Source organism: Canis lupus, chromosome 1, assembly GCF_011100685.1.
Source record: "Canis lupus familiaris isolate Mischka breed German Shepherd chromosome 1, alternate assembly UU_Cfam_GSD_1.0, whole genome shotgun sequence".
Lineage (NCBI taxonomy): Eukaryota > Metazoa > Chordata > Mammalia > Carnivora > Canidae > Canis > Canis lupus.
Genome location: NC_049222.1, coordinates 90,469,539 through 90,541,627, shown reverse-complemented (window position 1 = coordinate 90,541,627; position 72,089 = coordinate 90,469,539). Strand labels below are relative to the sequence as shown.

The 72,089-nt window shown below is 45.5% G+C and overlaps 1 protein-coding gene across 1 annotated transcript; it reads right to left on the bottom strand.

Moving 5' to 3' along the window:
• Positions 1–52,478: 52,478 nt before the first annotated feature.
• Positions 52,479–67,421, bottom strand: DMRT3 (doublesex and mab-3 related transcription factor 3). The gene is given in 3 exon segments (XM_038525618.1): positions 52,479–53,553; positions 53,555–54,252; positions 66,968–67,421. Coding segments are annotated over 3 exon segments (1,425 nt in total). The 3' UTR covers positions 52,479–53,280.
• Positions 67,422–72,089: the final 4,668 nt, after the last annotated feature.

Here is a 72,089-nt window from a genome sequence, read left to right as displayed (position 1 = left end):
AGGAAATGACCCAAGATATCCACAGAATGCAAACATTACAGAAAGCCGTGGAGACCAGCACCCGCTCTGAAAGCACAGAAGACCCAAAATCATTTCTGGGACCCTTGAGAAGTTTTGAACAAGTCACGTAAACTGTCTAAGCCTCAACTGCTCATTTGTAAAATGGGGATAATAAATATTTTCCCTTGCCTTTATCAGTGGTTTCCTAAGTTCAGAAAAAGTTGGGAATCTTTGAAAATCATGAAGCATTTTGAGCATAAGAGGTATTAATGAGGTCCCTCCCCCACCCCTTGTCTTATTTTGCTCACTTACAAATCAGGAACATCATGCCCTGGATAGCAAGTTGATAAGATCAAATAAGCTGCTATTCTGTCACAGGCCACAGAGGGAAATAACAGGTACTGTTTTATTAATGATTTTTAAAGCAATGCCCTTCTCGCATTAAGTAAGCTACCATTATATTCCTTCATCCACCACATAAAAAAATCCAGTGCCTTACCTCTCTTGTGGCCAACAGGGAACCAAGCTATCAAATGTTTACAAAGACTTCTTTACCCCTGCCGAAGCATTGAGGAAGAAATAGTACTCCCATTTTGAAAAACAGAGGAGATGCAGAAAGATAATAAAACCTGGCTAAATAAACAGGTTGACCCATATACTTTTCATTTCTCTTCCAAAGAAACTTTGAGCTGCTGTGCAGGAAAGAATAGGTTCATCTTCCACTCTCTCATCTCAAACTGCTAAGGCTGGTTTCCAGCAGGAACTATACGCTGAGCTGTTTTATTTCCCTTTCTCTCACTTATACTTTTAATAATGAAAAATTTAAACAGTACACAAAAGCAGGCTGAACAGTAAAATATCCATTAGTATAATCCAATTTATAATATCCATGCTATCTATATCTTCATTAACCAGAGTTAGCAGTTGTCATGGGCCGCTCTTTCTGCCCCTCCTTGCTCAGAAGATGCTTGAGAAAGTCTACTGCATTTTTGTCCATGAAAGCTGCAGCCCCACTGGCTGAATTGGATTACCAAATGGGTGGAATTTTTCAGGGCTCAGATCTGATACCTCCTACAATTCGCAACCTTGTGACAAATCATTCTAGCGAAATACTCATTAGTTGAGCAGGTGGCTTGATGCCAGTGGACTGGGCACAGAGACACCAGTGGCAGGAGTGAATCATGGCTCTAGTTTCTAGAGTCTAGAAACTGAATTCAGTGCAGCCTGATTTTCTAACCAACTTGAAGGTGTTCTTCTGAAACACACAGTAATTACTCCCTCAAAGGTTTAGGTTTGTTAGCTTTGTAAAGGCCTGAAAGTAGTTCCTTTTTTTTTTTAATTTTTATTTATTTGTGATAGTCACACAGAGAGAGAGAGAGAGAGAGGCAGAGACATAGGCAGAGGGAGAAGCAGGCTCCATGCTCCATGCACTGGGAGCCCGACGTGGGATTCGATCCCGGGTCTCCAGGATCGCGCCCTGGGCCAAAGGCAGGCGCCAAATCGCTGCGCCACCGAGGGACCCCGAAAGTAGTTCTTCTACAGAAAGTTTACCTCCTCCTTGAATTTGGAACTAGGCACCTGCTGGGCTCCTCCCCACTCAGGGAACTTTATTCCACCCACTAATAAAAACCCCTCCTGAGCCCAACCAAAGACATCTTTACCTGCACTGCTTTACATAAACAGACAACCTCCCAGGGTCTCAAAGAACAGGGGTTTTGTTGTTGTTTTCTTCTCTACAATGCTTTTCTTCCCACTTGCCCAGTGCATGCAGACATTTATACACTTAACTTTCATCTACTAAAGAGTTACAAAGTCAGTAGACTCCACTTATCTTTTCCAAAAGAATGAGATCTGGCCTCAGTCCACAGTCCAATATATGAAAGCACATAATCAAGTTCCAGTTATGGCACTCTCTATAGTATTCCCAGATGCTCCACGTCATTTGGCAAATCTATAATGTAATAAATATTGATGGCTCCCTTACATGTGGTGTTAAGATTCACTCAGCCAAATATTTCTTTTCTGCACTCTTTAAAAAATATGTCACTAGAGTTGTCGTCCTGAAATTTGTTTGTACTCTGGCAGCTTTATTTAAATGTCAACCAGATGCAGAGTTTCACTGTAATATTTTCCTTTTGTTTTTATTTGTCTCTGTGGATTACTGGTGTTTGAAAACTTTTTTCTTAAATCTTCCTAACATGCTGGTTCCTGACTAAAGATAAAAAAAACTTTTTTTTTATATCAATGAACTTTCTTGCTCAACATGTTTTCATTGTCCTTTCTGACTACAGGATCACAGTTGCTGAATTTCAAACATTGTTCAAGTCAAGACACAAGTAGAGTAACCGCCTAATTGAGTGTAGCTAAAAGTTACTGGAATGATGACTTTCGCACCACAGAAGGGACCTGTCAATTACAACCTTTTCCCCCTCCACATTCAGCTACACACATGCCTTCATTCAAAGCCCTGTTTTCACTCCTTTCCAAAAATATTATCCTTCTGGGGAGAAATTTTTCACGCATAAACTCCGCTCAACCAATGACTTGTTTTAAAGACAAGCCTAAGAACACCAATTCTTAGCTATTTGAGAGAGGTAACACATACATTGGGTTTTCAAACTTGAATTTATGGATGTTGATAATTAAAAACTGAAAGAGGAGAAAAATCCATGCATTTAGCCTGCCATGAGAAAGACTCTTGAGTCCTTTGGAGCTTACCAAATACTTCATAATAGCAAAAAGTGGTTTAAAAATCATTTTAACCTTCTGCATTTAGTCCTTCTGCAACAGGACAAAAGGACTTCCATTTTTCTCACGTTCCATAATTGTAAGCATTCATTGCTACGGGGGCATACATATTTGGTAGGCTCAGATAAATAGCTGTAATTTTGTTATCGCTGCTACAGGAAAGGTTTCTGTTGGTTTTCTTTTTTTAATAACTCCTCTGTTAAAAAAAAAAAAAAGCAAAGGGAAATAAAAGAAACACTGATCATCCTGTGCAGGACCCAGAAAATAAGTATCAGGAAATTTTTAGAGTATCCAGTTTAAAATCCAAATTGTGTATCAATGATATTTTCTAGAAAGATTAATTCTTAAGTGTGGAATTTTATCTAGAAATTTTGAGAAATTTACATCATAATGACATTAACCCCACATTTGTGTTTGAATGTTCATAAAGCATTTAAGTTTTAATAACCAAATGTTTGATACTTGATATAAATTAGAAATAGAATTTACAGGCTTTCTAAAAGTATGATTTGCTTTCACTTCCATGTAAAAACGATAAAGCTAATTAAACTGATGTGAAAAATATCTGTTGGTGCATGATTTGGGGAAGAAGACTTACCTCAGAGGTGCTAACCATTTTATTTCTATTTCCCATTGCTTGCAAAATTTAAATGAAAACAACCAAAGGAGGCTACTTTAAATTACTCAATAATTACAGTACTCTCACAAAGGAAGTTGGGAATGCAATTTATCATGTTCACTGGAGTTATTCAGCAGTGACAGGCAAGAGATTTCTCATGTGATGCCGCTTACTTTATGCTACTGTGTTATATGATAGCCATCCTCAGGGACCATGGGCCCAGTCCTACCTTGGTTTTGAGTCTCATCCAACCAAGAAGTAATTAATCTCAATCCAAGTCAGCCCTACTAAGCTTCAGTGGAGTCATGGTGAAATTTGGGGCAGCTGTTTACAGAAAAACAAGAATGGAAGGAAAAGCCACCCATTACCCTCTACCATTCATTGCCTCCGTGAAAGCAGATCTTAATGGGCTTTCAAAGGCATTTCTGTGAATCCATTTATTTTTCCACTCTACTTACATTCTGATCACCCAATCTACTTAATACTGAAAAACTTTGAAAGAGCTTCCTTCTTTTGTACGCAGTGATTTCTTTTTTACTTATCTGCCAATGAAAGTATAAGAATTTCCGGGCCATATGTGATGGCTGTCCTGAATTCCAAGTCATAGCTACATCATTCTAATGTGTGTGAGAAATAAAATTCTATCCATCGCATAGGCTGTTACTAAAAGAACACTTGGAAGACATTTGAGGCCACAAGCTATGAATTCAGAGACTCAGACTGTTCTGCTTCTACCACACGGGTTCCAGAACTCAGGGAGCAGACCATGTCTCCAAACATACATGAACAGACAATTCTTACAGGTATAAGCAGTAGTCCATTAACCTGATAGGGCCTCAGCGACCAGTACAACATTTGTTTAATGCCATTGTTGTGCCTTGCCAGTGGGGCAGTATTAGCTAAACCCAACTGTGAGTCCTGCATAAGTCAGCTGAAACAGTTTGCAGGATGGCGCCCATCTCCATCTCTGGGCACTTGGGACTAGGGATGGGCGGGTGCTATGAATTCATCTTGCTAAACATGCAGTCTGATAAGACATTATAAAACATTAAAATTAATGTTCACAATGGTTTTTTTTTTTAATGTTTATAAAAGCCTTGGACCCAAGTCTCTATCCCTCTGAAAACCAATTTTTAAATGGAGGTTGAGAAAGATTTTAAAAGACTAGGTTTCACCCTTCTTACCTAGTTCAAGGAGCCATAAGCCATGAAATGACCAAAGTGCTAAATGTTAACATAAAGATGAAAAGTGATATTAGAGCCTAGATAATGGCCAACCTCTCTAACCAGCCTCTGTGTATGTGCTCAAGAGTTTATTTTCAAGGCCAGCCTGAATTCCTGATGTGGGGCTCAGTCTCCCATGCCCTCAGCCTGGCCTATCTCCAAAGCCTTCTCTGCTGGCAAGCCTCTCCCAACTCAGCCCTCCTGCACCTATCAGAAGGTGTGTTGTCTGATAACATTGCCATGGTCCACTCTCCGAAGCCATCCCTCCCTACCCCGTGCCCCAGGACAGTGTCACCAGCCCTGACTCTTGTCCAGCTTGCAAAGCCATCCACAACTTCAATCCCCACTGTTGCCTAGAAGAATCCACCCACACTGGGCTAGCCAGTGCCCTCCCACATGCTTACAGGTCTTTACGGATGTTTTCTCTATAACCTTCCACTGGCACTTCCAGGAGTGCCAGCTCCTCTGTTCTCTGCCAAACTACCATCTCTTAAGGATTTGTTCAGATCCCTGTTTTACAAAAAACCTTCCCTGCCCACCGTATCCAAGAAATACTTTTCCCCTTTGACTTCTGATTCATCTCAATGTCTATGCTCTTTATAATCGACCATCTTGCATTTTTAGTTATGTTTCTATCATTTTTAGTTTTTATCATTTTGGTGTAAGTCATTTTTCCAAATCTAGGCTGGATGCTTGTTAGGAGTAGGGTCCATATTGTAAAACCCTTCATGTTCTCAGTAGACCTAGAATAATACCTTTATTTATTTTTTTTATTCATTTTTTTACATATTTTTTAATTGGAGTTCAATTTGCCAACATATAGCATAACACCCAGTGCTCATCCCATCAAGTGCCCCCCTCAGTGCCCGTCACCCAGTCACCCCCAACCCCCATCCACCTCCCTTTCCATCACCTCTTGTTCACTTCCCAGAGTTAGGAGTAGAATAATACCTTTAAAAAAATGCATGGTCAGTGGATATTTGTTTTAAATGATTAAGCTGTTAATTTGTGAGTGGCAAGAGTCTTTCATTAATTTTTTAATTTAAATTCAATTTGCCAACATATAGTACATCATTAGTTTCAGCTGCAGTTTTCAATATTCATCATTAATTTAACAGATATTTATTGAACACTTACCACGTGTTGAGCCCAGTTTTAAACTCTGGGGACATAACAGGGAACAAAACAAAGTCTCCCAGCCTCATGGGAGGAAGACGAACAATAACAAACCAGAGGGGCACCTAAGTGGCTCAGTGGATAAAGCATCTGCCTTCAGCTCAGGTCATGATCTCAGGGTCCCAGGATCAACCCCCACATCTGGCTCCCTGCTCAGCGAGGAGTCTGCTTCTCCCTCTGTCCCTTCCCACCCCCAATCATGTTTCTCTCTCTCTCTCTCTCTCTCTCTCACTGTCTCTCAAATAAAATCTTTTTTGAAAAGTAATAACAAATAATCCAGATGGTATGTAATATATCAGATGGTGATAAGTTACATAAGAAAGAAAAAACCCTGGGTGAGAAGGATAAGAATGGCTGCAAGGGTGCTGTCTTATATACAGAGCCCACGCGTAAAGGGCATTTGAGCAGAGACCTAAAGAAAGCATTGATGATATCTATGGAAGAACATTCCAGCTGGAGAAAATGACAAGTGCCCTGAGGTAGGATTGTGTTTGGCATGTTTAAGGAACAAGTGGCAAGTGCAGCTGTATCAGAGTAAGGGAGACAGTGGAAGTAAATAAGTGTGTTTGAGAGGTGGGGAGGGACAGATCATACAGTCTAGAGGACCTGGATCCTCACTAAGAGACAGAGAACCTAAATAAACAGAAGTGTAAAACATTAACTCAGTTTACATCCTTCAGCATGAAACCCAGTGTCTAAGATCGGACTGGCACTCAAGCTATTTGTGTAAAACAGAAACACCACACTCATCGAACACCCACCTAGACCAGATGCGTGAATAGATTACCTAATAAATTTTTCAGAACAATGCTGTGAGTCAAGAATCATGTCTATTTTTTTTAGACTTACAGAATTTAAAAAACTTGCCCAAGGTCACATATATGATAAATTAGTGGGGTGGCGAGGAGAGGCTAGAATTCAAACCCAGGTAGATCTAACTCCAGAGCCCCAACTCTTACCCGCTGACTGTGGAAAAGGCAGAAACAGCCAAAATCCATTACACTGCAGTCCATGCATTTGCATACAGATGATTTTTGTATGAAATAGCCAGCGTCATCTGTATGAGCGTCCCCTTTCACTATGCCTAACATTTGAGAATCTGGATGTAGACTGCTGGCAAGTGGCACTACACAGGTAAGTGATAAATCATCCACCATTAATGTGTTACTAACAGTTCTCTCATGGAAGAGAGTTGCGTCGAGGGCCCGAGAGGGAGAGCTCTGTATTAAGAACCGCTCCGCATCCTGTTACTGGAGCCCCTCCACTCCTCTGGACAACACCCACAGAGGCAAACACGGGCTGCGCTCATCCCCTAGGACAGAGGTGGTCAACTTCCAGGACAGATGGGAACCACCTGCGAAACTCTGGCTCCTCCTTCCCCCTCCAAAAGGAGCGCTCAGGCCAGCTCTCCTACAGGTGCTGAACCAACAGGTCTGAAGTGAAAACCAGGCACTTTGATGCCCGGGGAAGATGAAGATTCATTGACCTACAGGCACAAATGGTCTATCAGAGCCACGAGAGCCAGCGAATTTGTCCAGCTCTGACTTAATAATTGAAAGGTTTGGGGGCAGCCTGGGTGGCTCAGCGGTTTAGCGCCGCCTTCAGTCCAGGCCTGATCCTGGAGACCCGGGATTGAGTCCCACGTCGGGCTCCCTGCATGGAGCCTGCTTCTCCCTCTGCCTGTGTCTCTGCCTCTCTCCCTCTCTCTAAGTAAATAAAATCTTTAAAAAATAATAATAATAATTGAAACGCCTGGGTGGCTCAGTGGTTGAGAGTCTGCCTTCGGCTGAGGGTGTGATCCCAGGGTCCTGGGATCGAGTCCCACATTGGCCTCCCCACAGGGAGCCTGCTTCTCCCTCTGCCTGTGTCTCTGCCTCTCTCTCTGTGCCTCTCATGAATAAATAAAATCTTAAAAAAAAATAATTGAAAGGCTTACTTGGCAAATATCTCTCCAACAAATTCTCCTTTTTCTTTTCTTTTTCATTTTAGAATCATAAAACATTGTGTCAGGCAGATGAACTTCTAGACGTAGCGTTTGGAGCCAAATATGTCAAAGGAGGGGCGCTCGACAGGTATACCCTAGTAAGCAAAAAGTGAGTAGGGAGTGTTGTCACTGCAAAAAAGAGGTACCCGCTGGCCAGGTGGATCCTGGAATCACCAGGAAGCAGTTGTAATCAGAGGCAGGATGGCAAATGGGTTTCCATTGCAGCGCCAGCTCAGATTGCCAGTTTGTGGCTGCCAGGATCACTGCGCTGTGACAGGGATCCCGAGGGTGGGCAGACAGAGCAGAGTGATGGATTAGCAACATCTGTCAGGAATGTGCACATGCAAGAGCATGCTTTATGTAAAAGCCAAGAGGGAGAATATTGCATCAGAGGAAGGCATCCTACCTGACCGCCCTCCCCCAAAAAATGAAGTTGCAAGAAACATCAGCATAGATGTTTAACAGGGGGGAAAAAATCCATCTATTCTCTACATCTTCATAGGGGTATCCCAACTGAGATCTCAAGAGAAAGCCCAGTCTTTAATATTACTTATTAACTTAGCTTATAACATTAATGTTTAAGAGGAAGGATAAATTTAATTATCAAGTGGTTTATAAAACAAGTCATGGCTAATGAAGCTGTATTTCATTGTAGTCCTGCAGCTGGATCAAAGCCATCAACAATTAGCAATAATCAAATTGTCAATGGGCTGACATCACTATTCTTAACTTAATGGCTTGTTTATTTAACTGCTGGCTACTGTCTCTCTCACCAGCTTTTAGTTTCTTCCTCTGATGTTTTCCAAGTCTGACAGCGTGACGATGTTTGTTTTTTGTTGTCTTTTTTCCCAAGGTTTATTATTGATTTGCTGTATATTCTCTTAATGGGACAACTTGGTGGAGAGTCAAATAAATCCCTCAGCTGAGGATACGTGAAAAACATGCCACCATTTATCAACAACCTGATCTTTAAAAATATTTAGGCAGGGAGGACACAATTTTTAGGTTGTCTTTCTCTCTCTACACAATACAAGTCTCCAAACTATTTTGATTTTTTTTCTATTTGTATGAGACAATTTGTCATATGTAATATTTAAAATATTACAAAATTATATATGATGCATAGTTATTATTTTCTTTCATGTAACTATTAAGTATACAGGGATTTTTTTTTAATATTGAACATTGTACCTTCAGCATAACTATCATTTTTCCTACATTATGTGTCAGGCATATTTCAACATGAAAAGATTTGATTATGGATGTGTGCTCACACGGACATCTCCTGATTATGCTGTGAGGCAATGGAGACATTAAATTAAGAACTGGGAGAAACCTACCTGGCTCAGCGGTGAGCGTCTGCCTTGGGCTCAGGTCGTGATCCCAGGATCCTGGGATCGAGTCCCACATCGGGCTGCCTGCATGAAGCCTGCTTCTCCCTCCACCTATGTCTCTGCCTCTCTCTGTGTGTCTCTCATGAATAAATAAATAAAATCTTAAAAAAAAAACTGGGAGACACCTTAGAAATCATTCGTTCAAGTGGTTTTCAAACATATTTTAGCTTAAGATCACTTTCTATCAAAGAAAGCCTCCTAGAAGGCCCCAGGGTGAAAACTTAAATCCAGAGCCACCCTGACTGAAACAGGCACCCCGTATTTCTCCACTTTTCCCAGCCCAGCTTGGTGGTCCCTAAATCATGGAAACTGAGGAAAGGGGGGCTTAGTCGGATACTATCTTATGCAGGATTTGTTTGCTGAGCATTTCAACACCAGACTTCGAGCGCTTTATCAGGTTTCCCTTGGATCACCCCTTTATGAGAGGCCCTGAAAGCACGAATTTGCCATGTTTTACATACCAACCACTGCTAGAACATGAGGCTCCACCACCAACGGGCTTTGAACATACCGTTCCTTTTATTTTTTTAAAACAATGTGTAGGCTTGCATTCATGGTCATCTTAATTAATGAGAATAATATTATCAGAGAATAACAACCACACAATTTGACATACAAGTTATAGGTCCTATTGTCATATTCAGAATGTTTCTCTTTTTTAATTTTTTATAAGATTGTATCTATTTATTTGAGAGAAAGCATGCCAGTGGTGAGGAGGGGCAGAGGGAGAGGGAGACGCAGGCTCCCTGAGGAGCATGGTGACCAGCTCAGGGTTCGATCCCAGGACCCAGAGATCATGACCTGAGTTGAAGGCAGACACTTCACCAACTAAGCCCCCCAGGTGCCCTCTATTTCTGTGTCTTATTTCAATTTTAAGGCATTCAGATAGGTTTAAGTAAGGGATATAAGGCATAAGCAAGGGGCAATTTTTAGAACTTTTTAATTGACGGAGAATTTATAGCCAATGAAGTGTATAGCTATTAAGTGTACTATTCAATGATAATCATGTATACCCATGTAACCAACACCCCAAGTGAGATGTAGACGCATTTCTGTCTGTCTGACTTCGGGTGATGGGTAAATGCTTTGTGCAGGGTGCAGGTAAGCAGTCCTCAGGTGGAAGTTCTTCCTGAGAGGCTCATGAGCTGAGGACCTTAGAGAAGTATTCCTGGTCGAGTACAGCTGGAGAGCCCCACACCACCACCCTAGGAACTCAGGCGCTGGCGCTGAATCCAAAGCACCAAGTGGCCAGCGGGTACCATGGTTATCATGATGCACAATGGCATTTTTTTATTCAATGGGGCAGGACTAGCCAGGGAGAAGAGGCTGGAGCTCCGTTTCCCAACGTGGACTCTCGCTGGGTCAATAGTGAGATTGTTATAGAGGGTAACCCGAGCCGGGTAATGTGTGTAGGATCTGTGGCTTTATTGTGTCCCTGCTATGTTAATTAGTACTAGAAGCATGATGGATTGGCAACACGTGTGCGCTCTGAGTCTGAAACCAGCCCTGAGAGTTTAGCACTCCATTAGTTACACATCACAGAAACCCAGGGGATGTTTACTCAAAAAGAGGATCACTTACAAGAGGGAAACATGCTAATTCATTCCTGATACCGTCTGGGGAGAGGGACACCCCATCGGCCTGTGAGTGGTGTAACCTGTCATCCAAGACAGAGATGGAATGAGAGGCTGGCGGGAAAACACAGAAAGCCCCCGGCCCCCTGGCCTGGGAACCCTGAAATCTCAAATCCTCAGTTGTTCCTACACGAATCCCTCTGAGACAGAAGTTCAGAGAAGGCTCTGTGTTGACATTTCAATTCATTACCCTGTTCCAGAGGCGGGGAACCCGGGACCCGATGGCTCCCACACCCTTGCCAGGCCACAGGGAGGGGGACTGTCTTCCTTCTCACCAGCTTTTACACCAACTGCTGCCTCTCAGGCCTGGACCAGCTCTGTGTACCCCTACCTCAGCCTGACAGGTACCAAAAGGACTCAGAAAAGATGTCTAACATCCTGGTGCTCCTCCGAGGCAGGTGATTATTATCAACCTTTTTTTTTTTTTTTTTTTTTTTTGGAAACTCGGAGGACTTTGAGAAGACAGATTCCACGTTCCTTTCCCATGGTAAGGTTCCAGAGTTTCAATGTTGTCAAAGCAATTGTGTCGACATGAGAAAACACAGAAATGGCTAGAAAATTTTTTTAGAAGTGGCTAAAATATTAATGAATCTATGAATGGTTCTTGCTTTAAATTAGCCTGTATAATTGGCAGGTGATATCTACTGAGAATATGGAATATATGTATATACCTTTGGGCAGTGGTGTGCTGGTAAATGTTTAACTGGCTGAGGAGGTCAGGGAAGCCCGGATCTGCGGTGCCTGGTAGTTTCTCTGTGGTAAACATTCCCACCACAGCCAATTTCAAGCTACCGACCTGACATCACTGAATGCAGAGCCAGGAAGAGATGTCTGCAGTTGTTTCTCATAAGCCAATAGGAACAGGCTCCAGTACATGGTTATAAGCTGGATAAATACATTTGAATAAAAACCATCTCTGCTCCTCATTACCTGTAATGCAGTCCTCTTCCTCCCTCTGCCACTGTCCACACATTTTAGGGGAGTAGTTAAGGTCTTGGGAACCAAATCAAGTCAGCATATCTGGTTCAAATCCCAGCTGTGCTGCTGGTGTGAAACCTAGTATGTATTCCTTTTCTCTTTCCTCATCTACAAAATAGAGGCTTTTTATAGATTTATTCATTCATTTAGAGGAAGAGAGCATGTGGGGAGGGGCAGAGGGGGAGGATCTTTCAAGCAGACTCCCTGCTGAGCATGAAGCCCCATGCGGGGCTCGATCCCATGATTCATGAGATCATAACTTGAGTCCAAACCAAGAGTCTGATGCTCAACTGACTGAGCCACTCAGGTGCCCCCAAATTGAGACTTTTGAAAAATAGGTTCTCCTCCATGGGGATGCTGAGTGAATTAAATAACTTATTTAGCACACCTCACATAGTGATATTCACATTTCAGGATGCATCAGGATCATGTAGACTGCGTGCTAAAATACAGATGCCTGGGCCACACCTTCAAATTTCCCGGTTCAATAGATTTGGGTTGGGGTCTGAGGAAATACATTCCTAACAAGTTTCCAGGTGGAGTCTCAGTTTGCATTTGTAACAAATTGCCAGGTGATGATGACATGGCCAGGCCAGAGCCCACACTTGGAGAACCATCCTATAGGTTTCAATATCGTGCCCAGAACCCATTACATAGTGGCTGTTATTATTGTCGGTTTGAAAAGGAAAGCACTTATACTAATTGGTGAGGACAGAATGGCTCATAGCTCTTAGCACACTTAGCACCAGACCTGACTGATTCTTGAGGGAAGCACAGAATTCATATTCTGCATCACTCATTCTTTATAAATTTTGCATTGTGAGTTACACTTCACTTAAAGCTCAAAATTATGTAACCTCTTATATTCCTCTCTCATTACAATTACTAATTGTCATAAGCCCACTGTGTTCTCTGTATAACTGAAAGAGGAAGTACAAATGGTTAACCCTTCGTGCCTTTTCAGGTCAATTATGCTAGAAGATCAAGTCATTGTTTTTGGCTAATATATGTCACACAAGGCACATCGGCACATCTTGGGGTCAGGCCATAGGGCAATGGTAGCTCAATGCTTACAATAACACAAGGGAAAGCAGGACTCACAAGTGAGAAAGAGAATGTTTACGGCCCCTCATTCCCATGTGAACTCTCTGGACAGTAGTTCCCGGCAGTTGGGGAGTTGGCACACACGCTCTGCTTGATTATGGAACAACCAACAGCATCCCTGCCCTGCACATGGTGACCACAAGAAACACAACATAGAAAACCCAGATGGGAAGTCCTGGGGAGGCGAGTGCTTCAGGTTTTCTGTGGACCTAGCCTTCTGGAGCCTCCATCTTTTGATTTTTGGATACACCCAGAAGATGCCTGACCCCACATTTCCATCTGGTTTTAATATGGCTCATTTTCTTCTCTTTCCTATAGCAGTTTAACACCAGCATGGGCACAATACTCCCACCGTACACAGACCCCCTACTTCAACCCTAAAAGCCAGCTTTGCCTGAGCCAAGAAATACAGACTCCATCCTTCCTCTTCTTCATATGTCTTACTGAGAAGAGAAATGCCCTCCAAAGGCATTTCACTGTAATAATCCTCTTCCTTCCTCCAATACTCAAGCCACCTGCGCTTCTCCCCTCTTGCCATCTCGAGTCTCCAGAAAGGGAGTGTGGGAGGACGAAGGAGAAAGTGAGCCTCTTAAAAAAAAAAAAAAAAAAAAAAAAAAAAAAGTGAGCCTCTTGCCTGTTTGTCCTAATTCCCATGGAACAAAAAGCATGGTGCCCAAAATGTTGGAACTAGATCATACCCTTCACACTAGGAACTAATCATATGACCCAAAAATTCTGAAAGTAAATATAGAGTGAGGTGTCAACTAGCCACAGCAACACAAAACTACAGAAGCTTTCCCACCTCATGTATTCGGTGCCTGTCTTTCCCCTGTTACTAGTATTTACAGTCTTATGGCATATCAACAAAGAAATCAAAGAAGATGAACAGATTTGAGTACATGAACATTAAAATAATGGAAGGAAGGAGGGGTGGAGAAAGAAAAAGGAAAGGGAAAACTGACTAGGGAAGATGAGGAAAGGGAAAAAGAATACACACAAGGTTTCACACCTATTTGCAGCAAATACAATAAAAGGGTTAATATCATAATTAGATAAAAGTGTTATTTAATTGATAATAGAAAATAAAAATGAACAGAAGTCACATAATAAATGCAGTAAGTCACAAATACGGAAAAATAGGCAGCCTCGTTGGAAATCAAAAAAATGCAAAATTTTAAATACCAAGCTACCATTATTCACCTAATAAAGTAGCAAAAAAGAATGTGATGTTAACATCCAAAGCCAGTAATGTAACATAGGAAACATTGCTGGGAATATCCAAAATTGGTACAACCCTTGAACAATGAAGTTTAGAGACATCAAATGGCATAATGTTGTTCATGCCCTTTGACCCAGAAATCCCACTTCCAAAAGGAAGTAACATGAAGCAAAAGCTACATACACAAATATATTGAAAGTAACATTATTTTTATATTTTTTTAAATGGAAGCAACCCAAAAACCCTGCAATATAGAACACCGGAGTAAACGACGGTACATCCATCCAGTCATCTATTCAAAAACCATTTGTTTAATTTTGTTTAAGATTTATTTATTTTATTTTAGAGACAGAGCATAAGGGGGAAGGGACAGAAGGAGGGAGAAAGAGAGAATCCTCAAGCAGACTCCCTGCTGAATGTGGAGCCAGACTTGGGGCCTGATCCCAGGACCCTGAGATCATGATCTGAGCTGAAATCAAGTGTCAGATGCTTAACCAACTGAGCCACCCAGGTGCCCCATTTATTCAAAAATATTTATTAATCACCTCCCCCATGTATTCCTTCTCCACTGTCAAAGTCTAAGAGTAATCAATAACAGATAAGAGAGATAATAAATACATTGAGGTGATTTCCCTTTAAATCAAGAAATGTCAGCCTTCAGCAGATCATTGGAACATATGTTATACCCAAAGCATCAAGGGCTAAAATGTCCAGTATACTGTAAGAATGGCTATTATAAATAATAATAAGATAATAAGTATTGACGAGGATGGGGAAATAAATAAAACCTCATGCACTGTTGGTGGGAATGTAAAGTGGAACGGCCACGGTGAAAAGCAGCATGGAGGTTCCTCAAAAAATTAAAAATATAACTACCATATGATCCAGCAATCCTACTTCTGGGTATTTACCCAAAGGAAATGAAAGCAGATCCTGGAAGAGATATCTGCACTAAGTGTTCATAGCGACTTTATTCACAAAGCCAAGATATGGAAAGAGCCCAAGAGTCCATCAATGAAAGAACAAATCAAGACCAAGTGGTCTATATGTTCAATGGAATATTACTCGGCCATGAGAAAGAAGGAAATCTTGCCATTTGCTACAACATGGAGGAACCATGAGGGCATTATGCTAAGTGAAATAAGTCAGACAAAGATGAATACTGTATCTCACTTATATGTGGAGTCTAAAAAAGCCAAACTCACAGAAAGAGAGACTAGAATGGTGATGGCCAGGGGCTGGGGGTTGGGGAAAATGGGGAGATGCTGGTCAAAGGCACAAAGCTTCTGCTATAAGATGAATACATTCTAATGATGTAATGCACAGCATAGTGATTATATGTAATAATACTCTCTTACACACTTGAAAGTTGCTAAGAGAGTAGATCTTCAATGTTCTCACCATTGAGAGAAATGGTAATTATGTGACGTCACAGAGGTGTGAGCCAACACTACGGCAGTAATCGTTTTGCAATATATAAATGTATCAAATCAACAGGCTGTAAACTACAAGTTAGATGTCAGTCATATCTCAATAAATCTGGGAAAAATAAAATAAATTTTAAATATAATTCCCAGTATAAATATCAAGGAAGTTGATGGCACTCTTCTTGAGGCCCACCTGACTACTTAAAGGCGTTTGATGTGACCCTTGGGGAAATTATGAGAGTCAGCTATGCCAGGGGTTCCTAGTAGCCCAGAATTCACAGTCCACTGCTTTAAGAACTTGAAGTGAAGCGTACTGGAGCCCCAGGGCCTCAGCAACCACTTGCCTTCAAAGAGCCCTATAAATGTTGACGTGATGCCTGGGTCCTGGGGGCAGCAGAGATGACAGGCAGAAGCAGGTGATAAAGCAGCCTTGTTCCTCAGTGGAGCTCCTTTTCTCAAACCCAATCTCTCAGGCCTTCTGATATGCTCATCACTGTCCCTCCAGCTCTCTGGAGGCATGATGGGAGGGTAGCAAGCTTGCAGTCAAGGAAGCTGACTTGTTTTAGACCTTGGGCTGCTCAGGTTGGCCAGGCCAAAGAGAGCTCTTGGGGCTACCCCACTTGCCTCTGAGAGCAGACCCAGGTCCTTGGCCAATAGAGCTGCCCACAGCACTAACATTAGACACCTGCCTCCAGGCATATGCTAAAATGCCTCCCTCTAAAGGAACCACTTTTCTGGGGCACCTGAGTGGCTCAGTCGGTTAAGTGTCTGCCTTTGGCTCAGGTTATGATCCCGAAGTCCTGGGATCGAGCCCCAAGTCAGGCTCCCATCCAGCTGGAAGCCTGATCCTTCCCCTCCCTCAAGCTCTCACTCTGTCTCTCTCAAATGAATTAATAAAAAAATATTTAAGAAAAAAATAAAGGAACCGCTTTTCCACCACTCGCTAATACCAAAGATGTTTTTCCAAAAGGGATAAAAGCCTTCATTTCACAATTAGAGACAAGGCTAAAAACTGATACCATAATAACAGCAAATTAAGTATCAAGTATAAAAACTGTCATGTGCCAGCTATTCTAAGTGTTTTGCATATGTAATTCATTTGCTACTCACAACAAGCCTGTGAGGAAAATACTAGTACTTTCAATCCCACTTCACACAGGAGGGAATGTAAGCATAGAGTAACTTGCCAAGTCCACACACTAATGGGATGCCTTTCAACCCAGCCATCCCACTGCTGGGAGTAAATTAGCCCACAGGAATGAAAATCTCCATATACAAATATATTTGCGGTGGCATTAGGTAACATGGGGAAAAGTTGGAAGCAAGCTAGAGAGTAACATAGGACAGAATTGCTAAATAAGTGCATTCACTGAATAAGGGATTTGGACTCAGGCAGGCTGGTTACATTAACCACTATACCACTCTGCCTCCTTACAAACTTACGCTATAGGTAAATGGCTGATACACAGAGGCCTTCCAGAAAACAGAAGGAGAAACCAATGCCTGACAGATGGGGATGTGGGGTGGTGATTAGGATCCAGGCTCAGGCAACACATTTTGCTCACCTCTCAGTTCTACCTATACCTGGTCTGGGTGCCCTGTTCTTTCCCAGAATCAAACTCCAAATTCTCCTTCCTCTTCACCTTTAAAATAAAAAATAGGCCAGCACTAATCTAGGTACTGACCTATTTAAAAAACAAAAACAAAAACCAAAAAAAAAAAAAAAAAAAAAAAGATGAGCACCGGTGTTATACCGTATGTTGGCAAATTGAATCTAAATTTTTAAAAAAGAGGAAGCAAAAGGAGGACTAGAGTAGAACTACTTCAGAACCAAAATAAATGCATTCGAATTCATTGTGGGGAAAAAAGAAAATAAATGTTCATCAGTTTTATTTCTTAAATTCCACAAATGAGTAAAATCTTATGGTATTTGTCTTTCTCTGACTGATTTATTTTGCTCAGCATAATACCCTCTAGTTCCATCCACATCGTTGCAAATGGCCAGATTTTATTCTAAGGAAAACTAAAATAAGATGAAAACTGAGAAGGAGGCAAACCATAAGAGACACTGAACTCTAGGAAACAAACTGAGGGTCGCTGGAGAGGACGTGGAGGGGACGGGGTACCTGGGTGATGGGCATTAAGGAGGGCACGTGATGTGATGAGCACTGGGTGTTATATGCAACTGATAAGTCATAAATTCTACCTCTGAAACTAATAAAAAATAAAATATATAAAAAATAATAAAAAACTGAAAATAAATTCAAAATAAAATTTAAAAAGGAAATAGGTGTGCTTTTATTCTCCCCAAAGCCTTAGAACCACCAAGCCAATCTAAACCAGAGCAAAACTTCTATGCACTGGTTAGGGCTGGTAAAGGAATTCATTAACAGCTTTTGGTGTGGGCACTGTTCAAAAGCCTCAAGCAGACTACCCAAGAGCCCAGCAGATTCCCACAATGGCAGGCTACTGATGAGGGCTCCCAAAGTGGGTTTCCCCATATTTAAAAGCCCTTCAGGCCAGGGCACAGAGCACAGCTAGGACTGACCTGCAACCTGCAGGAGATAGACACACACACACACACCGCCTCCCCCCACCCAGGGCTCTCGGATGTGTGGAAGCACACTCCACCTCCTACCCACCAGGCAAGCTCCTGAAGGAACCAGCATGCACAACACGTGTACTTTCCCTCCCCAGTTTATCTCCCTCCTGATTCCTCCAGACTCTTACTGCTGAAATGCACACCGTCCCCCAGGGTTCTGCTGAGAGGTATCTAGGGACAGGTACAGCCTTCCTGAGCCTCAGTTTCCATTACAGATGTGGGTATTTCCCCTCTTTTACTTCTTTTATTTAAGGTTTTATTTATTCATGAAAGACACACACAGAGAGAGGCAGAGACACAGGCAGAGGGAGAAGCAGGCTTCCTGCAGGGAGCCCGATGTAGGACTCGATCCCAGGACCCCAGGATCACAACCTGAGCTGAAGGCAGACACTCAACCACTGAGCCACCCAGGTACCCCTCCCTCTTTTACTTCTGAAAAGACATTTCCTTTTTTTTTTTTTTTTCAGTTTCCTTGCATTTATTTTTTATAATAGATTTATTTTTATTGGTGTTCAATTTACCAACATACAAAATAACACCCAGTGATCATCCCGTCAAGTGCCCCCCTCAGTGCCTGTCACCCATTCACCCCCACCCCCCGTCCTCCTCCCCTTCTACCACCCCTAGTTCGTTTCCCAGAGTTAGGAGTCTTTATGTTCTGTCTCCCTTTCTGATATTTCCCACACATTTCTTCTCCCTTCCCTTATATTCCCTTTCACTATTATTTATATTCCCCAAATGAATGAGAACATACAATGTTTGTCCTTCTCCAATTGACTTACTTCACTCAGCATAATACCCTCCAGTTCCATCCACGTTGAAGCAAATCGTGGGTATTTGTCATTTCTAATGGCTGAGGAATATTCCATTGTATACATAGACCACATCTTCTTCATCCATTCATCTTTCGATGGACACCGAGGCTCCTTCCACAGTTTGGCTATCGTGGCCATTGCTGCTATAAACATCGGGGTGCAGGTGTCCCGGCGTTTCATTGCATCTGAATCTTTGGGGTAAATCCCCAACAGTGCAATTGCTGGGTCGTAGGGCAGGTCTATTTTTAACTCTTTGAGGAACCTCCACACAGTTTTCCAGAGTGGCTGCACCAGTTCACATTCCCACCAACAGTGCAAGAGGGTTCCCTTTTCTCCACATCCTCTCCAGCATTTGTGGTTTCCTGCCTTGTTAATTTTCCCCATTCTCACTGGTGTGAGGTGGTATCTCATTGTGGTTTTGATTTGTATTTCCCTGATGGCAAGGGATGCAGAGCATTTTCTCATGTGCATGTTGGCCATGTCTATGTCTTCCTCTGTGAGATTTCTCTTCATGTCTTTTGCCCATTTCATGATTGGATTGTTTGTTTCTTTGCTGTTGAGTTTAGTAAGTTCTTTATAGATCTTGGAAACTAGCCCTTTATCTGATATGTCATTTGCAAATATCTTCTCCCATTCTGTAGGTTGTCTTTTTAGTTTTGTTGACTGTATCCTTTGCTGTGCAAAAGCTTCTTATCCTGATGAAGTCCCAATAGTTCATTTTTGCTTTTGTTTCTTTTGCCTTCGTGGATGTATCTTGCAAGAAGTTACTGTGGCCGAGTTCAAAAAGGGTGTCGCCTGTGTTCTCCTGTAGGATTTTGATGGAATCTTGTCTCACATTTAGATCTTTCATCCATTTTGAGTTTATCTTTGTGTATGGTGCAAGAGAGTGGTCTAGTTTCATTCTTCTGCATGTGGATGTCCAATTTTCCCAGCACCATTTATTGAAGAGACTTTTTTCCAGTGGATAGTCTTTCCTCCTTTGTCAAATATTAGTTCACCATAAAGTTGAGGGTCCACTTCTGGATTCTCTATTCTGTTCCATTGATCTATGTGTCTGTTTTTGTGCCAGTACCACACTGTCTTGATGACCACAACTTTGTAGTACAACCTGAAATCTGGCATTGTGATGCCCCCAGCTATGGTTTTCTTTTTTAAAATTCCCCTGGCTATTCGGGGTCTTTTCTGATTCCACACAAATCTTAAAATAATTTGTTCTAACTCTCTGAAGAAAGTCCATGGTATTTTGATAGGGATTGCATTAAACGTGTATATTGCCCTGGGTAACATTGACATTTTCACAATATTAATTCTGCCAATCCATGAGCATGGAATATTTTTCCATCTCTTTGTGTCTTCCTCAATTTCTTTCAGAAATGTTCTATAGTTTTTAGGGTATAGATCCTTCACCTCTTTGGTTAGGTTTATTCCTAGGTATCTTATGCTTTTGGGTGCAATTGTAAATGGGATTGAGTCCTTAATTTCTCTTTCTTCAGTCTCATTGTTAGTGTATAGAAATGCCACTGATTTCTGGGCATTGATTTTGTATCCTGCCACGCTACCGAATTGCTGTATGAGTTCTAGCAATCTTGGGGTGGAGGCTTTTGGGTTTTCTATGTAGAGTATCATGTGAAAAGACATTTCCTAATTCCTTCTTTACTTTAATATCCCAGGATATGGACAAAGTTATTTCACCAAGAAATCAAGGGCTATCTTGGGTTAGGTAATGTGGCCTCTTGGCATTCCTAGTTTCAACATTCATGGTTCCAACTCGAGTAAATTTGAAGATCAGGACATATGGACATGAGCGATTTTTCTGGAGCACAAACTTGAATCAGTCTCAGTGCGTGGAGTGTGTGGAAATGAGCTCCTGCATTATAGGAAGTGAGCTTCGCTGAGCACCCAGTGTGTACTTCTCAGCTCAGCCATGTGGCTCTCTTCTCAAAACCTAGAACACATTTTATGGAAGAAGGAAAGATATTGATATGTATGGGGCTCTCCTAAGGTCCTGGGATGTGTCTGCAGAGCATCCTGGGTCAGCCTCCTCTCCCACTGTCATAAAGAAATCAGGAAATACACCCTTAGCATGGGTGAGGATAAGGATTTGGTTCAGTGAGCTGTGTTCACAGTACATTCTACATGGATCAGTCCAGGAAATCAGCATGTAAAGGATATAGAGACACCACCACCCTAACCCCCACCCCCTTGGGAATCAGTAATTCTGTCCTAAGCAAAAGAGTCCGAAAAGAGTAGGGCCCTATCCTTTCCTCTAGAAAGTTGTAGGACTAGCAGAGAAAAGGCAGAAAGAAAGAAAAAAGAAAGTGTAAGCTAGGGGCACCTGTGTTGCTCAGTGGTTGGGCATCTACCTTTGGCTCAGGTCGTTATCCTGGGGTCCTAGGATCAAGTCCTGCATCAGGCTCCCCGCAGGGAGCCTGCTCCTCCCTCTGCCTATGTCTCTGCCTCTCTCTCTGGGTCTCTCATGAATAAATAAATAAAATCGTTTTTTAAAAAAAGTGTAAGCTAACAACAAAGACTAAGTCCTTCTCCATGAAAGGGAAGGTTTTGGAAATATCTCAAACTCAGGTTTGGAGTGAGACCTGAGTTAATGTCCCAACTCTGCCGTATTGGTTACATAATCGCTCTAAGATTCCATTCCCTTCTCTGAGATCAGGACAAAGTGTCTTCTTCTTTGGGTTCTTATAAAATTCAGGGAGATCTGGGGTGAACTGTTCCTCACAGTGCCTGGCAACCAGTATGTGCTCGATGAACATTCAACAGTATGTTGATGACTTTATTACCTGTTAGAGAATGATGGAAAGGAGAAGTGTCCTGACTGCCTCCACCACCACTTTCTCCTTCAGCCACTTTTGGTCAAGAGGTTTCTTTTCCTGGTCTGATAAATGCCTTCTGGGTCCTTCTCTGTGAGGCTGGAGTGGCTTCCACTGTCTACCCTCTAGGCCTCCAGGAGTACATAGGACCTGCCTTGCAGATCTTGAATAACTTCACTCTTTGCTGGAAGAGAATCAAAGAGGTCAGGGATGGCCCATCTGGTCAGACTGCTCACTCATAAAAGCCAGGAGGCTGCAGAGAAAGAGACAACTTTTCAGAAATGGGATAGACCCCCTTCTGTGAAGGACAAAACATCTGTTTGTTCCATCTTGTAGATTTGAGGATGCTAAGTCTAAGAGCTGTTTCTTCTGACAGCATTAGATGGAATACTTTTTCTATGCTCACACAGGGTGTCTTTTCAACTCCAAACGTAAACATTTAGCTCTGAGAGTGGACGAAATACCAGGTTGCCGGGGCAAGCAATTACCCTGTGTTTCTTTAAGGATCTCCTGGTTCAGAGCTACTTGTGGGCAAGTTAACTCCTGATCAACGCTCAATATTGCATGGGAGGAGCAAAAGTTTTAAAAATGAGATTGGAAGAAAGTGGCCATAATACATCTAGCTAACAAGGGATGTGCAACTAGAATACATAACAAACTCTTGCAAACAAAAGGCAAACAATCCAATTTAAAGAAACATGGATAAAAGATTTCAACAGACATTTCACTGAAGAAGACACACAAATTCTTAACATGCACATGAAAATGATTAGTCACCATGAAGTACAAATTAAAACCATAATGAAACAGTTTGGGGCACCTGGGTGGCTCAGTGGTTGAGCATCTGCCTTCAGCTCAGGTCCTCAGGTCATATCCTGGGGTCCTGGGGTCGAGTCCCCCATCAGGTTCCCCATAGGGAGCCTGCTTCTCCTGCCTATGTCTCTGCCTCTCTATGTCTCTCATGAATAAATAAATAAAATACTTTTAAAAACTAAGAAGAAAAGAAACAGCTCTATATAACTATTAGAATAGCTTTAAATTTTTTTTAATTTGACAATACTAAATATTAATGATATGAAGCAACTGGAACTCTCATACATCGCTGGTGAGAATGAAACCAGTGCCACTATTTTGGAAAACGTTTTGGAGGTGGTTTATAAAGTAAAACATGCACCAGCCATATGACCCAGCAATCCCACTACTGGGTATTCAGTCAAGAAAAAGGAAAACATATGTCTACATGAAAGACATGTACAAGAATGCTCATAGCACCCTTATTTAGAATAGCCCAAACTGGAAATAAAACAAGTGTCCACCAGCCAGTGAATGGATGCAAAATTTGTGACACGGACCTGTTCCTGCCGTGAAATACCACTCAGCGATGAAACGAAAGGAGCTGAAATCCACACCAACAAAGATAACGTGGCAAACATGACTCTGAGCAAACCCACTCAGACACAGAGGACTACACGCTCGAGGCTTCCACTGACATGACATTCTAGAATTAGGACGAACGTAATGTTGGTGACAGGACGCAGGACAGCAGTTACATGGGACTGGGGTTGGGGTCAGGGCCAGGAAAGGAACAGAAGAAAGTCAGTGATTCCCAATCTATGTCTCTGTTTAGCCGCAGGAACACGTTACCGGCATTCCTTAGCAGAACACTTCTTACCAGGGAAGACCCAGAAAGCAGCTGCTAATGAGAATTTAGTGTAAGAAGAGATTTTTCTCTGTTATCCAAGGAGAAATGGGAATAGAGAAAATGTGTGTGACACTTCTCCTGTGCCAGGGCCCCTCCTAGACACCGCAGGGATATAATCCGCCAGGGAATGTAGGAAGTACATACTGGTAGGAACCTCTCGGTTGAGGTAGAAAGTAGATGCCTCACGTAGCAGGAGTCTCCACAGGTCAGTGGCCGAAACAGGATTTGGACACAAGTAGTGCGGCTGCAGGAATCTGCTTCCTTAACCACTTTCCTAATAACTGCCTCTCAGAACGGGTACTATTTGGCCCCAGATCTCCCAGGAGCATCACTAAGAACAGCCCCAGTGAGGCACGTCCCAATGGAGATATACAGGTTTTTCCTATTTTTTGAGGGGGAATGGGCATCTCGGCACACAGGCAATTTTTTCTGGAGGCAGCAGATGGGATTCGAACAACATCTGAAAGCCCCTCCCCACCCCTTGCATCTGCTGGAGGTAATAAGATGGTGTATTTGTGTGCTGGGTAAAGCAGACATGCACCGAGCCAACACTCTGAGTCCCAAGCTGGTTAATCCAAGGAGGGGCATAAAAACACACTCAAGAAAAAACAGTGAGAAAGGAAGGGTCCATCAGTTTCCCACAATGAATAAAACACAGAGAGGTGGCATCTTGGCAGCTCCTGTCTCTTTCGAGAGCAGAGGCAACTAAGAGGGACGAAGAGAAATAAATTCTCAAAGCCCACTTCAGCAGGAGCACACAACGCTTCTCTCTGGCTAATCCCTCAGGGCAGGGATAAGGGGAGGTTAACCTTGGCACCAGGCATCATCCGAACCAAAACAACCACCTGACATCGGAAATCTTTCCACTCGAGCCACACGTGAGGATGAATCAGCTCCTTCCCCGAGCAAACCGATAATAGGGGGACCTCCTTGGAGCCTGTTTCATAAATCCTGACTCACGACTACCTAACCATCCTTAACGGCCTCCTCCTCTCCAACCTGAGGTGGGGTCCCTATTTGGGTCACTTTTTTACAATCTCCGCATACTTTTCTTGCACACATTGCACATCTTTTCTCTCCCACTAGAACAAAAATCCTCGGAAGCCAGGTACCCTGATTAAATTTCTGTCATCTACTATACACCAACAATGGAGCATATCTGATGGATGAAAAGAAGGAAAGAGGAAAGAAAGAAAAAAAGGAGGGGAAAATGTGTGAATAAGTGCATGAAGCCATATTTCCCTAAAACACTAACACTAGTAACCAGAAGTGATATGAGGAAGCAAGCACACTTCCCCAGCGTGCTAAGGCCTCGGGCTTCAGAATGTTAAAACGTTCCTGATGGCTTTATGTCTTCTAGAAGCCCCATCGCTTCAGAACCAAGTGATAACTTCTGTTTCTGCATTGTTAGTTTGCAATCCCAACCCTGGCTAATAGATAACTCTTTGGATTGTCATCAGTGAATAATATCTTCCAGGTGCCAAATGTTGGATAAATACATTTGTCTTACTAGAAAGCTCAGTAGGTGTTTTGGGTGTTTTTTGTTTTGTTTTGTTTTTTGTTTTTGTGGGTTTTGTTTTTTTTTTTTTTTTTTGGTTTTTCTTTTTTTTTCTTAATGGGAAACTATAAAACTCCAAAAGTGTCTGCTTCTACTGAGTCCATCCTCCTCGACCGTTCTTATCCTCGTTTGAGTAACAAGGTCCAGATGAACTGTAACGTTAGTTAATTTCTCTGCAAGCCCTGATTTCCTATGAGAGAGGAAGGTGAATGGCATTTCAAAAGAGCTTTGGGAGATTTATGCTTTTGTATCTGCGGAGGTCTTTCAAGAGCCTGGCATTTTCTCATAACTTGTGGAAGCTCTTTTTGTCTGTCTTTGAACCTATTTATTAGCTGGACAATATTTTAGGTGAATTGAAAAAAGAAATAGTTTTCAGCTAGATAGAGAGAGGGGTTAGGAAAAGTCATAAATCATGTACGGATTGCCAGCGGTAAGAACTGGTCTCACTTGAAGTGTGTCCATGTGCATAGACACGTGTGTGTGATGTGTGTACGTACAGACATACCTACGTGTGCACACACATATACGTGAAGAGAAAGGCATTTATCCTGTAGTACACTATAATAACCCTAGTTTTCCTAGATTGTGTTACAGGGAACATAGATACTCTATTTTTATCGGGCACAACAAAACAAACCTTTGAACCTAAAGTTAAGTGAATTCCTGCATGAATCACCATCACCACGCACCCTGCCAGGCCCCTGGGATGCACACAGCACAATGCTGTCTCTGGGAAGCATATAAAGAAACATAAGACTCTGGCCCTGCTTTAAAGAGTTTACTGTTCTCACGGAGACACGCAAGATGTGCATATAAAATCTGACCATATCACTCCCCTACTAAAAACCCTAGGATGGCTTCCCGCTGTTCTTAGGATATAAAGTTTAAACATTTAGCACATCCCCACTGCCTTTCAATCTCATCTCCTTGCTCTCTGCAGTTTCACCCAGGCACACTGGTTTCTTCAATTCTTCACAGGCACCAAGTTCACTCTGACCCCAGGTCCTTAGCATCTACTGTTCCCTCTTCTTAGAATCTTCCTCCCTCCAGGGCGCCCCTTTTATTTTTAGGCTGTGGCATATTCCGTATATTAATCAGAATTCTCTAGAATAACAATCAATTTTATATATATATAAAGAGATCAGTTATAGGAATTGGCTCATGCAGCCAACAGGTTGAGAACTCCTACCACCTGCCATCTGCAAGCCAGGAGAACCAGTGCTATTATTCAGTTCAAGTTCAAAGGCCTCCAGAACTTGGGCTGATGGTTTAAGCCTGTGAACCACAAGCACCCCAGTCTGAGGGCAGAAGGGCAAGAAAATTACATTTTTCAGATCAATCAGAGAGAGAGCACGCATTCACTTTTCCTCTTTTTTTGTTCTATGCAGGCCCTCAAGGAATTGGGTGATGCCCACCCCCATTGGAGAGGATCCTCTGCTTTACTCAATTCACCAATTCAAATGTTAACCCCTTCGGGATCCCTGGGTGGTGCAGCGGTTTGGCGCCTGCCTTTGGCCCAGGGCGCAATCCTGGAGACCCCGGATCGAATCCCACATCAGGCTCCCGGTGCATGGAGCCTGCTTCTCCCTCTGCCTGTGTCTCTGCCTCTCTCTCTCTCTGTGACTATCATAAATAAATTAATAAATTTAAAAAAACAAACAAACAAACAAACAAATGTTAACCCCTTCCAGAAACACCCTTGCAGGCATACCCAGAAATACTATTTTACTGGCTTTCTCTTGGCATCTCTTAGCCCACTTACACTGACACATAAAATTAACCATCATGCCTTGTTGGATCACTATGCTGCACACCTGAAACAAAGGTAACATTGTGCGCCAACTACACCCAAATAAAACAATTGGTTAAGAACATGAGCCAAGGGCAGCCTGGGTGGCTCGGCAGTTTAGCGCTGCCTTTGGCCCAGGGCATGATCCTGGAGACCGGGGATTGAGTCCCACATCGGGCTCCCTGCATGGAGCCTGCTTCTCCCTCTGCCTGTGTCTCTGCCTCTCTCTCTGTGTCTCTCATGAATAAATAAGTAAAATCTTAAAAAAAAAAAAAAAAAAGAACATGAGCCAACACACTCAGAAAGCCTTCCCCAAATTAATCAGGCTCTTTGCTCTATCTTATTGCACCCCTATACTTTTTTCTTCATACTTATCAGTTTGTAGTATATCTGTATATATACTTAGATTTGTTTCCAGATTGATATCTTTTTCTTGATTTCCCCACTGGACCATACACCCCACGTCAGCTGAGCTCTTTGTCCCTTGCTATCTCAAGCACCAGGTCCAGCACACAGTAGGTGCACAATAAAAATGTTCTGATTGAATAATAATCGAATGAAAACGAAGCCTGACTGGAAGTTTCACCAGAAGGTAAGGTGCTAGATACACAGTAACCCAAAGGATGGTCTAATTCATCTGCATTTCCTCAACTTGGTACACAAAATTTATCTCAGGTTTTTGTTTTTCTTTTCATATACTTTAGAAACACAGCAACAAGGGACAGAGACCTCATTGCTCTGGTCACCGGCCTGCAGTGGCTGGGAGCCTTCAGAATATCAATGACCCTGGCACAGAGGGTAAGTCTTCCCTCTGGTGGCTAAACACTCCCTCCTAGTGCTAATTTTGCATTCTGTTTTTTGTTTTTTTGTTTTTGTTTTTGTTTTTTTTTAATAACACAGGGAGAGTATAGTAGGAAGGAGGATGAGGCCCTTCCTAACCATGAGGAGTTTCTGTGAATCTTCCAGAGAAAAAGCTATTTACAATTGTAAGCGACAGTTGAACGTGAGGCCGGGAAAGAAATGGCAGGAACACAGCACTTCATATGCATCAGGATCTATTTCATAAACAGTATTCAGGTTCAAGGATTCTATCCTAAATTAGAGGAGGGTAGTATTGTTTTTGCTTTATGCTTAAAGGCAGAGACTATAAATCCCCAACTTTCCAGAAGGAGAAATAGAAGAGGAACGCCTCAATGTGATGTGGAAATTTCTAGAAAGTATCAACAAGCAGACCCCCTCATGGATGGGCTTTGGACACCCCAGAAATCTTCAGGCACACAACATTCATGCCGCTCATTTTGCAGATAGAAGTCATTTGGCTCTAATGCCCTCAGTGGGCAGAGTTAACACCCCATCAGAACCTACAATGAGGGGAGAAACCCTGGGTGGCACAGCGGTTTAGTGCCTGCCTTGGGCCCAGGGCCGGATCCTGGAATCCCAGGATTGAGTCCCAGGATCAAGTCCCAGGATCGAGTCCTGCATCCGGCTCCCTGCATGGAACCTGCTTCTCCCTCTGCCTGTGTCTCTGCCTCTCTCTCTCTCAGTCTGTGTCTCTCATGAATAAATAAATAAATAAAATCTTAAAAAAAAAAAAAAAAAGAACCTACAATGAGGGGAGGGCTTGGATGCCTAGGGTTCAGTAGAAAGAGCAGAGTGGCAGGTGTCAGAGCAGAGCAATCTCTCACTGCCAGACCATGTGTCTTTGTCCACCAAAGGAAACTGGAGGGCCTCTTTTGTACCCTAGTAGTCTGACCAAGACCCTCCCACAAAATTACATATGTTCCTTACTCTGTCCTAAGTTATGAAGATGGCATAGTTAAAATTCTGGGCTGAAGGAATCTCTAATTTACTCTAGATCCTGGGGAAGAGTTGTATAGGAACTAATTGCATCATGAGGGAAATGTTGCAGGAATCACCAGTCCATGGGCAAGCACAAGGCCACAAGGGAGGAAGGGTCCTGGAGTCATTGTGGGGAATGTGATGAAGGGATTATGCAAAAGATGTGGGACAAATAACCCTGGGACAATGGGATACCTGTTTGCAAAAGAAAGAAGGGCCCCATCCTCACATCGTATGCAAAAATTAACTCAAAATAGAGCACAGACCTGAAAGTACAGCTAAATGTAAGAGCTTACACTGTGAAGCCCTCAGGAGAAAACACAGGAGGAAAGCTACATGACCCTGCATTAGGCAAAGCTTTCGTAGGTACAACGCCAAAAGCGCAAGCAACAGAGGGGGAGAGAAATACATTGGACTTCATCAAAATTAAAAACTTTGGCTTCAGACAATACCGTCAAAAAAGTAAAAAGTTCACAGAATGGGAGAAGATACTTGAAAATCGTCTATCTGATAAGAGACTGGTATCCAAAATATATAAAGAACACCTACAGCTCAATAATAAAAATTATCAACACAATTTTAAAATAGGCAAAAGATCTGAATAGACGTTTTTCCAAAGAAGATATACACAAATGGCCAAATAAACACCTGAAAAGACGTTCAATATCGACAGCCATTTAAATAAGTGAAAAAATGAAAATCACAAAGAGATACCACTTCACATCCACTGAGAGGGCTATCATTTTTAAAATCATAATGGAAAGGAAGTAGAGAGTTCTGGAGCCAAGATCCCAGAAGGAAATGTGGCATGGAAGGGGATGCCTGATGTTCAGCTCTACTTTTTCCCTCTGGCACTTTCCAATCCATAACTAGAGACCAAGAGGCTAGATGCTAAACAGTTTTTGAAGCTGGGGTGACAAAATTGGGGTTTAGGAGGAAAAGCTCTGTGAAACATCCCAAGCTTTGTTAGGACCCCTGAAAGCTACCACTCTAGGATTTAGGACAGTGGAAACAAGCCAGCTCTCACAAATACAGAAATGGAGCTTCTAATTACCTCAAATCCAGATTAGATAAAGTAGACTGCCCCCTGTCCACCAAAAAAAAGATAAATCAACAGATAAACTACTAGAATCAATAACTGAATTTAACAACACCTGGATAAAAGCCTAAGGTACAAAATATTTACAACTGTACCATTTACAATAGCATAAAAAAATCAAATGTCTGGGAATAAATCCATCAGAAGATAGGCAAGACCTCTATCAGAAAATTACAAAATATTAATCAGTAAAGTTAGAGAAAACTTAAATAAATGGAGGGATACCTCCTGAGTGGGAAAGATGTCAGTTCTCTCCAACTTATCTATAGATTCGGTTTATTTCCAGTCACAACCCCAACAGGCTTTTGTTTTCCCCCTGAGGAAATTGACAATCTAAATCTAAAATTTACGTGGAAATAAAATGACCAAGAAGAATCAACAAAATCTTAGAGAACAAAACCAAAGGATTCATATGGTAATGTATCAAGACTATGAAGGTAATGTATCAAGATTACGAAGCTATAGTAGTTAAGACAATGTTATTGGCAAAGGGATAGCCAGAAAAAAAACATTGAACCTAAAAATAGTCCAGAAACAAACTTTTAGGTGGTCATTTGATTTATGATGAAATTGCAAGGCAGTGGGGGGAAAATGGTCTCTTCAGTAAGTGGTGTTGGGTCAACTGGAAATCTCTACAGGGAAAAAAAATGAATCTTGACCCCTACCTCACCCTATACACAAAAATCAAGTGCAGATGAATTGCAAATCTAAATATGAAATGTAAAACAACCGAGCTCCCAGATGAAAACACAGGATAGTACCTTTATAAACTTGGACTTCATTAAAATTAAGAAGTTCTGTTATAACTACATCAAATAATAGGCTTAAACTCAGGATACATAAAAACTTCTACAAATCAATTTTTAAAAAGATAATCCTATTTTTAATTTAAAAAACATGGGCAGACAGGACATAAAAGAGAACACCCAAATGGTTAATAAACATATGAAAAAAATGCTCAACATCATTAGTTGTCAGGGAAATGCGCATAATATTACAATGAGATAATCAGGGAACACTCACCAGAATGGCTAAAATTAAAAAGACTGACAGTACCAACTGTTGGCAAGAACATAGAACACCTGCAACTTTCATGCACTGCTGGTGGGAGTATAATTTGCTACAACTCCTTTGAATAACTGTTTGGCAGCATCTGCTTAAACTGAACATATGCATATCTGCCCAAGTAATTCCATACACAGAATAGATAAATGTACATGTGCTCACAAAAGACATGTGCAAGAAGGTTCACGAAAGCACTCTTAGGAGCAGCCAAAACCCAGAAATAGCTCGAAGGTCCATTATCGGTAGAACGGATAATTGTGGCATATTCATGCACTAGCATATAACACAAAATGAAAATGATCTACGACCACGTGCGACAATGTGGATGAATATCACAGATGGAAGTTAAGTGAAAGCAGCCAGTCAAAAAAGACACTACACTGTGTGATTCCATCTTTTCCAAAGATTGGTTGATTGGTTGATTGGGGGGCATGGCAAAAAGGGAGAGGGAGAGAGAGAAGCCCAAGTCCACTTCCCACTGAACCTGGAGCTGGAGGCAGGACTTGATCCCAGGACCCTGAGATCATAACCTGAGCAGAAACCAAGAGTCAGACACTCTGCTGACTGAGCCATCCAGACGCCCCTGCACAATTCCATTTTTATAAAGTTCAAAAAAAGGCAAAATGAACCTAGTGTTAGGAATCAGACTCAGGGTTACCTTTGTGGGGGGAGAAGACAAGTCAAAGAAGGAAAAAGAGGCGGTTCTGAGGCACTGGGAACATTTTAATTCTTGATCCAGGTGATGACTGCATGTGTGTCTTGTGAAAATTCATTTTGCTATACAAGGATTTGTGCTCTTTTCCATACATATGTTATACTCAAAATTTATTTTTAAATTGTTTCTTAAGGGGTCTGATGGGTTCAGTCAGTAGAGGATGTGACCCTTGATATCAGGTTCATGAGTTCAAGCCTCAGGTCACACATACTGCTTACTTAAAAAATAAAATAAATTGTCTCTAATCTGAATTTTACTAGTTTTCTTTGTATTTGCTTTGAGAACTACAAGGATTTGACGATGTCTAGTCATGTTGGCACATATTTAAATTATAATAAAAAATTAGGGACGCCTGGGTGGCGCAGTGGTTGAGCTCCTGCCTTGGGCTCAGGTCGTGACCCCGGGGTCCCGGGATCAAGTCCTGCATCGGGCTCCTCACAGGGAGCCTGCTTCTCCCTCTGCCTGTGTCTCTGCTTCTCTCTGTGTCTCTCATGAATAAATAAATAAAATCTTTAAATTAAAAAAAAAAAAAAAGACAAACCTGTGGTTACTGCTTTATTAGCGTCTCTCCAGCAGAGGGAAGTATTACCTCATCTGCGACTTAGGGGAGGGTAACACATGACGTCATCGGATGAGACTGTTGTTGATTGGTTGGCAGTTGGAGGCGGGTTTAGTGCGGTGAGTCCCGTCCTGATTGGCTGACTTTCAGATGGGAGCTGACACTGATTGGTTGGCTTGTAAAAGCGCGTTCCCCGAGTTCCAGTGCGGTAGATTGGTTGGCAGGGTTTTATCTTTTTTTTTTTTTTTTTTTTCTTTTAATTTATGATAGTCACACACACAGAGAGAGAGAGAGAGGCAGAGACACAGGCAGAGGGAGAAGCAGGCTCCATGCACCGGGAGCCCGACGTGGGGCTCCACGTGGGGCTCGATCCCGGGTCTCCAGGATCACGCCCTGGGCCAAAGGCAGGCGCTAAACCGCTGCGCCACCCAGGGATCCCTGGTTGGCAGGGTTTTAGAACAGGGATGCGAATGCAACTTGCTTCCCGAAAGTCCACCTTCCACCACTTTGCTTCATGGAAGACCTTCATTAATACGATCACAGCTTTCTTCATAGTAGTGAAAATCCTCAGATTTCTCTTGTTGAGAAAAACAGGTACTAATGTAGGTAAGTACAGCCACTTCGGACAGCAGGGCAAACCTGTATGTCTCCAGTCTCTTTAAAGTCTAATGGCAACGTTTTCTTGCCATTTTGTCATCTCATTTTTGAGTATTTTTCCTTTGGGTATTATGGGTATTTCTTTCCTCCTAGACTTGATCATCTATCTTTGCATGCTCTGTCTCTCATCCCATTTCCTTTCTGTAATTTTGTACATATGCCACGTCATTTCTTTTCCTCTCTTTTGTGCTTAACTTGGGCAATTCACCCAGACATTCCACATCAAACAAACTTGCATCCCATGAAACATGTGTTTGGTCCACCCAGCATTTTCTGCAAAATGCAAATTTGTTACTAACATTTAAAATTGGGACGTTTTCCTGGGACACCTGGATGGCTCAGGGGTTGAGCATCTGCCTTGGGCTCAGGTCATGATGCTGGGGTCCTAATATCGAGTCCTGCATGGGCCTCCCCGCAGGGAGCCTGCTTCTCCCTCTGCCTGTGTTTCTGCCTCTCTCTGTGTGTCTCTCATGAATAAATAAATAAAACCTTTTTTTTTTTTTAATTGGGAGGTTCCACATAAAATTAGACTTACAGGAATGCCTGAGTGGCTCAGCAGTTGATTGTCTGCCTTTGGCTCAGGACATGATCTGGTTTGGGGATCGGATCCCACATCGGGCTCCCCACAGGGAGCCTGCTTCTCTCTCTGCCTGTGTCTCTGCCTCTTTCTGTGTCTGTCATGAATAAATAAAATCTTTAAAAATAAAAATAATGTTGGACTTACAGATTCTCTTGAAAGCAATCAGAAAACATGACAGCATTCTCTGATAGCAACAATCAGCTAGAGACTTTTCACACTGGCAGTTCTTAAACTTCATTGAGCATCAGGACCATGTGGGGTGTGGGGCATCAAATCGTTTTTTCCTAGGCTCCACCTCCACAGTTTCTTTAAGAAATATCCATTTCTAATGAGTTCCCAGGTGATGCTCCTGCTGCTAATCTGAGGACCACGCTTTAAGAACCATTGCTTGAGATGACACTTCTGCTTTCTAGTTACTACACTGTTGTCTCATACCTAACCTGTGTCACTGACTCACAGCGCCTGCCTGGTCCCGGTTGGCAGTTAAGGTTATAAAACCTGTGACCTATGTGATCTGAATTTTCTTTGACCACCTGAGACCTGGTTTTCCACAGTTCAGACTTCTATGGGAAGGCTGCATAGTGCAGTGTGACCCACTTTTCCCTGCCTACAGGCATAGAGGCTCTGCGGGACTGTGCACATCCCTGCTGCAGGTCCTGGGCTCCCTGGTCAACTCAAAGTTTTATACGTCTTCTGTACAGGGAGATGAATCACATCCCATGAGAGGATACTCATGGGGGACATTCACCCAATTCTGATGCATCACTGGAAAACAACCAGTCAGATTTATTGTTTTTCTTTTTTGCCTCTGCTCAGGTCTCAAGAACTCACAGCACTCAGAACTTTTCCTCTACACTGCCTATTTATTCTCTAGGATTTTTTTTCTTTATAGTGGTAGATAATAGTAAGAATTCTCAAGATTGTATCGCCAGCTTTCTTTCTTTGAAACATCTAGTGGGAAGGTTGGGATAGGCAGGTACTTCTCTGCTTCATACCAGACTCCTCTTTATTTTCTTGGCCACCGCTTTGTAAAATTTCTAGCAAGAATTTTCACCTCTTTCTTTGTTTCTTTTTTTGCTTGTTTTGACACTTTGTTTTTAGGAAGGAAGTGTCTGTGGTCCAGCTTCCCTAAACCATCATTATGGCAAAGTCCAGCTCTGGGTAATTGTATGGCTCTGTTCTAAATGGTCAAACCTCTTTTCTTTTCTTTTCTTTTCTTTTCTTTTCTTTTCTTTTCTTTTCTTTTCTTTTCTTTTCTTTTCTTTTCTTTTCTTTTCTTTTCTTTTCTTTTCTTTTCTTTTCTTTCTTTTCTTTTCTTTTCTTTTCTTTTTTTTTTTTTTTCCAAACCTCCTTCTAAATGTGTGTGCCACCCCCAGAGATCCCAGTGGAAACAGTCTGAGGGGAGGCGTGGGTATCTGGATCTTTAAAAGCTCTCCAGGTTATTCTAATGTGCAGTGAAAGTTGAGAAGCACTGCTGTAGCTCAGTGTTTTTTAAATTTTAACTTGCCAACCAACCACTGAGGGTCCAGTTAAAATTCAGATTCTGGTTCAGAAGGTCCTGGATGTCACTACATAACTACAGAGTCAGTATCACTAACTAGTTCCCAGTGGTGCTGCTGCAGTGGCTCTGGATCCCTAGACCACACCCAGGTTCTGGAATTAACTTGGCTAACACTCTCGCCTGGGTACTCTGGATCCTGCACGTCCACAGCCGGCCACGGTGGCCCCGTGCCAGCCCCTCAGCAGAGCAGATGCTCTGCCTGAAGCTGGGTCCAGTTATATATATGGACTGTACTTTTTTCAAAAGTGCTCCACACTTGTGTGGCAATGAGCTCTAATCGCAGAGACTGGAAACTCTCAAATCCTTAGGGTTGGAAGGACATGTGAGAGGTCTATTCAGAACAGACTTGAATTGTTTTTACTGGGTGCCTGGCATTTGGCATCACATCTCCCAGGCATAAATCGGGCCACACAAATAGAAATGGCACGGCCCGTGTAGCACCAGCACACTGCCCCCCACGAGATACAGGAGTACGGGAGAGCCAGAAAGAGGAACGGTGCACAATGTTGCCATCGTCTCCAAAGCTGATGAAGCCCAGGCACCTGGATTTGCACTTTTTCTATTAAGCGTGAAAGACAAGGGGATTTCATAAAAATTAAAAAAAAAAAAAAAAAAGGAAAAACCCAGAAGTTCTTGGGAACCCTCATGGTCTGAGAAGCGATGCAAAATCCGGGCCCTTGCCAGACTGTGTGTTAGCTCAATGCGACCACTAGATGGCGCCGTTGGCTCGAGGAACAGAAAGAGGCGCAGTTTCAGGATGTGGATTGGGTTTCAGCCCCACTTTAGGGAACAATCCTTAGACAGGTGGAAGGAACATGATAGGAGTGAAAACTCGGGGCTACTAGAAGCTGCTTTTCATCAGGCCAGGAACCTTTGACATTTGGAACAATCTAGCAAATGTCTAAGAGGCATCCAGCTGCTGGTGGCTGACCAGGTCACTCTTGTTGACATGACACAAGGCTCCCTGGAGGAAATGTGTGCCCAATGGATTAGTGAAAATGTAATCCTTTTCTACAAACACTAGTAAAATTCTTTTATGAAGTGAAGGGAAAAAACCTATTTTCTTAAAACTTTTTTTTTTCAAAATTATTGGGTATTGGGGGCTCTAACCAAAAAATCTGTTTTGTAAACAGAAATGTATGTAGTATTTTCAGTGTATTTTTCCTTTAATTATTCATTTCACCTGCTGTGGCCTTATTATTATTATTCCCATTCTACAGGTGGGGAAACAGGGCTGAAGTGATTAAAGTACTTACCCAAATCGTGAAGTTTGATCTGTCTCAAATCCTGTGAACTTAACCGCTGTGCTATATGACCTCCCAATCAATATTCACTCACAAATGCACATGTTCCGACACTGGTCTTTCTTTGTCTGGTATTCTGTGACTTGCAGCAAAAATATCTTATATGATACAATGTGAATAGGAAAGCATGGTTATTCTAGGTGCCTATTACAGGAGCACCTAACCCATCCTTAAGCAGCAAAAATTTCTGAGAACATCTTTATCTCTTTCCTTCCTTCCTAGTACTTCTTTACTATTATTTTACTAAGGCACTTCCTTCCCAGAGCTGTTTCTCCCCACCAACTTCCAAACACATTTATTCTTCCTGGAATAACTGTGAAATGGAAAGCAAGCCAATTGTATTTTAATTCTCACTAAAGTGTATATGATTGATAGTCACTGCATTATATTATCCAAATAAGACCTGTTTGGCTTTAGACCTGAAAGAATAATTCAGTGGTGATATCTCAATCTACTTGCTTGTTCATATCTCAGCACTTTCCTGATGAGAAGACAAAAGACAGGGAAAAAAAATAAGACCAGCAGTTAAAATGAGTCAACTAGTAATTATGAAATTTCACACACACTCGGTGCTGAAGGTAAAATGATAACTCAAAATCAGAAGAAGGCTCTATCATGCTCATCCTGTGAACATTATATGGTCCTCTTGTTCTATTTTTTATTTTTCTCAACCGGAAAAACTTGGACTAACTAAGGAGCAAAGAAACCTGAGGGTATCCTTAGCCATTTCATGAATGGTATAAACTATTCCAGAGTGACCAAATCACCCTGATTTTCTTCATTTAAAAAAAAATCTAGGTAATAGATGTGAAAAAAATGATAGAACTAGGGGTGTCTGTGTGGCTCAGTAGGTTGAGTGTCTGACTCTTGATTTCAGCTCAGGTCATGATCTCAGGGTCGTGGGATCAAGCCCCATGGTGGGCTCTGCACTGGACATGGAGCCTATTTAAGATTCTCTCTCTCCCTCTTCTTTTGCCCTTCTCCCCCCAAATAAATAAACAAATATATTTTTTAATGATATAACTAGGATGTCTCCATTTCGCAGCCACTAATAAAATAACTGATTTGAGCACCACAGTGAGCAGATGAAAGCATTACATGAAAGGCTGCGATTTGCAATGGAGCCATCTGGCTGACACCGCTGCTGTTGTTTCGTTTGAAAGCAGACCCACGATGTACCCTCCAAACCGATGCAGTAGGAGGTACCCAGTATGTCCTAGGAACTCTCACCTCCCAAAACTGACACTCATCATATGAGTTTCTAGGGCTTGCTCACACCCCTATGGGAAATACAGGGACAAAGTAAATGATTCCACAAGGAAGCAAATAGGCAAATTCAGATTGGATGGAGTCAGGTCGATGGGCTCAGGTCCTCACTCAGGCAGAGAGCGTCTGCTCTGAAATCAAGCACTTCAGGACCATAAGAAGCAAATGCAGCCTGTGGACCATATGCAACCAGTGGTAAAGAGAGTGGGACTTGAGACAATTGGGGGGTTTTTACAAGGACGAGGTAGCTGATGACACCAAGGAATTACTGTCACTCTTGTCATCGGGTAATGGCAGTCTAGTTAGGCTTGAATATATCCATTTTTACTGAAGCTCATAAGGGTGAATTGACATTATTTGCCTTAAAATCTGAATCAAAAGGAAGAAATGAATGTAGTTGCTTCATGACAGTTTAATCTTGGGGAGATGTATTTTGGGGTTCACTATTCTATGTACATTTTTTTTGTTTCATAGTCATCAAAAAATAAAAAGGCATGCCTACCTCTGTGGGACTAAAGAAAATTCAGTAGGTCAATGAGATCTTTTTAGCTTTGATGGGACGCACCCACAGTCAATACTTCCACCGCCATCAGTGTTAAGCCAGGACCCAAAAGTCCCCCTTACCAACTGCATTGTTTCTATTTATCCATCTCAGAAGGACAGATGGTGCAGCAGGCTGGTGAGGACCAGATTCAGTGCCCCACGCACTTCCAACGGAGGCACTGCCAACGACGTGGAGTTCACCTGTGAGCTTCACCACCAAACCGAGGTGGTTGCCTGCAGGGGGTTCCACCAGCTTCGAGGTCAGGTCAGACACCTGTTCAAAGCCAGGTGCTGTCCCCGAACTCCTAGAAAGATATGCTCGCTGATGCAGGTGACTCTAAAACATGGAAGATGCTCGTCCTCGTTCATAATCACAGAATGCAGATGAAAACAAAGTGAGATTTTTCTGGTGGTAGCAAATCAGAACAACAGAAAACACACCTGAAGATGTAGGGGAATGGATGCTTTACTAGTGGGAATATGAACTGGAACAGTGTCTATAAGGGGATAATTGGGCAACATCTAGTACAATTACAAATGCATATGCCAGGAATTCGGCTCCAAATGAATTTATCCCACTTCCACGTGCTCCCACCTCAAGCCACCTTTGTCTGGTATTCATCGCCACCGTTGCTCGTAATAGTAGATGATTTGAAAACTTAAATACCTATCAGAAGGGGAGTGTTCAATAAATTATGTAACAGCCACACACAATGGAATATGTAACTCTTTTTAAATGAAATCATGTGTATAATCATATCAAACTACCTCCACCACATATTAAGGGGGGGGCAGAGAGCAAGATGGATAAAGCAACGATGTATATAGTATGCAATCATTTGTGTAGAAAATGAAAAAAAGAATACCTCTGCTTGTGTATACAAAGATACTTCTGGAAGAATGCCCAACACATGAATGGCATTGGTTGCCTTCAGGTATCTGGGGAGAGGGAGAATTTTCTCTGGACTCTCAAACTCTGTAAATGCATAAATATATGACCTGTTCAAAAAGTAGAGATACAATTAATTTTCTAACAAGTAATTTCTCCTGCCACAAAAAGGAGGTCAGTTGACTTTCAAACCAAAGTTAACGGAAACAGTAGGGACTTGGATTCGGAGCTAGGCGGGGGCAGAGAGCTGGAAATGTGCTGGAATGTGGGCCACCGTGCAGCAAAAATAACAAAACACGGTTCAAGCTCCCTGCAGGGGCAAAGTAGAATTCATTTTAAATCAAATGAAAGCCAAGTCCCTGTAGGGGCGCCTGGCAGGCTGAGTCCGGTGGAGCGTGCGACTCTTAATCTCGGGGTCATGAGTTCAAGCCCCACGTTGGGTGTACAGATTACTTAAAAAAATAAAGCCACGTCCTGGAGGCCGGTCAAACTATTCCAGTTTCATCTCCCACCGAAGCTGACGCCTTCAGATGAAGTGGCCTCTGGAATCCTGAGGAGGAGGCTCTGGGAGCAGCCGGGGCCTGCCGAAGCCCCAACATGAGGCCAGCACCAGCAATGACAAGGCCCCCAATGGCCAGGCCCTGTGATGACAGCTGTCGGGGAGGGAAGGCTCGTCCCCACCCGCCGGCTGTGTCACCTGAGGAAGCAACTCAGTGACTCCAGTGTTGTGCTGGGTAGATGCCCACGTAAAGAATGAATTGCTGACATGAAGTGCAACGCGGTTGGTCAATAGGTCAGTTCAAATACAGACGGTGCCTGTTTTTTAAGTCTATAAAACACGGACCTGCCAAAAAAAAAAAAAAGTGATGGGGGGAACTAGTATCCATCTGGTGGGGCTGATGTGAATCCATGCACATAAAAGAACTAAAACAAAGATTACCTATCATTATCAGAAAGAAAAAGATGGAACTTTTTAATAGGTAAGGGCCAGGATATATTTTATTATTTTATTTTATTTTATTTTATTTTATTTTTATTTTTACTATTCATGAGAGACACAGAGAGAGAGGCAGAGACACAGGCAGAGGGAGAAGCAGGCTCCCTGCAAGGAGCCCGATGTGGGACTCAATCCCAAGACCCCAGGATCACGCCCCGAGCCGAAGGCAGATGATCAACCACTGACCCCCCCGGTGCCCCAGGGCCAGTGTGCACTTTAGCATCCGTTGTGCCTGGCAGTTCCCAGTCCTCACCGTTGTGGGCCAGTGTGCCTATGAACATACCCTATGACCTCTCTGAAGGGGACAGGGTGTCAGATCTTGGAGCTGAAGGGGCTCGGTGGCTTATCTCGAGTCCCCTTTAGTGCTGACCATGTGCATTTCTCTGCTCCTTTGCCGGCACAGAGAAAACTGAAATTCCAGCCTCTTGCCTTAGGTGAGGCCCTGAGACGGGATCCAGCCAGTGTAACATGAGCAGAAGAGAGCAAGGAAAAGCCCTTCAGCTATTTCTCTCTCTTTCTCTCTTTAAAGATATTTTACTTATGCATTTGAGAGAGAACGAGCACAAGCGGGGGCTGCGGGGGAGGTAGAGAGAAGCAGAACCCCACTGAGTAGGGAGCTGGATGCAGGCTCCATCCCAGGATCATGACCTGAGCCAAAGGCAGATGTTTGAACCATCAGAGCCACCCAGGTGCCCCTCAGCCATCTCTTTTCCTGCCACAAAATCCACTTGTTGAAATGGCAGAGCCACAGGAGAGAGAGAGACCCTGAATCCTGTGTCCCTCCCTGTAGAGCTGCTGCACCCCCGGCCCATTCTGCACACGGCCTTAAACTTTTCTGTGCTCCGTCACGGAAAGTCTGGGTTTGCTACTGCACTGTAACCTGGACCACCCTGAGGGGCACAGCCCCCAACCCCTAGTGGCTCTAAAGGTAGCAGCAGGGGGACCTCAGCACCTTCTCCGGAAGGTTACAGGAGCTCACAAAGTGTGTTTGCTTTTAGAGAGAATTTGATCGATGAGGTGTGGTGACACAGGTTCGCTGGTTAGCTTTCGGGCCGACCAGAATTCACAGGCTGTTGGCAGTATGTGTCGTTTGCTCGGGGAAACAAGATCCTTCAAAACATTGGGTCTGCAGTGGCATGGGGTTGATAGAACTTTTGGTACAAAAAGAGAGAGTGTTGGGAAATATTGATTGACTTCTCTGTCATTTTATTTATTTAGATAACTTCTACACCCAGCATGGGGCTCGAACTCACAACCCCGTGAACAGGAGTCACATGCTCTTCCGACTGAGCCAGCCTGGTGCTCCACTTCCCCTCTCATTTTATTTTATTTTATTTTATTTTATTTTATTTTATTTTATTTTATTTATTTTTGTTTATCCATGATAGACACACAGAGAAGAGAGAGAGAGGCAGAGACACAGGCAGAAGGAGAAGCAGGCTCCATGCAGGGAGCCCGACGTGGGACTTGATCCCGGGACCCCAGGATCGCACCCTGGGCCAAAGGCAGGCGCCAAACTGCCGAGCCACCCAGGGACCACCACTCCCCCTCCCCGCTCTGCAGTTTTAGAGAAGAAAATAAAGACCCAGAGGAAGGGGTCAGGGGCTTGTACTACATCACACCTCAGCCCTTCTGAGGAGCAGGTTACCAGGTCAAAAGTGGAGGGTCAGACAGACCGAGCCCCCACACCCCAGATCAACCCGGTCAGAACCAACAGTCACTCAGGGCTGGCAGGACCAAACTCCTCCCCACCTAGGGCAAGATGTAGGACTCTAATGCTCTACATGAGTCAGTCCCAAATTGAGCTACAGGAACCAGGCACAAATCAGGGAGACCAGCCTGGGCCCCAATCACTTCGCTTCCATGTGATATTGCCAGATCTCCCACTTTTGCCAGTTAAGTCTAAAACCCTGGCAGATATGTGAGATCTCCCAGTTTTCCAATGTTAGCAGTCAGCTGAAAATGGAAGTAAAAACTCCTTCTACTGGGGCACCTGGGTGGCTCGGTGGTTGAGGATCTGCCTTCGGTTCAGGTCGTGATCCTGGGGTCCTGGGATCAAGTCCTGCCTTGGGCTCCCTGCAGGAAGTCTGCTTCTTCCTCTGCCTGTGTCTCTGTCTCTCATGAATAAATAAAAATTATTTATTTTTAAAAATCTTTAAAAAAAAAAAAGCACCTTATACTGGTCAAACAAAATACATCTGAGGGCTGGTGAGACCTTTAGTCCATCGAGTCAAGACCCCAGCTGCCCTCTTTCCTTGACTGCAGAGACAGGACCACAGCCATGGCCATGAAGAGCAGGCCACAGAAGCACGGTTCTCCTGGTAGGGCCACCAGATTTAGCAAATAGAAAGAGAGGATACCTGGTTCAACTGGACTTAAGACAAACAATGAATAATTTTTTAGTATAAGTAAGTACAAAATCTGTATTGCAAAATATAAATATGTCCCAGGCAATGCTTACATAATATTACCTAGGATGTACTTAGAGTCTATACCATGTATACATACATATATCTATATCTGTATCTGTATTATGTAAACCTAGATCCTGATACAAATATTGCCTGGGACATACTTATGTTAAAAAAAATTATTCACTGTTTATCTGAAATTCTATTTTAACTGAAATATCGTATCTGGTCTGACCAGGGCAGTTCATCAGTGAACTCTTCTTCCTCTGACCTTCCAGGTCAGGAAATCTGAACCACAAAGTAGACTCATCCCACCCACAACAAGGCACTCCCATGAGCAGGTGGGGCCCAGGACCCCTGGAACTGGCTGGCTGGTCAGGCATCTCTCAGCATGCTGACTTTTGTCCAGGTGGTAGGCCTTCGGGTCACAGCGGGCATTACTGCCTCTGCCATGGGGACTGCAGAGGATGCTGGGGATCCCAGCGCACAGATTTGCTCACTTGGACTGCCTGTGAACACTCGTCATGCGCCCAGGTCCTGGCGGGGGCTGGGGGTGCTATGGAGTTCTGCTGGGGTTGTTCCAGGTCTCCTCTTCTCCCCTTCCTCACCTATGAGAGGACGCTCCGAAACCACAGCCCTCCCTCCTTACCTTGAACTTCGCTGTGACACTGTCCACTGTGAGGAAGGAAAAACTTTTCCTCTATCCTCTTAGGTTCAGTCACTGGGGGTCTGCAAATTAAACTAACCGAAGACAGATTAAGAGGAGAAGAGGCACATCATTTTTATTGATATTTACATGCATGTCAAAAATATGTACATGCGTGTCAGTTCACAGAAAAGAAGTGAAACTCAAGGGGCACCTGGGTGGCTCAGTGGTTGAGCCTCTCTGCCTTCCGCTGAGGGTGTGATCCCGGGGTCCTGGGATCCAGTTCACATCGGGCTCCCCGCAGGGAGCCTGCTTCTCCCTCTGCCTGTGTCTCTGCCTCTCTCTGTGCTTCTCATGAATAAATAAATATATATATATAAAAAGAAGTGTTGGGCAGCCCAGGTGGCTCAGTGGTCTAGCCAGCCTTTGGCCCAGGGCCTGATCCTGGAGGCCCAGGATCGAGTGGGGCTCCCTGCATGGAGTCTGCTTCTCCCTCTCCCTGTGCCTCTGCCTCTCTCGCTCTCTCTCTTCCTGTGTCTCTCATGAATAAGTAAAATCTTAAAAAAAAAAAAAAAAACTGAAACTTGAATTGGTTAGGCTTGGGGGTTCAATGCCTTTTTATAAAAGGAAATTGGATTTGAGTGTCAAAGGCGATGAACTGCAGAGAAGTGAGTAGGAAGCGCCTGCAGAGGCAAGCCTGTGTGTACACAGGCTCATCTTGGCCCTTGATTCCCTATTTTCAGTGCTAAGAGTTGCTCTCCTGTCCCTGACAGAGGCCAGGTGACTTCCCCAAGGGGAATTTGTGCCCTGCCCTTAGGCAGTTAGGGGGAGGACAAAGAACTCCTCCTGCATCTGTGGATTCTCCATGGCCTTCAGCTCAAAATAATCCTTATGCCCACGTGGCATATTCGGGGTGACATGATCTGATCCCCTTCACCACCCAGTTCCCGGGTGGGCCCGCGGAGGATGCCGCGGTGGGCCAAGATGCCAAGCCGAGGTCCCGGGCGCTCCCACCCCCAACCCCAACCTGCTGCAGGGACCACGGACCTCCCACAGCTGAGCGGGGTCTTTGCTGCACCCCTAAACGGGTAGGGGTCCTGTTCTGCTGCACAGAGTCTCCGTCTTCACTGCGTCCTTCCCCATCTTTTATCTTTTTAAAGAAAGCTTTATTATAATTACAACTAGATGAATTGCCTGAATCACCTGCAATATCTGGCCATGACTGCGTACGGTAGTGTAGAGTCTAAAATCAGAGGTGATTCATAAATCCTAGATTCATAAGTTGTTTTTTTGTAATAATAAATTTATTTTTTATTGGTGTTCAATTTGCCAACATACAGAATAACACCCAGTGCTCCTCCCGTCAAGGTCAAGTGCGTCCTTCCCCATCTTCACCGTCCTGCCTACAAGGACGGAAAACGCGGATTGCAGCGTTTTACTCCCACTGACCTGCAGGGGGCGGCAGAGCCAGGAGCACGCTCGAGCTCTGCGCGCCTGGCCCCAGGGATGCACCCGGCCGCTGCTCCAGTGCTCCAGAGCCCCAGAGGCTGCAGCCGCGGCCGCATTGCCCTCCTCGGATGGAGGCGGCTCTGGAGAAGGACCAGGGAGCTCGGCAGAGAGGACCAGGAGCTCTTCAAACCCCGTGAACTCCAGGGGCACCTGGAGGGCTCCGTCTATACAGCAAACAACACGCTTGACATCCGGCTTGAAAGCTCAAGCTCCACGTTGCATGTAGAGCCTACTTAAAAAAATTTTTTTTAGGGACGCCTGGGGGCTCAGACTGTTAAGCACCTGCCTTCAGCTCAGGTCATGATGCCAGGGTCCTGGGATGCGCCTGCACTGGGCTCCCTGCTCAGCGGGGAGCCTGCTTCTCCCTCTCTCTGCAAGTTCCCCCTGCTCTCTCTCTCTCTCTCTCTGTCAAATAAATGAATAAACTCCTTCTAAAAAACCTTTTAAAAAGAATAAAAACCCTGTGGGGCACCTGGGTGGCTCAGTGGGTTAAGCACCTGCCTTCAGCTCAGGTCATGATCCCAGTGTCCTGGATGGAGCCCCATATCCAGCTCCCTGCTCAGTGGGGAGCCTGATTCTCACTTTGCCTCTCTCCTCCTCCCCCAAATAAATAAATATAATCTTTAAAAATAAATAAGTAAATAATAAATTAAAACCCTGTGAACTCTAAGAAGTAGAATGAATCCCAAGGGGTCAACCCCACATCCACCACTTCCAGGTAGTTGTTCTTGAAAAACTTACTTCCTTGCTTCCCCATCTATAAAGGGGGACAGTAATACTACTGACCTCAATTATTGTTGAGGGATGAAATGAGTTAATCTTACATAGAAAAGTGACTTGTAAAAAAATTTTTTTTAAAAAGAAAGGTGACTTGTACAGAGTAAGTACTTTATAAATGACTGCTTCTGAGTTGCACTTCCAACTATTTCTGGAAAGGATTGGATTCTGAGCAGCACTTTTTGTTTTTTTGTTTGTTTGAGAAAGAGAGAGAGAGAGAGAGAGCACGAGTGCAGGGGGGGAGGGGCAGAGGGAGAGAGAATCTCAAGCAGCATTGAGCCTGATATGAGGCTCAAACTCATGACTCCAAGATCATGACCTGAGCTAACTAAAATCAAGAGCCAGATGCAGAGACACCTGGGTGGCTCAGCGTTTGAGTGCCTGCCTTCAGCCCAGGGCGTGATCCTGGAGTCCCGGGATTGAGTCCCACATCAGGCTCCCCAGGGAGCCTGCTTCTCCCTCTGCCTATGTCTCTGCCTCTCTCTGTGTCTCTCATGAATAAATAAATAAAATCTTTAAAAAAGAGAGAGAGAGAGAGAGAGATGCTTAACCAACCAAGCCACCCAGGTCGCCCCTGTTTCTAATAAATTAATTGGCATTTGGATTGGATCTAGACATATTTTAAACTAATTAATAATATCCAACAGATATTTTGAATTGCTAATTTGAATAAATCATGTTGGAATAACAAAGTTTTCTTTACAGGTATAAATACAAATTTTTGGAACATGTTTCTGACATACTTACAGGGTACTTTAGCAAATCAAATATTTCCTTTAATAGGCATTTAAGTATGCACTATGCCCAATTGCCAATTTTTAAAACTCTACATGTAATATCTTTAAGACTAAACCACAAGATACATGTTTCCTGAAGAATTAGTGTCTGCAGTGAACCTTGGATATGACTGTATTGCAGACAGGCAGACAGGCTGGTTCCCAGAGTGCTCCTGAACACAGGAACCTGCATTTAACAGGGCTTGCTGCAGGCATTTTCATTCGTTCATCAGCTTTGTTTTCCATACACTATTGCCCACTCAGGCAGCCGCAGATAACATGTGTCCCCGGCTGCTGGTGGCCTGAGCTGATGGACAACCCTTAGAGACGTCTTGGGGTCAGGATGAAGACCTGAGATAAATGCCAGCTGTAGGTGCTCAATAAAGGCTGGTTCTCCTCTCTCTCTGACATCTGCCTGTTTTTTAAAAAAAAGATATTTATTTAGAGCAAGAGAGTGCACTACAAGGGAGGGGCAGAGACAGAGGGAGAGAATCTCAAGCAGACTCCCCACTGAGCATGGAGCCCAGTTTGGGGCTCAATCCTAGGACCCTGAAATCATGACCTAAGCTAAAACCTAGAGTCAGACACTTAACTGAGCCACCCAGGTGCCCCCTGACTTCTCCCTTTCTAATCTCAAATGTAGGGAGTGAGACTTTTTCAAACTTTAAGTGAACAAACTACCTCCTATTTCCTCAAAGGGGACAGGCTGAGGGCATAGACACGGTGGCAGATTTATCTATAGAGTCCACAGCTAATTCTCTTAATGCTCAGCCTGTCTACCTGCAACTCATTCACTCTTTTCCCTCTTCCCTACTTTCCCCAGGTCGAATGCCTGCTACACTCGATCATCCCTTTGTGTACAAAATAGAAAAAGGCACCTCCCAAGACCGGGCCCTTTCTGGTCTAGCAGTCAGAAAAGAGCACTCACTGGTTACAGATTTGAGCCCCTACTTGCCCTCCTGGCCAAGCCCTTTGGTGCAAGACACAAAATGCAAAGCCACCCACAGCAGGCAATGTCACCGGGGGCTCCCTGAAGGCAGAAGCCAACGAGGAAGGCTGGGGCTAGCTTGGGGAGCCAGAAGTCTGCAGGTGAGACAAAGCCCGTGTGGATCACCATAGTGGCCCCCAGTCCCAAGTCACTCTCACCAACCCTCCCTCCATAGAAGCCATCACACATCTGACTCCACCAGTTGGGTGGGGAGACAGAGGTTCTTTCTCCCCACTGAAGAACCTTCCACAGACTTTTGGAATCTTTCATTTCAATTACAGTAAAATGGCACCTGGGTGGCTCAGTTGGTTAAGCCACCCAGGCACTCGGCTAGTTAAGCCCACTTTGGCCTCCATGCTGAGTGTGGAACCTACTTGAAAAAAAAGAAGATGTTGCAGTGTAAGTGTGAGGTCACATTTAAAATAACCAAGCCATGACTCAAGTCTTCTGGAGGTATAATCTTTCTGCAACTGCGAAGTCCAGTGGCTTTGCTGGTGGGATATACAAAACACTTGACACAGCCTGATAACTCCCGCCAACTCTCAGAATCCAACCGGTAAATAAACTCCATTGCAATTTGAGGAAAACCGTGACCATTTTTATTGACCCTTCATGCTGAAATGGTAAAGTATATTGTGGGGACACTGAAGCACGTCACTGAACAGACCATCAGCAAGAGGCAAGATTGCCCCTTCTGAGCCTCCTCTGCCCTCTGAGATTAGAATTTGGGGAGGACGCACTCGGAAATGATTTTTTTCCAGTAATGACAACGTTCAGCACCGCATAAGAAATGAAATTGAAGCATTGATCTTCTTCTTCAAGTATAGGATAGCCTCAATATTAAAATTAACATATAAATTTAGCATCCATCTTATTTCCAACTCACCTCTGCTGAGCAAATGCGCATATAAAGAATGAATGACTGAAACAGAACGCCCTGAAATCAAGTCCATTTTTCAAGTCTATCGGATCAAATGCAGGCAGTGCCTGTTTTCTGGGCACCCAACAAATGTTCCCAGGGCGTCCCCCTTTCCATCGCCTCCCACCAACCTAGCCCTAGAACAGCTTGGGGACCTTGGAAGATGAGTCCCTAAAGAGCAGACTCCATAATACATGACTGCTCCACTGTATACCACCTCCTGTGGTCCAATTTCTTTCTGTAAATCTGTAAATTTTAAATGTTCTCAGGTTCTTAGAGGCCTTTCAGCTGGGGCATCTTGGTGGCTCAGTGGATGAGCATCTGCCTTTGGCTCAGGGTGTGATCCCAGGGTCCTGGGATCGAGTTCTGCACTGGGCTCCCTGTTTGGAGCCTGCTTCTCCCTCTGCCTGTGTCTCTGCCTCTCTCTCTGTGTGTCTCTCATGAATAAATAAATAAAATCTTAAAAAGAAGAAGCCTCCCAGCTAACTGCAACAGCCTGGCCCCAGGGTTCAGGACCACTGCCCCCCTCTCCCTGGTACCTGTCACCTCTCCAGTTGCCATGTTATTAATTTTGACCACTGCCATGTACCTGGCTGAGAAATGCCTTGCTTCTCAAAACATCAGTGCAACTACTTTGGTTTTTCCCCTCATCAAGGGCATTGATATTTCATCTGTAAGAATCACCTGTTAGAATGGCTCTTATCAAAAAGAGAAGAGGTAAAAAAAAAAAAAAAAAGAGAGAGGGAGAGAAGAGGTACTAGGTGCTGGCAAAAATGAGGAGAAAGGGGAGCCCCTTCTGGGGTGCCTGGGTGGCTCAGTCGTTGGTTAAGCATCTGCCTTCAGCTCAGGTTGTGACCTCAGGGTCCTGGGATCGAGCCCTACACCAGGATCCCTGCTCAGCAGGGAGTCTGCTTCTCCCTCTTCCTCTGCTCCTTCCCCTGGCTTACATGTGCTCTTAGTCTCTCTCTCTTGCTCACTCTCTCAGATAAATAAATAACATCTCTAAAAAATAAATCGTTTAAAAAGGAAGCCCATGTGCAATATTGGTGAGAATGCAAACTGGTGCAGACTCTCTGGAAAACAGTGTGGAGGCTCCTCAAAAAACTAGGAACGGAACTACACTGTGATCCAGCAATGGCACCTGTGGGTATATATCTAAAGAAAATGAAACTGATATCTCAAAGAGACCTCTCCACCCATGCTCACTGGAGCATTATGCACAATACACGGAAGCCAAGACACGGAAACAACCTAAGTGCCCATCAACAGACCAGGAGATAAAGCAAATGTTACATACTAAGTGAAATAAGCCAGTCACCAAAAGGCAAGTACTGTGTGGTCTCACTTACACATGGAATCTAAAAAAAAGCAAAAGTCACAAAAACACAGTAGAATCGTGGTTGCCAAGGGATGGAGGGTGAGGGGCATGGGGAGAGGTTGCTCCAAGGATACAAACTCATAGATGTAAGATGAGTAAGTTCTTGATATCCAACGTACAGCATGGTGGCTAGAGTTCACAGTACTATATTGTATGCTTGGAAGTCACTAAGAGAACAGATCTAACGGTTCTCACCACAAAACAAAAACAAAAACAACAAAAAAAATAATCCTGTGAGGTGATGGATAACTAACCTTACTTGTGGAAATCATTTTGCAATATATACACCTATCAAACCGTCACCTCATGCCCCTTAAACTTACACAATGTTATATGTCGATTATATCTTAGCAAAACTGGCGGGAAGAGGGAGGGAACTACTGATGTTTCTTAAAACTTAAAGTTCCAGGGGTGCCTGGGTGGCTCAGTGGTTGAGCATCTGCCTTCGGCTCAGGGCATGATCCTGGGGTCCTGGGATCGAGTCCCACATCAGATTCCCTGCTGGGAGCCTGCTTCTCCCTCTGCCTGTGTCTCTGCCTCTCTCTCTCCGTGTCTCTCATGAACGAATAAATAAAATCTTTAAAAACAAAACTTAAAGCTCCAACTCCAGGGCAAAACCTATTTCCAGGTGTCACTAGTAAACTTGGAATCACGGCATAACCTTAAGGGAAGGTTAAGGAGACTGGGAAGTCTCAGGAGCTCTAAGTGGCACTCCCCCTGAGAGAAAGGGCAGCGCATCTATGCCTCTATCTGGTGCTTTGGCAATCAGAAGTTTCCAAAAACGGGCACTTCTGATCTCAAGTGTGTACTTGATTCAAACATCAACATTGCCACTAAGGTTCCTTGAGCTGTACATCTAGGGCAGGTGCTCACACGTGGAAGATTACTCTCGCCACAGAAAAGGCCATGGGAGGGGATCCCTGGGTGGCTCGGCAGTTTAGCGCCTGCCTTCAGCCCAGGGCGTGATCCTGGAGTCCCGGGATCGAGTCCCACATCGGGATCCTACATGGAGCCTGCTTCTCCCTCTGCCTGTGTCTCTGCCTCTCTCTCTCTCTCTCTGGGTCTCTCATGAATGAATGAATAAATAAATAAATAAATAAAATTTTTTTTAAAGAAAAGGACATGGAAATGGAGGGCATAGGGATTTCAACCTATCTCAGCTCCTTTACTTAGCATGGATATAAGAAGAAAATCCAAGGATGTGATGTCCTCAACTCTTAGTGAGTTGAAGAATCACCCGGGGAGGATGATAAACATGCAGGTGCCGAGGCTCTCCGAGATTCTGAACTCAACAAGCAGGGCCCACAAATCTCAACTAGAAATGGAAGTGCTGGGGGGCATGGATCACGCTTGGAGACCAGATGCTATAGACCTTGGCTGACCTGCCCACACTCACTTTGTGGGTGAACACAGCATTTAAGACTAGCAGGCGGCAGGTCCTCACTAGAAGGAGAGATGCCCTGGTTTAACGTGGATTAACTTTCCTCAAGGCTGGCTTGACCAGGCTGCAAGTGTCCTGCCGAGCACCCGTGATTTTGTCTGTGTGACAGATGGGAATTTAGCCAGGAGTTGGTTGATTTTTTCCTCTTTTATGTGAAATAGTAACTGAGGGCCTGTGGCCTACATGGCAGAGGAGGATTTTCTCCGAGTGTTGAGCTAGAATTGAAGGACGGCAGAGGAAGCAAAACTGACCTCTGGGAGCAGGGCAAAGGATCTTAACGGATTTCTCCCATCTGACTCCTGACCACACCTACCCCACCAAACTAAGCATTTCTGGCTTCAGGAGATTATATTGAGGATCAAACATACCTGCACTAGCCTGTGAATTCACTGCCTTACATATGCACAGTTCCTGTTGCTGCTGGCCATTGTCAAAAGGAGTCAAGGACTCTGGTGATCTGTGCGGGTGAAGTCATGCTGTGAAGACACTGTATCTTAAGGAGAGTGTTGCTCAATCCCGGTCATTGAACCTGAAGCTGAAGACAGATTTCGCACCACCATTGGCTCACGGGGAACCTGTTACCACCGTTGCTTGTTACATAAATGCAGATAAGCTTTTGAGGTGAACATACCCTGGGAAATATACTTGTGCCTAGGGAGGCCCAGACATTAGCTCATCACCACAACAGAAAATGTCCCAGACATGGGTCTTTAGGATCAGGGGTCGTATTCGTTTCTTCGTCACTTCCTTGCTTTCTTCCTTTACAGATAGGCTAATGCTTAAATACAATCCGAACAATAAATAGTATTAACTTTAAAGCACCCTGGTATGTACCTATGTCCATGAAATACACATTAGCCCAACTAATATAAGGACCTTTTTCTAATCAAACATTCTCATTCCCACAGTGCCCTAGAGAAATAAAGAAATTTTAATTTTAAATGTCTTTTCTTTTTCCCCCCTCCTGGGACCCATTCAAGGGTGATTGGCAGCTGATAGGAGCGCCCCGTCTCCCAGTGGAGGGAATATCTCAGGCCAAGAGGATTTGTCCTTCTTCCTTCCAGGCTTATTCTAGCATCGGGAGCTCTTTCTGCATCCTCGTCATGCAGAGGCTTTTATTTATGTGCTTATTTACTTCCCTTCCGCCTTCCTAAGTTTATTGTCAGACTTAAGCAGTCGTCTTTGCTTTCATGCACTTGGAAGAATGGACACAGTAAGAGAAGTGGTTGGCAGGGGCACCACTGAACAGCATTGTTTGAAAACTCTCTTTTTAAAATATCTGAGCAAGAATGCAAAAGCTACTGAGCTTAATTAATAGCAGTAAGAGCTCTCATTTATCAAGGGCTTTCTCTCTGTCAGGTACGGTGCTAAGTACTTACATTGTAAACTGTTGCATTGTTACTTTATTCTTTAATGGGACTCTCCATTATCATCCCTGCTTGTCTTGGACCCGTAGACAGGTGCCTTGGACAACAGCAGACACAAAGCGTTCTCTGACATTGAATAGGCACTAAGTATCTGCCGAAGAATTAGATGAATGAGCAGAGGGACTGAACTGAACTCTGTTCTTCGCCAATAAATTCTCCATCTCCCTAAATGCAGCCCCCCAAACTTTGCCATCCCTATCTCTCACTGAATGTCCCATTTAACTGATACCTTGATTCCTGATCCATGCGCTGGTGAGTAGCTTTGACATCGAGTTTCTCTCTTTAGAGATCCTCTTTCCACAAGTAGAAATGACATAAACGAAGATCGTCTCCTTAGTTTATTTTTTTTTTCTAGAGTCCTCAGCATGCTACATTAACCTGACAAAGCTTAATCTTGTGTTCATTTCACAATACATTTCATGCAGTTCACAGCTGTGATTGGCTTTACATTGACATTATGCATGTTTCAATTCAGCCATGTGAAAAGAATAATTCTTAATGGGAGTTTGTCTCCGAAAACTGTCCAAGCTTAAATAAGCATGTGAGCGGTTCACTCTATTCTTAAGTGCAGTCTCTCTCTAAAACGCAGGAAGGATTTTTAGCGTAAGAATATAAGGTCCCTGTGTATCGTCCATTTGCAACCGAACCACTTGCTTTATTTAGGTTTTACAAATCCTGAGGCATCCTCTTTTACAAAAACCGCATTCAAGTATACTATTTTCTCGGACATTCCGGGTTGAGTTGAGGCAGGAGCAAAAGCTGACCTTCAGCTTTAGAGATCTCCCCCCACCCCCCACCTCCCACATCAATCTTCGGTGGCCCCGGCTTTCCCAAGACTATTCTTAGCATCAGACCCTCTTTTAACAATACACATTCAGCACTAAAGCCACAGAGCAGAGCTATTTGGCATTTCCCAATGAAGTGCAAGAAATTAAATAAGTTATGTTTTTATTGCTAAGGTATATAGCATCGAGCACAGTCACTTTGTCAAACAGAAGGAGAGAGGGTATGCACAGGAGGTGGCCTCTCTCCCCGCACAGGGGGAGGGCAGGGGGGGAGGGGGAGGAGGGGGGTTTCAAATGCACAGAAAAAAAAAAAAAAAAGGTCACCTGGTCACACCCCCCCCAGCAGTGCGCTTTAGGAGGAAGTGTTGAGTATTCTAGAGTCTGAGGAGTCGGACCTCTCGTCATAGTCCTCCTCGGCGTAGAGCGGCTGCTTGGCCACGATGGGACAGCCGTCGTCGGGGAGCGAGATGCGGGGGTCCTCGGGGGCGCGCGCGGGCAGGACCGGGGAGCCCCGGAAGACGCCGGCGGAGTTGGCGGGGAAGGGGCCCACGTACTGGGACCTCAGCTGGTACTGCTGCTGCAAGGTCATGGTGTTCCACAGGGTCACGTCGTTGGGCAGGAAAGGGGCTCGACTGGTTCCTGGCCAAGGTATTCCTCAGCATCAGCGGGTACCGGGGCGGCTGGGGGAAGGGGTGCTGCAGGGGCACGGCCAGCGGGCTGGGGACCACGTTGGCCGAGTCGGCCGAGAAGCGCAGCGTGTCCGGGACCCTGAAGGCCGAGCCCACGGACCACTTGGAGGACGAGAGCGGGTAGGAGCCCAGGCCGTGTTCGAAGAGGTGCCCGTTGGGGGGCAGCACCAGCGCCTCGGGCTCGGCCGCGGTCCGCTCGGAGGCCGCCGCCGCCGACGAGCGGCTGGACAGCAGGACCTCCACGGCGCCCACCAGGTCCCCCCCGCAGCCCTTGAGGATGAGCTCCAGCACCGCCGGCTTCTGGCCCGGGAAGATCTTCTTCAGCACCTCCAGGGGCGGCCGGTTGGCCTTGAGGCTGAAGGGCAGGGACACGGTCCCCGAGGGGCCCTCGATCAGCAGGTGGCTCTGCTCCGCGGCGCACCTGGGGCTGCCGGGCCGGCTCCCGGGGGGGCCCCCGCTCTTCGCGAGCGCGTAGCCGCCTTCGTCCACCGACACCACCTCGGGGCTCTCCGGGCCGAAGCAGCCCTTGCTTGGGGCCACGTCCGGGGAGCTCCTCTGGTCCGCCTCCTTGTCGCTGAAGCTCTCGGCGTTGTCGGCCGAGCCGCCGCCGTCCCCCAGCCGCTCCTCGGCCAGATCTGGAAAGCGGACAACAGCTGGGTTAATCCTTCCCCGGTGTGGGAGGGCGCGGAAAGAGGAACAGATGTGCTGGGGCCCGAGCCCCCCACCCCCACCCCCCACCCCACCCCACCCCACCCCCACCCCCAGGCCATTTGGAAGGAGGAATGCAAGCTGGTGGGTGCCAACACGCTGGAAGCCTGCTTTTCTTCTTTTTCTTTCTTTCTTTCTTTCTTTTTTTTTTTTAAGCAAGGGCTACACCCAATGTGAGGCTTGAACTCATGACCCTGAGATCAAGAGTCGCAGGCTCTAGGGCTGAGCCAGCCAGGCGCCCCCCCCCCCCCCCCCGCCACCCCCACCGCCACACACACCTCCGTTCAGGAAGCTTTTTTAAGAAAAGAAATCCTAACCACCTCACTGGAGAACGGGGACGGAAAAAAAAAAGACTAAAAAAGATCTAGAAATTGGAGCAATTTCTCAGACAGAGCAGCTTGCCTCAAACACAGAACAGTGATGGGATACCTATAACCCTAAAGGATGTGGCTGTCAGGGCAGTAATGATCTAAATGAAGACGCTCTGTAGGTCTAGGGATTGACGCAGCCCAGGGAAGGCCAGAAAAATGAGCTCGGGTTTGTCTCCCGGCTCCTTTTCTGCACATGAGGTGCCTGGTGTCAACTAGGGACATCATCCCACGTAGGGACACCCTATATGGGTCGTGCACCCCATATATATATATATATATATATACACACACACACACACACACACACACGTATCCATGGAAGAGAATTTTTATATCTTAAATCCATTTCCCAGAGGCAGATTTTGTGTTAAATATGCCTCGTGAACTAGTCCTATGTTTCATCAGGTTACCATGTACCATAACTAATCAATAGAATTTCCAGAAAGAAGCCTCTATCCATTGAAATCTTTCTTGCACGGCCACTCGAGGGACTGACAGATTTGGTCTCCTGGAGCTTGCAGTAGAGGGCAAGCAAAACCAGCTGTGAATTCTCAATGGTGGGGCAGGTCGCAGGACAGGAAGGAAACGGCTGGAGAGATTTGTCAAACTGCGTCGGGGCATGATCCTTCAATGAAACAATGCGCCCATAACTCCGGGACCATGGGGGTGCAAGAGGTAAAAACGTTTCACAAACTGTTTTATTAGTAAGGTTCATGGAGAGGATTTAAAGATACCTTCTTGAATTATACCAAAAGGAAGGAAAAGCTTCCCAAATAAAGCAGAGATTTGCTGTGAACTAAACCAGCTGCAAATGTCACATTTTGACCTAACACATTACCCCCCCCAAAGGGCTAGTATTACAGCGCAAAGTGGGCAGAAAGGAGTAGGTAGGACTGGTTTGCTTGCAGTAGGAAATGCCAACAGACTTTTATAATAAAAAGAACATATTCTTTATTAGCATGCTCTGTGCAAGGAGATTTTTATCCTTTTGAAAACATTGGCTGTCTCTACTCAAAGCCAGTGTAACTGATCTAAAGATGAAAATTATTAATGACCCAGTTGTCAGGTTGTAAACAATCGCTTTGCCTGTGTTTTCTGCGGCCCTTTCTGAATAGCTTCATTGTCACCTTCTCTGTGGGCACACCTGATTATATTTAGAAAGCCAGCCGGTGAAATTTCATCATAGCAGCTGCAAAAATCTATCTCCTCCAATTTGTTTTTGTTTATTTTAAAAGCCTTAAGACAAAGGCCCGTTTATGAACATTCTTCTAACGTGAGATTTATCTTCAATATAATGGGGAAATAAAACGTTGGTCCTCCACAAAGCAATAAATAAATACCTGCCAAGCAAAGACAAATACGTCTTAAAATATGTTTAAACTGTATCAGTGCAACTTTGAGCCATAAATCTGATACAAATTCACACTTATCCCAAGTTTGCAGATTAATAAGCCACTGCTTTTTCCAATACACAATGTAAGGTTTCTATGCGGGGATCATCTGCAGCCTGCACGTATCAAGCCAACTTTGCTTTCTAGAACAGCTCTGGGACGTGCACAAGACCTGTTTTGGTAAGAGAAACTTGACATCTCCCCTCCTGCAACCCCCTAGGACAGGGGACACAGATGCCCTGTCCTCTGAGTGAATGTGTATTTGTTCTTAAACCAAAAAAGGAAAAACAACACAGAAAAAGCTTCTACAGATTCCCATTCTAAGCAACTAGACCTACCTACATTCTGACTCATGACCCCATGCATACCTCTTGGCAGTTACTCTGTCACGAAACACTTGAAAATGAGTGGACACAGTGACAGTACGTTAGCTCAGCACTGATGTGAACACATAATTGGACTTGGGCCCCTGCTCAGTGGGGCTTGGGAACACAAGCCAAATACACTCCCCAGGGAAATAGAAAATAAAATTATGCTTTAAATACTGTGTATCTCTAAACAGGGTTTTTGAATTTAACTTTAGCTTTCCTTACCTATTATTTTCAGTATCAAGTATCTGTATGCCTGTAATATGCAAGATACTGAGAGAAACAGAAAAAAAGGAAGTGAAAAATACCAGGAAGTGTAAGACTAGCCCCTAATCTGTGGGACTTAGTATCTAGTTGGGCAGATAAGATGCATGGGGATGGAGAAAAGCAAACATAGCCAGAAAGAACTTGCTTTGTATCCAGGATGATACATACTGTACACAAATGTTCACAGTGGCATCATCCGCAACAGACAAAAGGTGGGAGCAACCCAGGTGTCCCCAGTGGATAAATGGATAAATAAAATGTGATACACACATGCAATGGAATATTAGTCTCAAAATGTAATGAAATTCTGACCCCGGGTTATGATAGGGATGAACTCTAAAAATATGCTAAATGAAATAAGTCAGTCACAAGAGGACAAATACTCTGATTCCACTTATGTGAGGTTCCTAGAATAGACAAATTCACAGAGATTGAGAGTAGAAGGATCATTAACAGGATCTGGGAGGGAGGGGGAGAGGGACAGAATGGCACTTATCCTGTCACTGGTACAGGGGATTCAGATGATAAAAAAGTTCTGGAAATGGACAGTAGTGGTGGTAGCACAACATGGTGAATATTACTCAATGCCACTACATTGTACCCCTAAAAAAAGTTAAAATAGTAAATTTTATATTATGTATATTTTACCACAATAAAAAAAAAGATAAATATGACACACAGTACACAGCAATATAAGAGATGGTGAGATTTTTTTTTTCTTTTTGAAAGCAAGAGAAACTACTGGTTCTTCTACGAAATAAGTATATAAGTACAGCTAGGAAGCTCAAAACTTAGCTATTTTTTAATGAGTGAACCTAAAAGAGGCTTCCTATTTTAAAAAATAACTTTTCCCAGGGTGTGTGGCTGGCTCAGTCCAGGGAGTTTGTGACTCTTGATCTCCAGGTAGTGAGTTCAAGCCCCACGTTAAACGTAGAGTTTACTTTAAAAAAAAAAAAAAATCTTAAATAAAAAAAAAAGATAATTTTTCCCATGCCGGATGAGCTGCAAACACTGAACACATGTGTGGAAAATGTTTTAAGGTCTCTCAACAAACTCACTCTTCCACAGAACACTTCAGTCTCCAGAAGAAAGTGATTCAAAGCACAGAAGTTTAGCCAAAGGGAGCTAGAGAATGATGTCCCAGTTAATCTGACACATCTGCCATTACGAAAATGTAGTATTTTTTTTTCCCCAAAATGGCAAAAGATATACAATCCTGAAGTACTGGATAGTGGATGACAAGACTATAAACCTGAAAATACAGAATTCTACTCTTGTGCCTATGTTCCTGTTCTGCAGAACAAGCCACAACAGAATCTTATATGGGGTGCCAGCTTGCTCACCAGCTGTGAACCCCCAGGACTGCAAGGGCCCCTGCCTTTCTGATTTCTTGTGCCACCCTGCTACGTGGCATGCCCAGAGCAGCACGTGCTTCTGGTAACTTCTCAGGGGGAGTGGTGATGGTGGTGGGCTGGGCTGTGCCCATTCATCCACACTGTCTTCTCAGGTTTCAGGGCAGTCGGCCTCTCCAGCTTGGGTGTCCAGGCGATGGCCAGATGGGAAAAAAAACAAAAAACAAAAAACAAAAACAAAACAAAACAACCTAACAGGGTGTCAGAGGAATGAAATCTAAAAAGTAGAAAGTCAGGGTATCCCAACCAACTGGGCTCAGTGCTGCTGATACCGTGTTCAAAGGGAAGACCTAGACCTTGAAGGAAGCGGGGAGTGGGACACACCCAAGGCTTTTGTGCACCTGAGCCCCGCATAAAAGTCCTCCTACAGGCTGGTGGGTGAGCAAGATCCCTCTCAACGGCCAAGGCTGTTGGGGTTGCAAAGCTGGACAAGGCAAGACTAGCCTCTCACCTTGTGCCAGGAGTCCCTCCTCACCATCATAATTTCTGAAGGGCAGACTGCAGAGCCCCTGCAATTTTGTGGCACTATGGTATCTAGTATTGGATATACAGCTGTACCTACACTGGATGTATTGTAAATTGTTCTATAAATACAGACTTTCACGAGTAATTATAGAGGGTGGGTTTTGAGCTCAGTGATAAAGGGTAACTTAATAATGGGTGTTTCTTTACATCTCTAGGTTTTTTCCCCCCTAAATGAACTTTATGAAATGTTCGTGTTGGTTTAAAACACAAAGGCCTTTCTAGATACAGAAATGTGACACTGCCAACCAACAAAATGAAAAGGGAAATAGTCCCCGAACACTTGACCCTCTTTCTCCTCGAACCTAACACCCTAATTCCTAGGACATAGACAGTAAGAATATACTCCAGCTGATAACATTTTTACCCCTAGCATCTGGGTGCAGGAAGCCATGCCTACTAGTCAAAAAAGTAGAAAGACACAAATTTCATTTGATATTCCAAGTCACCTATTGGAAGTGATACAATCTGTTGTTTCTAAGGCTTAAACAGACAGGTATTTTTAAAAAGTCTTACTACTCACTCTTCAAATTCATATTTTTCGTGATATAGACATGCTCCTAGCCACCCCTAAGCTAAACCCTTCACTCGGGTCAAAATATGTAAAAGAAGTAGATATTCAATTAAGAAGGAAATTTTTTCTATCAATAATATGCTACCAACTTCAAAAAAATACATAAGCCTTAAGATAGCTACAAGACCTTTTTTTTTATCCCCTTTTGCTACAGACTTTAGGGAAAGAAACTGAACACTCACACAAAAGTGACTTCCAATCTAAAACTACAGTTTGTGGAGTGCCTGAGTGGCTCAGTGGTTGAGCATCTGCCTTCAGCTCAGGTCATGATCAGGTCCTGGGATCGAGTCTCACATTGGACTCCCCACAGGGAGCCTGCTTCTCCCTCTGCCTATGTCTCTGCCTCTCTCTTTGCGTCTCTCATGAATAAATAAAAAATCTTTAAAATTAAATAAAACTATGGTTTGCAATATCTTTCCTCCTTTAGAGGACTTTTTAAATATGAAAATGTAGTTACATATATATACATTTTAAAGACCTAGGGATCCCTGGGTGGCGCAGCGGTTTGGCGCCTGCCTTTGGCCCAGGGCGGGATCCTGGAGACTCTGGATCGAATCCCACGTCGGGCTCCCGGTGCATGGAGCCTGCTTCTCCCTCTGCCTGTGTCTCTGCCTCTTTCTCTCTCTCTCTCTCTGTGACTATCATAAATAAATTTTAAAAAATTAAAAAAAATAAAGACCTAGGTATTCATTTCAAATAGTTTGGTAAACCAACCACACATGTGAAATAAACACAAAAATGGAGACTCTTTCAGGCTTCAATGTGGTGGGTTTTTCCATTCTATCCCATTATACCTACAAAAATATTATATTGAATGAAAACACAAAAACATTGGCATAGAGAGGAACATTTCCTAGAACAAAAGTCACTGGACTTTTTTTTCTTTTGAAATCATGTCATTTTGGGACGTGGATTGTATGGCCTCTTATGCTGACTTGAGCTTTAGGGGACACACCTCTGAGTGTACCCTGATGAGTGGTTTTCTAAGCACCCAAATCTTAAAGCAATGACAGGGAAAAAGCCCAGGCAGGACCTGGTGCTTCTAGAAGAGACCAATGGCCAGTCAGAACGCTAACAGGAGACACACGTTTTTACATTTCTGTTATCTTTATCTCACACTAGAAGTGCTGAATCATAAAAAAAACAAACAACAACAACAACAACAAAACCAAAACCTGAGTGGCTGAAAATCTAAAGTACAGCAGGAAATGAGTATCAGTGGAAAATCTTTTTCTTTCTGGGTTGGTGAGGGTTGGGGGAGGACCTGTGAAGAGTACAAATCGTCACGCTTTGCTTTTTAAAAAATCATTAACATAATATAATAACATAACATAATCATTAATAATATATGGAGGAATCAGGATGGTTCCTTGGGATCAATATTGGGGGGAACACTGCTATAGAAAGAGCAGAACTTAAGAAAATAAAACTTGCAATGGTGGACTTCGTACATCCTGCAAAAATTGAGTTTTGACCCCTTCAGTGACTCAGGAACGCTTTTCAAGAAGCAGGAGAAAAATCATCTATAAATCCACATGTTCATTGGGAACTGACAGAAATGCAGCTCTCTATTCATCTGTTTAACAGAAACCCTTAAGTCTCTCACCATGCCCCCAGCACTTATTAGGTAAGATTACACAGAGCTGATCAAAACATTGCCTCTTGGTCACTGAGAGGCTTGCAGTTTAACTAGTCTTCTGCAAAATTTTTCCACGTTATCCGTGCGGTTGGTCATATTTTACATTAAAACACAGCAAATCACCTCGAGGGCCAGCCGCTGGGCAGGCTAAGGTGTATTCATAGGGTTCACGCTGTTGTAAACATTGGCACGTAGAGACAATGGTTGCAACAAATACTCATATTGAACTAACAGAAGTAATAAGCGGTGAGAGCAGAACACCAATCCCAGCTCCGTAAAACGTACGCCTGCCTGGTCACTGGAAGCAGAAACAGGGATGAGAGATTCAGTAAAGAACTGACCCGTTCTGAATGTTCGGTTTTCCACAATACTGTTAATTTCGGTATTGTAATACTGTTAATTCAGTTGACTGTGCTTGTTTTTTAATAGCTGTTTAATTAGAAAATAAAATGGAAAAAAAACCCACCAAGTTTTTTCGTTTTAGCTTCTTTAGAGAAGTCTTCGGTGCAGAGACAAGGGGGTGACTCACTAGCCTGTAGGACGCTGGAGAGTGACATGACCTAATCCCAAGGTGATGGACCTGGGAGGATCCAGTTGTTCTACTACTTGGGCCCTGATCTCTGCCACGAGCTCCCATGCGTCCCTCACTTCCAGGCCCACTGTGCCATTAGGGCCACGTGGGACTAGACATGAAAATCCAGAGATCAGAGGAGCCAGAACAGGTTAAAAAGCCAAAGAAAGGAGGAAAACAAGAGGGGAGGCAGAGGGGATGGAGAGGGAGAGGGGAGAAAGGGAGGCAGGCAAATAGATTAGGAGCTCCATCCTCTTCTGTCAGGAAGAAGTGCAACATTTCCAGAACGGGGCTCCAAGTCCTCCAGGGACATTGATTTATGAAGATTTACTCACTTTCTCTCTGTAAAGCTGTTAGCAGAAAGTGCTGACTGGCCACAGCAAAGAATTTCTCATCAATGCTCTTTGATTGTATTTTGCAAACAAAATGCCTGTTGCTTGGTAACATTTCACTTGAGCCTGACCTTCCCCGAAAGTTATTGCTATCAGATTCGATTTACACTGTCCTCCTGTGATTACTGTAATCTTTTAAACCCGGGAGTTCATCCATCAGGGAAAAGAAAAGTTGGTTGTGTAAGTCGAGAGCACAGCTATCCACCAGATTTATAACCCAGAGGAGTGTGTTGGGGGGGGGGGGGGGCTCGTTCTCGGATGGCAGTGGGCCTGTGGTGGCCAGACATGAGGGGATAACACCCTTTTTTCCTGTCAGCCCTGTCCTCGGCACCACAAGAGGATCACCAGAGGCTCCCCAGAAAGAAAGAGAAGCTGGTGGATGCCCCGGAAGACCCCCACACTGAGGGGCGACTGGCGCTGGGTGGGGACTGCCTAGGCCCAGGGTGGCCAGATAGGATGCCAGGACACCCATTTACATTCGAACTTCAGATGAATAACGAAAAGCTTTTTAGTTGCAGTATGCACCCTGGATTATATTTTTTAAAGATTTAATTTATTTATTCATGAGAGACACAGAGAGGCAGAGACATAGGGGGAGAAGCAGGCTCCCTGCAGGGACCTCGATAAGGGACTGGTCCCAGGACCTGATCATAACCTGAGCCCAAGGCAGATGCTCAACCACTGAGCCACCCAGGTGCTCAAACCATGCAATATTTGACATCCTTTTTTTTTTTTTTTTGGCTATTTGCACATTTTTTGTGCTAAATCTGGCAACACACCGAAGCTGAAGCTCCGGAGGCAAGGAGGCAGCAGGGAGGGAGCAGGAAGGGCATGGGGGGCTGCGGGCTCCTGGGCCCTGTAGTGCAACCCCCAGAGTGAGCCAGGAGGGAGCCTGTAGCACCCGAGCCTATGCCTACGAGCTAGCTGGCCGTGTGCGCCTGTCCTAGGGCCCCGCTGCCCCCCCTCCATGATGGCCCGCCCCTGTCCCCCTCCGGACCCTGCCCAAGCCCTCTGCCTGCACCACCTGAGCTGCGCCATGGTTTGGAAGAGACCATGACTTCAGGACCTCAGGACGGTTTGCTCCTCTGCATTTGGTTGGTTTTGTGTTTCCAAGCGCAACTGAAAGCAGGTTCCTTGCCCCAAATCAAGGTGTCTTAAATAACCAGATCCCATCTTTAAAATTTGTAAACCCATTTCATGAATGACTTTGAAGTCTTTCCCGCTTTTTCGTTTGCTTCTGTCCTATCATCACCAGGATTTCCCATTACGGCCTGGACTGGTGATCCCGTAACAATCATGGTACTAGCAGGTGCATCTGTCTCTTTAAATAATAATAATAATAATAATAATAATAAAGTACATTACTTAGGAAGCAGATGGGACAGGACCCAATCAAGCTGGAGCAAAAAAGCACAGAGCTGGCATTAGGTTGCTAAGACGGGCGGAGCAGGAGGTAAAACTAAATAGTTTTCCATAATCACCTGACTTCTCCCCTGCCCTATAGGTCTCTTGTTTGCTCCTTTCCAGGAGACCCACTCGTGAAGGGAGCTCCTGCTTTCCTATCTGATCCTCTTCTTCTGTCCTAACCAAATACGCTGGTTTTTTTAAATTTCTTTTTCCTTTAAGAACATTTGAAGGAACTTGTGTACCTATTCATTTTGTAGACAAATGTAGGAAGTATCTATAGCCACAGGTCTTTCCTTGCACAGCTCTAGGGGACCCAGGACACTCTCCTGGAGCGAAAAGCTGGCCGTGGGGGAAGGGATGAGAACACAGGTATGTAACTTTAGCTTCTCACCTTGGTCCTGACCCTTAACTTTCCTCAGCTCTAGAGCTTACGTCCTGAAAGTCTGGCTTGGCTGGTTGAAGCTGCTGACTCAGATACAGTAAGATCTGAAAGAAGCTGACACTTCCCAGGCTATTTTCATGGGGGGAGGCAGGAGGGTGAAGAGGCTGAAGAGGGAATTTAGGAGAGTAAGTGAGTCAATGCTACAAAGAAGCTAAAATTAGAATCTCAGGCTCAATCAAAATTTATTACTATGAGGCCGTTCATAGACGAACATCAAGACGAACAGCAAGAGAAATGTACACCCAGAAGGAAAAAAGAACGCTCCAATACAGAACTAGAATTAATAACATTAGACTATGAAAAATTCTCCTTCAAGCCACTGCCACCTTGGAAAGGATGCTCAGCGAGCTTACTACACTCTTGGGTTAAAATCACCCTCATTCCTTTAAAGAATCTGAAGCAGAGTTTTAGAGATTTCTTTCAGCAACAGAACTGAATTTTGGTGTTAACGTGTCACTCCCCTAACAGGGTGTTTTTCTTCCAGCAGTGTCCAAGAAACATACCCTTCTCTGGGGCAAGTGGTTTTTCTCAAGGATTTCTGGAGAGGTAAAAGGACTCCTGAGTTTCTGCACCTGTGTTTGTATCCAACAACAAAAAGGCATATGTCTCCATAGCTATGTACAAAAGAGGCCCTTTTCAAAAAGAACCAATGGCATTTTTGACATAGATCTCACAGACAAATCTGTAGAATGTGCCAGCAGGTATTTAGATGCCTAATGGTCTGTGAGCTTACGGTACATGTGGACCTACTATTCAAATAGAGCTTTACTTCTCTAAACATAGTGATCTATTTGTCCAGGATGGCATGTTACATACGTTCCCAAAACAACTGCAAAAAGGCATAATACAGACAGTAACTGGGATTCACATCTAGACAGTTTTCCCTAACTTAAACTCAAAAGAAGCTTTCTCCATATAAAGCATTGCATAGAACCGATCCCCTTGTAAGCTTGCCTTCCTAATGGGAAATAATTATCTCTTCTTTTTCTCTCTCCTCCCACCTTTGGATTGGTGATTGGCTTTTTTTTCCCCTTAAAGAATGGAATTATGGGGTCGAACCAATGGAAAGAAGAGAACAAAAGTTATATAAATGAATATGCATAGTATGCAGCCTGAAGAATTGGAAACTAGGCTTTTTGGTCTCTGAGGGCTCAGTGCTCCAAAGCCACCACTCTGACCCCTCCTCGTGGTAAATCCTAGTCTCCTTTTCAATCCCTTGTTTTTCAATTTGGAAGGCTCAGGCGATCCCTGAATAATTGGTTTGGAGTCAGAGAGCACGCACCAGGTCTGGTTTGTCCAGTTGAAATCTGCCTCCCTCTTTTATTCCCCCAAGGCGTGCTACCGCAGCTGCTACCCCGCCTTCCTTCCGGCTCCCACTACCCCCTCCTCCCCTGGTTGTTTGGGTTTTGCGACTCTTTAGAAACCTTGAACTTTGGCTATCCCAAAGACTGGTTTGAAGACTGAAGAGCACAGAATATGAAAGAATGCCCTCTTGGACAAAGACTCCAGAACCCAATGCCCTTGGGGCGCTGCTGGGCAGATGGGCCACTGCAAAATGCTACTACCCTTGGCCTACGCAGACTCCTGCTCTGATGTTGGGGAAATGAAGACAGAGAAACTGGAAATGCAAAGGCTAAGGAAAGCTAGTGGCAGGGATCAACTTCTAGAACTGAGACACAACTCTCCTAGTTACTCATCTCAACTTAAAGGAGAAAGCAGAAAGAATTTTCTTGAATCTTCTTTCTCCCCGCCTCCCATTTCTCTATGGCAAATCTACACATACAAAGAGATGAGAGGGACAAAAGATTGACGGGGCATGTGTGTGTGTGTTGGGGGGGGGGCAGGTGCTCATTACTCACAGATATGCTTATACCCTACTTTGGATTAAAGAGCCACAAAATCCATGTTCAGCAAGCTGTCCTCTGCCATAAAACGCCCAGGCCTACTCTTCACGTAAGATGTTCTCAGAGCTTCAGACCTGCAGAGCATAACTGAGCAATAGGACAGCCGACCTGTGCCATCCATGCTTCCTGTCCACTCACTCGTGAGTCTGCATTTCCCCAGCTCCATACAGCAGTCCAGTGCTCCCCGAAAGCATCTTTCCAAAAGCCAGGGTTAATGTCTTTTTTTTTGGGGGGGGGGTGGAGAGGAGTGGTGTAGGCAGAAGCTCTATCACAGTTCTACCTACAGGAGGGCTCTGCGCCTTCCAGGGTCTTCCTTTCCCAAAATTTTAGCAGCGCTTCTCTCCCCCTTCCTGGGCAGATGGGGCTTTTTTGCTTTGTACATCTGCCCCAGCCCAAGGGAAACACCAAACACACATCTACTGAATCCCAGCAGCCAAAAATCAAAGGAGCACTTGGGCTGGGTAGGATGACAAGCTAGAGATTCCCCAGGAGGAAAGAGACTCAACCTGGGCCTGCAGGCCTGGGGAGAAAGCAGATGATGGAAGCTGGGAGGTGGGGTGTGGGAATACAGGCACCTCCAAGACTCTGGGCAGACCCACCCTCTCTACACAGCCCAGCAGAGGAGGAAGGGAAGGGGCGGTGAGAGCGCCTTTGCTCTTAGCAGCAACAGGCCCACCACACCTGCCTAGAATCAGAAAGGGCTGGGCAGAGGTGTCCTCCGCCGCCATAGGTCAAGTTTTATTTGTTTTTCTTTAAACCACAGAGACAACCGAGGACGCCTGAGGAACGGTGGTAAACCATCTGGGCAGCTCTGCAAGCTCCGGGTGCGGGTGCGCCAGAGTCCGGCCGCCACCGGTTCAGGAAGCTTTCTGGCCCTTTTCAATGAGGCTGCTACATGGGGCTTCCTTCAGATCGCAAGAAGCTGGAAGCCACAGCGCGTTACTAGAAAGGCTTCTGGGTCACTCGAAGTCCCCGGCCCGCGAAGCACGCCCGGCTCGGACTCGGCCAAGCCTTGGCCTGGGCCATTTACCTGCGCCCACCTGTCCCAGCCTCCAAAGGCGAGGCCCTCGATGCTCGCAGCCTGGGAAGCCTGGCCTCGCCGTGGGGTGTGCGCCCGCGTGGGTTTTAACTTGGTCCCGCTTCGACCTCTTTATGTGCCGGCCGAGGCGACCACGTCCCCCCTTTTTACCTGGGGAGCCCGGCTTCCACCGGCTCGGGGTCCGGACGGCAGGCCGGCCTGCGCCCGGAGAGTGGGGACCGGCTCGGCGGGGTGGGGCGAAGGCCCGAGCACCTCCTCCGGTAACTGGAAGTAAACTGCGAAGTTTCCTCCCGCGCGGCGCCGGCGCCCGCGCCCGCGCCCGCTCCCGCCCGGCGGCTCTTACCTGGCTTGGCGAGGGGCGCCTGCAACGCCCCGGGCTGCGGCTCCGAGGCCCAGCGCAGCGCGGCGGCGGCGGCCAAGTCCGCGGCGGGCCGGGGCGGCGGCGGCTGGGACGGCTGCGAGGTCTGCGGCGGCGGCGGGGCGGCGGCGGCGTCCCCCGGCGGCGGGGGTCCCGGCAGGGCGCGCAGCGAGTCCGGGATGAGGCTCTCGAGGCTCTCGTTGGCCTGCTGCCGGCGCAGCGCCACCTGCGCGGCCATGACCCGCTGCCGCTCGATGATGAGGATGCACTTCTCGCAGGTGCAGTCCTTGAAGCGGCAGTAGCGCTTGTGGCCCTTGAGCCAGGACAGCACGCCGTGGTTGCGGCAGCGCGCGCACTTGGGCGTGCGCTGCAAGGGCGCCCGCGGCGGCTGCGACACCGGGCCGCCCATGTACAGGTAGGGGGAGCCGTAGCCGTTCATGTCCGGGACTCCGGGAAGGGCGGGCGCGAGGGCGGGGCGCGAGGGCGCCGGCCGGCGGGGCAGGGAGGCCGGCCCCGGGGCGGCCCGCGGGCGGCGCGGTCCTCGGTCCCGCAGCCCCGGCGGCCGCGTGCGCTCCCGGGCGGCGGGAGGCGCGGCTGCGGTCGTCCCGGGCCCCGCGGCTGCTCGGCAATCCCGCCAGCGGCGGCCTCGGCCCGCACGTCCCCCCCGGCCGCCGGGGCGCTGCGGCGGCTGCGGAGAGCCGGCGAGAGCTGGGTTGAGGTCTGAGCAGCGCGTCTGCAGCTCCCGCGCGCGCCGGCCGGCCCGGCACCTCCTCCGCCGCCGCCCTCCCCCACCCCTCCTCCCTCCCTCCGCCACCCCACCCCCACCCCACCCCACCCCACCCCCGGGGTCCCGAGCTCCTGGCACTCCCCGCTCCCCGCCTTCCTCCTTCCCGCCCGCGCCCCCGGCGTCCCTGCACTTCACCTTCCTCGCCACCTGCCGCCAGGCCACTCGGGCGGGGGGCGCTCACGGCCCCCGGCTCCGAGCTCCCCACGCTTTGCCCGACTGCGGCGCTCCGGGGACGCGGCGGGGCACTCGGGGCGGGGACGAGGTGGACCGGCGGGGGCGAGGCGGGGTGCCCGGAGGCCAGTGAGGTGGCCGCTCCCCTCGCCCCTTCCCCTCCCCGCGGGCCGGATTTGGCGGCTCCGAGCCCGAGGCCGCTTCCATCCTCACCCCCGGCGGCGGAGAGGGCTCCGCGCGACCCGGAGCCTCCCGGAGCGCTCGGGGGCACTCGGGACTCGGCCGGAGCCGCGAAGCCTTTTAAATGGGGGCGAGCCAGGCCCTGCGGCCACTGGCAGGTGGATTGGGGTTAGGCCGGTGGAATTGGTCAGGAAATTTTGGCTTTCCTGAGTCCCTCTGGCAACAATTTTTTTTTTCTTTTGCTGCTGTAGAATAAAATAAATGTTTATGAAAACCTGCTGGCTCAAGGATGACAATCCATTTTGCAGGCTATTTCAAAGGGGAAAACAGGCCTTCCCCCACCCCCCCAAACCCTGGCGTTGATTTTGTTGCTCTACCCTCCTCTTGTTTTATTTCTGTCCCGGAAGGCCAAAGGCCGGGAAGTGCTCTTATGGAGGATCTGTTCAAGTGCACAGCCTAAACTTTCTGACAGCTGTCGCAGGAGCCACGTTAGCGCCCCACAAGTTATGGGATGTGATGGTCTCCCCTCTGCCCTGCCCCACAGCCATGGTTACCATCAAACCGAGGTCTGGAGTCATCCAATTCAAATTCCCACAGACTCAGTGACTGAGTTATGGATAAGGGATGGGGCCATCTGCCCCCCACTCCGCCCAGCCCCAGCGTCTTTGGGTAGGGGGGCAAGAGCGCCCTTGCACAGGATGACAGCATCACACTTTGTTTAAACTGTTATCCGCTTGTCTCTAATCTATGAGTACTAGTTTGGCCTCATGCAGACCACCGCTAGAAATGCACAGGGAAGATTAAGCAAACACACACACACACACACACACACACACACACACACCACCGCTGGAAAACCAAGAAACAAACGAAAACAGGAGGATACTGGGTAGCACCACAGTTCAGTGCAAAGCGGGGGAGATGGGAACCTTCGTTAGGGAGGCTCCTGAGAGGACTCTGAACTCATCTCCCTGAGGTCTGAGCGAGTCGAAGTCAAGATGAATCCGCAGCAGTGGCCAACCCTTTGGCTGCACTGCGCCCCTCGTCCCCTCGGGGAGGCCTTTTTCTCTCTGCACTGCCCTGAAAGCAAACAAGCAACAGGAAATGTCCTTCTGTGTTTGCTGTGAATTCAAGGAGAATGTCGCCAGGCATTCTGGCGGCCAACTCTCCACCCCAAAGGTGATTGGAGAAGGGAGGAGGATTGAAAAAGTTACCCGGTTGTGTGCATTTCCCTCGAAGCCTATAGCTGACCCCCTTTGCAGACTAGTCAAGGAGTTGGGGATTGATGGATGCTGGCTTGGTGGGGCGGAGTAGCATGCGTTAGTGTTAGCCTTGGGAGGCCTCCCCCTAAGCTGCAAGGGCACCCACCCTTCCAGCACCTCTCGTCCCTTATCCCTTCACTCCCATCTCCCAACCTTATCTAGGAAAACCCTAAAACACTACAGCTGGAAGGAACTTCATAAGCTCTGGGGACTGGATGCTAAGGTCACTGGGACCCCTGGGGGCCAGAGGCTAGGAAATGCGAGTTGTTGGTGAGTCCCTTCACGTAAAGAGACACAAGGAGCAAGGGGCGTCTAGAATGACACTGAATCTTGCGGAAGCCTCTGGACCTCTTGGGAATGCAAAGACTTTAGACTTTTTTCAGACACGCATCTCCCAATCTTCTCCAAATGGTCAGGAAAACTAGAGGGTATAAGTAAATCAGGAGTAAAAGATTTTTTAAAGGACAAGAAGAGCTCTCAAAACAGGTTTGGGGTGGTGGGGGCGGCATTCCCACCCCCAAGACGACCTCCTTTCCTCCCTCAGTCACCTAGCCACCCTATCCCTTTGCCACTCAAACAGTCTGGCATTATTTGGTCCGGGGCCCCGTTTCACTCCAATGCACATCGGGGGCTGAGATCTAAATACTCATTTGATATAGCGCAATAATCCTTTTCTCATATTTGATGGGAATGTTTTCCATATCCCAGTATTTGACAACATCTCCCTATAGGAACAGGTTTGTATTTATGTTGGTAAAATGTCCCCTGCCTCAAAGTCTATTGTAACCCAACACCTGACAACCCCGAGTCCCATTTCTGTTTGCAGAAAGGGTTTATTCAAGCACATAATGGGATCCCAGCAGAAAGCCTTTCAGAACAAGGGGCTATGGTAAACTTCACCACATGAACTCCGTTTCCAGGGCTATTAAGCTTTTAATTGGAAAATAGCAGAGGAAATTTCAAGGTGACTATAACGTGTTAGCAGTTAGTGTGGAGAAGAAAAGCCCAAGCGGGAATGAATGTAGAAAGCATATGGTCCGAATCACGTTTAGGAGGAGCGGCCTGTTCTACTAAGTCCCCGCCACTTAGGCACTTCTGGGAAAAATCATCAAAGACATTGGAAAGGGAGCGAGGAGGATTACAAGTTAATGTAACCTCGCTAGATTGGATCCACTCACGTTCTGCGCTGGGTGGTGCGTGCGCTCAGGCCACAATTAACTAGGTAAAATTGTGACAGGTTATTAACAGCGAAAGCGTGAAAGATAATGGGCGTATGTCGTCGTCTTTCTCTTGGCGCACAATCTCGTGGTGCGTGCATATTTAAAAGCTGGGAGTGCAGATGCCCTCGCTGAGAAGCCGAGGATGTTCTGACTCCAACCCCAGGAGTCCTGGTAGATGTTCCTCACCGCAAAAAAAACAAAAACACAAACACACACACACACAAAAACCCCACTTAATCAAAAGGACAGTTTCACATTGTCCGGGATGTAGAATGCAGCAGGAAATTTTCTGCTTTGCTGGATTCTCATGGAGGGGGAGGTCAGGGTTCCCATTTTCCGTTTTAATAGCCACCACGGTGACGTTGGAGACCAGGGCGTGCAGAAAGCCCCGAGAATGCAGGAAAATGAGCTCCCACTCCCGCCCCCACCCCCGCCCGCGCGTGAACCTCTCGGCTCTCATCCCGTCCGCGCCTCTAGGCATTGCTGCTCTTTGGCCAGCTTCGAATTCAAAGTGGGGAACGAATGTCCGGTGAGGCGGTGGGGCAACCCGCAATCGGTTTCTTGAGGTGACAATAATGCCCTTGTTCTCCCTCATTTAATTGGGGAAGGACTCCTGCGCACGGCCCACAGCATCCCCGTAGCCGGCCCGGCCGGCGGGCGCGGCGCACAGGACACAGGCCGCGTGCGGCCGGGGGTGGGGTTGGGGGGGGCGAAGGAGCTCGTCCCGCGGGCCGGGAGACGCGCCTGAGCAGAAGGCTGGGCCAGGGCGGGCCTGTCCCCACGCCAGGTTGGCAGTGGGCGACCCGAGCTACTTAAGGGCCTAGGCCTTCTTACGTAAACGCGGTGTAGACCAGCCCGCGAGCCCCGCGTAGACTGTGCAGGTGGCGCTGCTCGCTCGAACCCTCGGAATCAGGGGCTCCTGCCTGGGCACGAGCGCTCCCACTCGTGCACAGGCCTCAGACCCAGCGCCTACACCAGGCCGCCCTCCCCCATCCTTCGGGGTGGGGGTGAGGAGGGGTGGGAGGTGTCGCCCCAGCTTTGCTTCATCCGAGGGGCCCGCTGAGCACCGACCTCTGCCTCGCGCTTCGCAGGGCGAAGTGGAAAAGCGCGTCCTCGCTGCGCTGCCCACGGGGCCCGGCCCGCGGCGGCTCCCCCTGGAGGCCCGGGGCGCGCGCAGGGGCTGGGGCTCTCGGACCCCGCCCGGCAGCCGGGACAGCAGGGAGCCGGGTCAGCTGGGGGCAGCGCAAACCCCAGCAGCTTTCTGAGCGAAGGGGAAACACCAGGCGCTCTCCGAAGTGGGAGCAGCGCGGACCTCGGAGCACTTAGGAGATCGGGTTCCCCTGCGACGTTAACCTTCAAAACAGAACTAAAAGGACGAGGAAATCTTCTCAACTGCTCTGGGCAACCCTGGGGGACACAGGGAAACTGTCTCCAGGCCGGAGCTCGCTCTCGCGGCGTCGGTGCAGCGCCTCCCCCGAGCCAGCCGC